The sequence below is a fragment of the Sorex araneus genome, chromosome 2 (assembly GCF_027595985.1).
Source record: "Sorex araneus isolate mSorAra2 chromosome 2, mSorAra2.pri, whole genome shotgun sequence".
Lineage (NCBI taxonomy): Eukaryota > Metazoa > Chordata > Mammalia > Eulipotyphla > Soricidae > Sorex > Sorex araneus.
Window position 1 is genome coordinate 295,815,450 of NC_073303.1, and position 72,089 is coordinate 295,887,538.

Here is a 72,089-nt window from a genome sequence, read left to right on the forward strand (position 1 = left end):
TTACTAAGAATTTGGCCATTCTTGCAAAGGGATCATACTTACTAGGTGAGTTTCTAACCTCCTCCCTTGTACACCAAACACGTGTACATGGTCTAACAGCTCCCTGTCGCCACTATAAAGCAAATTACCAGGAACAAAGGATATGGGCCATCCGGTGCTGAGGAGTGAGGTAACCTCCAGAAACACACAAAGACACAGAACAAACAAGGAAGAATGAACTGACTAATGAACAGGACTGGAAACCCAAGCAGAAAAACAAACAGGCAGAGAAAGCAACTGATGATCAAACAAAGAGCAGGGAGACTCTGCCGAACCCAAGAGTCTGGCACTCACCTGGGGCCCACCTGCTGGACAGGTGTAGGGAAACCTTTTGTGGGTCCCAGCTCCCTCTTCTCCACACCCTGAAACAGGTAGGGTGGTGAAGTAACCAGGAATGCTGCATCTGTGGCTGTGTGTCCTGTTTCTATGATGGAAGATCCAGAAAATACTTGATTACTGAGAGTCCATGGAGAGGGTAGTAGGTCCAGCTCACAAGCAACATGAAGGATGAATTGACACCTATTGAACCTAGCTAACTCACTGGTTAAAAAAAAATGCCTGCTGCATTACAAGGTCCAATTATAGCCATATAAGAAGTGAAGGTGGCATTAAGTGATTATGTTTGATTTGTTTCTATTACAAATTTGTCTGAATCACATGCTCCTTTTTAGGGAGAGAGGTGCTCCAAGAGAAATGGACACACACATATTAAGAACAAGTAACAACTATTTGTTGAGGACAGGACCTTCTTTGAACAAAATATTGTGTTTTGGTCCTGTGGAGAGATAATGCTATAAAATATACACATGAAATGTCATTTATTTAACTTGTCTGTAGTGATACATGTGTGAGCATTCTAAATAAAACTGCTTTTCTTAACTTTTGTTCTCCAAAGGCTCATTTGAAGATTATTGAGGGTGGGGTAAAAGAGTGGGTGGGAAATTTCTGGAGAATGTTGTAAAAGATTGATTCTTTTTCAAAAGGGACACAATGAATTTGCCATTTTTCTGACTCATACTCAGCTTTTCATAGAATAAATACCCAAATTCTATTTTCTTAGTGAAATTATATTTGTCCTGCTTGAAAACACTCTTGCAAATTCTTTGAAGGAAAAACTTCAAAGGCAAATTAGAATCATTTCTTTATTTCTAGACTTAGATTGATTGAAGCAGGGCAGGGGGGAAGGGAGTTTTTCATGGTTATAACGTCAGAAGTGAGACTGATGCACAAAATTTGTACCAAGAAATCTTACACATTTACAAAAGGTGAAGCTCAAGTTTGTTTCTGGGATTCCCAGCAGCCATTGGAAAGAGGAAAACACTGACAGTTAGTTACCAGACTGGATACATACATAAAAACAAAACAAAAGTTCTGATACAAGACCATAATATACATAGTAAGATCAGACAGATAGGCTCCCCATAGCATCTCTTAGGATTCTGAGTAATAGGAGAAAAATATAGCTTCACAATGTCCTTAATCTCTGTGTCATTTGCTACCTTTCCATTTGAAATATCCAGTTACAGGGTACACATTATTGTAAGAACCTAACTGTTTAGAACAAGGTGGGGGTAAGTGGAGAGATAGGAAATACTCTGACCTGGGGCTGGAGCGATAGCACGGCAGATAGGATATTTGCCTTGAGCACCGCCAACCAGGGTTCGATTCCCAGCATCTCATATGGTCCCTGAGCATCGCCAGGAGTAACCCCTATGTGACCTGCCCCCCCCAAAAAAAAGAAAAAAGAAAATATAATACTCTGACCTGAATGAGGAACTACCCATCTAAGAGTTCAATTTCTTTCATTTTCTAAGTCTTTTCAGGTTTGCTTTATTAGTTTCCTAAGGTAAACTGAGAAAACATTCTCCATTATAGAAGTCCTTTTGGATTACCTGGACACCAGAAAAATACCAGTCTGCTTTCACCCCTCACTGGGCTCACCGGCTTTGGATGCAGAAGAAAAGTATCTAAGACAATTTTTTCCCATTCATGCTAATCTTAAAATATAAATCACCAAAGGACAGCTTGGTCCTTGAGCGTATCTTGAAAAACTACCTCTTCTCCAACAGTAGTTGTTTTTGTTTTTTTGGATGCGTGCCATTCTCTGTGGTGTGAAGTGGTATCTCATAGTTGTAGTGATCTGCATCTCCCTGATGATTAGTGATGCAGAGCATTTTTTCATGTGAGGAGAAAGGGACCCTTCTACACTGCTGCTGGGAATGCCGACTGGTTCAACCCCTTTGGAAAACAATATGGGCGCTTCTCAAAAAATTAAAAATTGAGCTTCCATTTGATCCAGCAATACTACTGCTGGGAATATATCCTGGAGAAACAAAAAAGTATAATTGAAATGACATCTGCACTTATATGTTCATTGCGGCACTGTTTACAACAGCCAGAATCTGTAAAAAACCCAAGTGCCTGAGAACAGATGACTGGTTAAAGAAACTTTGATACATCTATACAATGGAATACTATGCAGCTGTTAGAAAAGATGAAGTCATGAACTTTGCATATAAGTGGATCAACATGGAAAGTATCATGCTAAGTGAAATGAGTCAGAAAGAGAGGGACAGACATAGAAAGATTGCACTCACCTGTGGAATATAAAATAACAGAGTAGGAGACAAACACCCAAGAATAGTAGTATATATTACCAGGAGGTTGGCTCCATGGCTTGGAAGCTAGCCTCACATGCTGGAAGAAAGGCATCCTGGATAGAAAAGGGAACACCAAGTAAAATGTGGTTGGAGATCCCGAGAGGGAAGGGAGATGCGTGCTGAAAGTAGATAGAGACTGAACACGATTACCACTCAATATTCCTATCGCAAACCACAGCACCCAAAGGAGAAAGTGAACAAAATGGAATGCCCTGCCACAGAGGCGGGGTGGAGGTGGGGGACGTGATTGGAGGGTGGGAGGGATACTGGGTTCATTAGTGGTGGAGAATGGACACTGGTGGAGGGATGGGTTCTCGAACATTGTATGAGGGAAACACAAGCACGAAAATGGGTAAATTTGTAACTGTACCCTCACGGTGACTTACTAATGAAAAAAATAAATAGGTTTAAAAATACCTCTTCTCACTGCTATGACAAGAATAGCTGGGAATGATCACTCTGGACAAGAGCTGAGAGTTAAAAGTAGGTAAGAGATATTCTTGATAACCTGTCAGTATCAATATTGCAAACTACAATGCCCAAAGGGGGGGAGAGAGAGAGATAGAGAGAAAGAGTGAGAGAGAGAGAGAGGAAAAGCAACTGCCAAAGAGGCAGGCAAGTGATGGGGGGTGGGGGAAGGGAACCTGGGGACACTGGTGCTGGGAAATGTACAGTGGTGGAGGGAGGGTGTTGGAATACTGAACGACTGAAATCCAATCATGAATGGCTTTGTAATGCTCTAAAAAAAGAAAATAAAAAATACTTCTTCTCCCCTTTGGATGTTCGATTTTTCTCTATCCTGCTATCCGTTCTCCTATCTCTACCTCTTTGTCTCAGTTCGTGTTTGGCTCTAGAATGTTTTATCCTTCTCACCTCTGTTTCTTCTCCACTTGTAGGAATCCTAATTATCTTAGTCCCTTAGGCCATTTCTTCCAGGAAGCTTTATCCACTTACCCAAATGTCATTAGATTTACCCAAATCTCAGCATCATGCATCACTGTGTTCTGCATTGCTATGTAACTACCTTTGGATAAGCTTTATTTTCCCTCTAAAATCAGAAGTTCTCAGAGTTATTTTTCTTCTTTTGCAACTTACAGTGAATCTGTCTATAATTATTTCAAAATAAAAGTTCAGTTTTTTTAAAAAAAAGCAGTATTCCCTGAGATTATTCATTTTTCTACATCCCTTCCACAAAACAATTTGAATGGGTAGAACATAAGATTAAATTTTAAAAAACCTGGGTGAGAGTGTTAGCTTTTCCAGGGACAACCTGGAACAAATCACATAGGCTTTCTAAGTCTCAATTTTTCATCTATTGACTGGGAATAATAATAATTTACTTCACTGAAGTATTGAGGATAAGTGAAGGAATGTGCTAGCATTTCACTACCTATAAGGATTGCAACACTATTAGTTATGATTATGATTTGATCCTAGAGTTATTGAACATAAGCAACAACTTGGAATTGTTCTTGGTATTAGTTGATTGCAGATGACATAATTATAAGAAAGCTTTGGCTTGGGACCTTTTTGATCTGTCAGCTATGACATTCTAGGTATTTCATCTTTCCATCCCTTCCAATATTGTCCTATGTAATCACTGTATCACTGTCATCCCATTGTTCATCGATTTGCTCAAGCGGGCACCAGTGATGTCTCCATTTGTCCCTGTCATGTGCTAGTGTAGCCCTATGGTGTATTGGGGGCTCTTTCAGGATGAGGGGAATGAGGACTGTCATTGTTATTGTTTTTGGTATATTTAGTATGCCAAAAGTAGTTTGCCAGGTTCTGCCGTGCTGGTGAGATACTCTTGGTAGCTTGCTGGGCTCTCCAAGAGGGACAGAGGCTTTGGGGGCACACTCTAATCACCTCTACAGGGGTTCCCAATCTACTGAATACAAGCTTTTGGTTGAGAGGCATGTTGTAATGATCTGAATATTGAATACTGAATATTGAATATTGAGTTTTCCTATTGAATACAACTTGGAAATAGAAGAATAGTAAACTGGAACACTTAATTAAGTTTTTCCCTGAAACATTTATAATATTATTATATGCTAATAGTCAAGACATTTATCATCTTGTCTGTAATATGAAATATCAGAATGAAGAAAGTCCCCTACTTATAAACACCAAATTCACGAGCAGTCCAATTTTAACAAGCACCCTGATACAAGGGCTTCAACCACTACAATCTGGAATCTAGGATCAAACCCCGATCTTGTTCATGCATATCCCACACTTTAAAGACCATCTCAGCAGGGAGAGTATAATAAAATATCTGACTTATTACAGAGAAATGCAAGTTACAACTGCATCGTGAGCCCAATACAGCGCAATGGAGAGAGGAGGAGGCTTGGGACATTTCCCTCTAATTCAGAGTACTAGGGGTCAAGCACAGACTGGCTGTTTTCCCACACATCTGAGGGAACTGATGATTTCGTGGTGTGACCAGAGTTAGACACAGAAGGAAACGCCAGTAGCAGAGAACTTGACCCAGCACTCTGGGGCATGGCCAGTCATATCTGAAATGAGAGGCAGCCTCCTCATGTGATAGCTGAGAGAGCTGTCTGCCAGAGCCAACTTAATGCACACTCTAAAGACACCTCCAACTTGAGGAACAGTGGAGCTGTCATTTTCTATCGTAGAGACTGTCAGACAGACATATTTTGTCTTTATTAATGTAAACTTTTTATGCCCCTGTCTAGGACTTGGGAAAACTCTTAGTTCTCAGGTCATTCTCTTAGGATCCTTCCTCACAGACTCACTTTTTCTATCACAATCACTATGAATACAGGCTGACCTAAAACTACCTCATTTTCCTCTGATCTCTATGGTTCAGTCTCAGCTACTATTTTTAAATGTTTTTAAATTTATTTTTTTAATTAAATCACAGTGTTTTTATTCACAGTTTTTTTTAAATCCCATTTTTAAAATTGAGATACACAGTTACAAAGTTGTTCATATTTGGGCTTCAGTCATACAATGCTCTAACACCTGTCACTTCACAGTGTACATTTTCCACCACTAATGTCCCCAGTTTCTCTCCCACCTGCTTCCCGCCCCCCGTGTCCCTCTATGACAGATACTTTTCTTCTCTCTCTCTCTCTCTCTCTCTCTCTCTCTCTCTCTCTCCTCTCTCTTTCCAGCATCATGGTTTAAAATACAGATACTAAAAGGTTACCTACTTTCTCAGCTACAATTCTTCACCTTCCGGGAGCTTGGTTTTATAGTCTCTGGATGTTGGCTGTTGATGGGATTACACAGCACAGGGGCAGTTTCTGGGTGTGACCACTTAGCTACTGGAAAATGGGGGATCTGGGTGGAAGAGGCCCAATCCCGATCTGAGCAGGCTTGGAGATCTCAGCCCCTGGTTTCGCACAGCTGGGTTCCTCTGCTGGTTCCTTCATGTGTGAGGCTCATCTGAACCCATGGAGAGTGGCCTTGAGCATGGCTGTGGCTGGGCTCTGGAGGTCTTCAACTGTCAGGGCTCTGCTCAGAACAGGGAGGGAACAAGATGATATGAAAATAATTAATAGGTTTTCTCTTAATTTGGCTAAGTGGTATACTTTTTTAAAAAATTTTTTATTAGAGAATCACTGTGATGTACAGTTACAAACTTATGAGCTTTTGTGTTTGCATTTTAATCATACAGTGATCATTTACCCATCCCTCCACCAGTGTCCATTCACCTCCACCAATACTTGATGGTATCCTGGGTGGCATTCTTCCCTCTGTATCCACTGAGCTCAATAGTAAGATATATATTTTGTGTGAAAAATAACAAAAATGGTCTTTAGAATAAGCCATAATGGACTTACTATAATTATACTTTTTTCTATCAGTCTACCAATCTGTTTTATAATGCCCTTAAATTGTAATTTTTAACTTTTTTCAATGAATCACCGTGATGTGCAATTCCAGACTTACAAACTTTCATGATTACATTTCAGTCATAAAATGATCAAGGACCCATCCCTCCACCAGTGCACATTTTCCACCACCAATGAATGACCTTATGAACATTTGCTGGGATAAAATCCAGGGCCTCGAAATGATACCATCAGGACATCAGCATGTAGTACTTCCTAGTAGTACTTCCCTTTCCCATGACCTCCTGAGGACTTCACCTCCAGACAACCTTACCTGGTTAAAGTTGAGGGGAGTTGGTTGGTACAAAGCCTGACTAAGACAGGAAAGGTGGAGTGAAGGGAGAAGCCCAGCTCTGAAAGGAAATAAAACAAACTATCTCCAGGGACTATTGTGTGTCTTTTCAAAAGTCTGTTTTGACTAATGCTCTGTGCTATTCAACTTTACAGCCTTAATCTGTTGTGTCTGTTTCAAGTAAAAAAAAAATAATTGGGGCAAATTAAGGACAATCAGAGAGCATTAGTGCATACAAATAGATGGGAGATGAAAGCAGTTTTCAGGGGGAATGCCATCTCAGCTCTGGTGATGATACATGATGTGAACTTGTGACTTCAAATGTGAATTTGGTTGATCTCATTTTTAAAAATTATTATAGTTTAAAGTAGTTACAGTAGTGTTAAACTCTGTAGTATTGATGTATAAATTGGCTACATTCTCCCTCCACTCCCCACCCTCACCACCAAAGTGCCCAGAACCTCTACCACAATCCCTGTCTTTGTTAGTTTGATCTGTCTCCCTCTCACCTGCACTTCAGCAAAAATGCATTTAACTTGAGATGGTCTTCCATTCTGATAAAATTAAATTTCCGAAAGTATTAATGGTTCTTTTACAGCTCATAGAAATCCAGTAGAGCTGTTCATTCCAATCATTAAACGCAGAATGATGAAACTGATATGATTTGTGAGATTACTAGCACTAAATACTCCACAGAGTAGTTGAGGAAACTGAGGCTCAGGGATGTTCAGATTAGTCTAAGGCCACATACCAGCTAGTAAGAAAACCCTTATAGGATTCATGTTCTTTGAAGCCTGACTTCATTCATTTATTTCATATTTTGTTCCATCCAGAGAACTACACATAAAATCTGATCTCTAACACAAGCCTACTTTAAGCCATATTTTTCTTTCATATTCCTGCTATTTTAATTATTACGAAGTGCCCTTCCTTAATCAATATTTGGAGCACACTAAAGAGATAAGAGATATACAATCTTTGATCATGGAACTCTCTTTGTTAAAAATGACAAAATGTAGTGAAACAGTAATAAAACATTTAAAGACAAACCAACTGGCAAGAAGGCAAAAGAGCTAACTTGCATAAATACCAATCTGAGGGGAAAGCAAGGAGATTTACTGCATGAATAGGTAATAAAGAGTTGCGATCTGTTTGTGCAGAATTTCAAAGCAGAGTTTAGTTTAGCCAACAAGAACATATAAATCATGGAGGTTGTGGAAGGTGAAATTCAGCTTGATATTCATAATTAGAAAAATTGTGAACAGAAATTGCTCATGTAAAATAAACTTTCTGTTATATTATGACATATTGAAGGTACATATGGAAGTGTCATACAAATTTTATAAGACTTAAATTCCTAAAGCTTTTACAAAGGACTGTGTATATTGTAATCTAAATCTATTATGTCTGCTTCAAGACCTGTTGTAGTATACAGAATAATGACCTAACCTAAAACATCATCAATTATGTTGATTATAAGTTATGAATCTATTAAATGCAAATTTATTTTAAGATGTTGCTGTACCCAGTGTGTCTCTATTTTGCCAGCTTATTGAGTTAAATTTGGAAGAGTATGGTGAAGAAATAAAATGACCCACTTTCTATGAATTAAGACAAGGTGGAATAATAAAATTAAATTAAATACAGCTCATCAAAGATAATTTTTGTGCTTTTATTACATTTTCAAATATACAGTAATGAATGCTATATTAAACATCATGCACTAATCAGTTAGAACCTAATAATTTTAACATTTGCCTTATTTTCTTTACATATTTTATTTCTAAAGAAATCATTCTAATTAAATTACACATATCGTTATCTTTCTCCTCTAAACATTTTGACATCCATCTATTTAAAATGTGAATATGCCACTACAATAAATACTTGTTATTATAAATAACAAATATTTGCTAAAACATTTTATAGTCAAGTACCCATATGTATTTTATAGCTGCTTTTTGTTTAAACCAGGATCCCCAAAGACTAGACATTAGATTTGGCTCTTATAATGTAAATATCTTGAAATCCAAATCAGTACCCCATTCAACTGAAGATGATGGAGAGAGGAAAATTACATCACTTTTTTACACAAAGCTGACTTCAACATCTATATAGGCAAGTTGTCCTGTAGACTGTCATATTATTTTCTGGTGAGGCATGAACTTTTTCTTCTATTGTGCTTTCTGTAAACCTAATGTTAGACCTATAGGTCTGATTAGACTCAAGTTAGATAGACATTTTCTGTGTAAAAAAATATCTTATAGAAGTACCTAATAGTACTAGGACTGAAGCGATAGCACAGCATTAGGGCATTTACTTTGCACGAAGTCGACCTGGGTTCAATTCCTCCATCCCTCTTGGAGAGCCTGGCAAGCTACCGACAGTATCCAGCCCACACAGAAGAGCCTGGCAAGCTACTCATGAAGTATTCAATATACCAGAAACAGTAACAACAAATCTCACAATGGAGATGTTACTGGTGCCCACTCGAGCAAATCAATGAACAATGGATGACAATGCTACAGTGCTACTAAATAGTGCTACCCTATACTTAGCTCTAAGACAACTGTAAAATAAAAGTCTTGTTACAAGACTGCATTATTTGCACTGACTCAAAATTAGAAAGAATTCAAATATCCATAAATATAATGGAATAGTATTTAAAAATGAATGAACTAATGATTTGGTTTTCTTAACTCATTTTAAAAAATTACTTATTTTTGAAAATTATTTTATTATCCCGTTGCTCATCGATTTGTTCGAGCAGGCACCAGTAACATCTTTGTTGTTACTGTCTTTGGCATATCCAATATGCCACAGGTAGCTTGCCAGGCTCTGCCGTGCGTGCTAGAAACTCTCGGTAGCTTGCCAGGCTCTCTGAGAGGGGCAGAGGAATTGAACACGGGTCGGCTGCGTGAAAGGCAAATGCCCTACCGCTGTGCTATAGCTCCAGCCCAAATAAAATTATTAAATAAATATTATTTATTTATTTATTTATTTATTTATTCTTCTGTCCCTCTCGGAGAGCCCGACAAGCTACTGAGAGTATATTGCCCACACAAAAGAGCCTGGAAAGCTACCTGTGATGTATTCAATATGCCAAAAACAGTAACAACAAGTTTCACAATGAAGACGTTATTGGTGCCCACTTGAGCAAATGGATGAACAACGGGATGACAGTGCTACAGTGCAGTGCTATTATTTAGTTTGAGGTTACAAAACATAGTGAGTAAATACTTACTATGTCTCAAGGTAATCACAGAAATTCTAATTAACATTGGTTATTATGTATAGTTACAACCTTTTGAGCCGATAAATCTTAAAACATTACCCTGGGAGAAAAAGTAATTCACAAAGATGTATGCAATATATGATTACATTTATTTCATATTCAAGAATCTACAAAATTGCTTGATGACATTTGACATCAAACAGTGCTTGCCTTTGGATGCAGCGAAAATGGACTATACAGGTCCCGTACCCGCCCGAGGCTGCGGGCCAGCTCGCAACAGCCCAGCCCCGCCTGGCAGGTCTCAGTCATTTGCCCACAGCGCCTGATCCCGCCCTCCCATGTGGGAACAGGTTAGGGCCGCGTCCTCTCGTTAGGGGGCGTGGCCTCAAAGTGGGCGTGGCCTCTTTCCGGAGCACAGGCCGCTAACGCGGCCGCAGTTATTTTTTTTACCATTCCATGCATTGTCCTTTGGCCACAATTGATAGAACCCATTCCTCCGAAGAACTCCCTGATCATCTTAGTTACTATATGTTTATACTCAACTAACCTAGCCTATCCTCACTTCACAAAAACTGTCAATGAACACATCAACTTGCACAGAAAAGTCCTTAGTCAAAAGAGCATATCCCCAAATCTTCAGTTGAGGTTCCTCCCAAGCTAACGAGAGCTCCAGATAGTAAAGCCCATGACAACATGAAGAAACAGAGAAAATCTCCACCACCAGGAGAGAGCCAAGAAAATATCTCACTAACCTCAGCAGCGACCTCCCAGAAATACATCCTCCTCTCAGATAAAGAATTCAGAGAGGAAATTGTGAGGATGGTTCACGAACTCAAAGAAACTATGGAACGAACATCCAATAAATTAAGGGAGAATATGGATGCAGCATTGGAACACTCCACCAAGATAATCCAGGAAGAAATGAGAGCAGAAATTTCAAAGCTATGAACAGAAGTCACACAACTAAAAGAATCAGTAGATGAAATTAAAAACTCCGTAGGAGCCCTCAATAGTAGAATGACTACAGCCGAAGACAGAATCAGTGAGCTTGAAGATGAGCTGCACAAAGCATATAGGCAACAACAAATAATGGCAAAAGACCTCAAAATGGCTCTAGAGTGAGTTAGAGTTTTAGGGGATGACCTCAGGAGAAACAATATAAGAATCATGGGAGTGCCGGAAACACATGGAACCAATCCCAGTGAAAAAAACGCCATTAAAGACATCATTGCTAAAAAATTCCCAGAGCTAGAGAATGCGGACATCCAGATCCAAGGAGTCCGAAGGGTGCCAGCTAAAAGGGACCCAAATAGAAAATCCCCAAGGCATATCATAGTCAGAATGATGGATGCCGTGGATAGAGACACAATACTGCAAGCAGCAAGATCAAAGAAGGAGATCATATACAAAGGCGCACCCCTTAGATTCACAGCAGACCTATCAGAAGAAACCCTCCAAGCCCGAAGACAATGGTGGGATAAAGTGAAAAAACTTAATGAAATGAATGCCTCACCAAGAATACTCTACCCGGCTAAACTCTCAGTTAAACTTGAAGGAACCATACACTATTTCATGGACAAGCAACAGCTCAGGAACTTCATAGACTCAAGACCAAATTTAAAAGAAGGACTCAAAGGGCTACTATAAGACAAAGAAAAAGACCTATAAGAACAACAAACCCTACAGAAAAATGGCACAAAATCCCATGACAATAATTTCTCTTAATGTTAACGGGCTAAATGCACCAATCAAGAGGCACAGAGTGGCAAAATGGATTCGGAAACTAAACCCAACTTTCTGCTGCCTACAAGAAACACATCTGAATAGTCAGAACAAACACAGACTAAAAATCAAAGGATGGAAAACAATCCTGCAAGAAAACAGCCCCCTCAAAAAAACAGCGGGGGTGGCCATACTAGTATCCAATAGCATAGATTTCAGGCTGAAAAAGATCAGAAGGGACAGCAAAGGTCATTTTATATTCATTAAGGGGTATGTACAACAGGAAGAAATCACACTCCTAAAGTATACGCACCTAATGAACAACTAGCTAAATACTTAAAAGAACTCCTAACAGAATTTAAGGAGAACATAACTAGCACCACAATAGTAGTTGGAGATTTCAACAATGCCTTATCACCTCTGGATAGATTGACTAGAACAACACTCAGCAAGGAAACAATGGCCCTGAAGGAAGAAATGGAGGAGACAGGGCTAATAGACCTATACAGGGCTATGCACCCCCCCAAAAAAGAATACACGTTCTTTTCCACCACACACAGAACGTTTTCCAAAATAGACCACCACCTTCTGGGCCACAAATAATACCTTAAGAGTATCGGGAAGATAGAAATTGCATCAACTGTCTTTTCAGACCATGATGCACTGAAGATGGAAGTTAATCACGCACAGACGCGGAGAACCAAATCAAACACTTGGAAATTAAACAACTCACTATTGAACAATGAGTGGGTCATGGAGGAAATCAAGAAAGAAATCACGAGATACCTTGAAACAAATGATTATGAAGACACAAGCTACCAGAACCTATGGGACACAGCTAAAGCTGTATTAAGGGGAAAATTTATAGCTCTGCAAGCCTTCCTCAGAAAAGAAGAAAGGGCCTATATAGATAGCTTGACTTCGCAGCTCAAGATCTTAGAAGAGGACCAGCAAAAGGAACCCAAACCAGATCGAAGCAAAGAAATAATAAAATTTAGAGCAGAAATTAACGATATGGAAACCTGAAAAACAATCCTTAAGATCAATGAAACAAAGAGCTGGTTCTTCGAGAAAATAAGTAAGATTGATAAACCGCTAGCAAGACTCACAAAGAAAGAAAGAGAGAAAACCCTAATAAACCGAATCAGAAATGAAAAGGGGGACATAACAACAGAAACCAAGGAGATTCAAAGGATCATCAGAGACTACTTTGAAAGTCTGTATGCCACGAAACAAGAGAACCTAAAAGAAATGGATGAATTCCTTTACTCCTACAATCTCCCAAGACTGAGCCAAGAAGACGTGAAATACCTCAATAGGCCCAAAAATATCAAGGAAATCGAAACTGTAATCAAAAGTCTCCCCAAAAACAAAAGCCCAGGTCCAGACGGATTCACTGGCGAATTCTTCCAAACATTTAAAGAAGACTTGTTGTCAGTTCTCCTCAAGCTTTTCCAGGAAATCGAAAAGACAGGAACCCTTCCGAACAGTTTCTACGAGGCACATATCTCCCTAATACCAAAAGCAAACAAAGACACCACTAACAAAGAAAACTATAGACCAGTATCCTTGATGAACACCGATGCGAAGATCCTCAACAAGATACTAGCAAATAGAATCCAACAAGTCATCAAAAAGATCATAACCATGACCAAGTGGGATTTATCCCGGGGATGCAAGGATGGTTTAACATTCGGAAATCAATCAACATAATCCATCACATCAACAAAAGTAAAGATAAAAACCATATGATCATATCAATAGATGCAGAGAAAGCATTTGACAAGATCCAACACCCATTCATGATAAAAACTCTCACCAAAATGGGTTTTGGAGGAACTTTTCTGAAGATAGTCAAAGCCATCTACCATGAACCTATGGCAAGCATTATCATCAATGGAGAAAAACTAAGGGCTTTTCCTCTAAGATCGGGGACAAGACAAGGATGTCCACTATCACCACTTCTCTTTAATATAGTACTGGAAGTACTAGCAATAGCCATCAGGCAAGAAAAAGATATAAAGAAGATTCAGATCGGAAAGGAAGAAATCAAGCTCTCACTATTCGCAGACGATATGATACTATACCTAGAGAAACCTAAAAGCTCTAGTAAGAAACTCTTAGAAACAATTGACCTATACAGTAAAGTCGCAGGCTATAAAAATCAATACCCAAAAATCCATGGCCTTCCTATATGCAAACAGTGAGACAGAGGAAAGGGACATGAAAAAAGCAATCCCATTCACAATTGTGCCCCAGAAAATCAAATACCTTGGAATCAGCTTAACTAAAGACGTAAAGGACCTTTATAAAGAAAACTATAAAACGCTACTTCATGAAATAAAAGAGGACATGAGGAAATGGAAACATATCCCCTGATCATCGATAGGGAGAATAAACATTGTCAAAATGGCAATACTCCCAAAAGCATTATACAGATTTAACGCCATCCCTATAGGGATACCCATGGCATTCTTCAAAGAAACGGATCAAGCAATCCTGAAATTTATATGGAACAATAAACGCCCACAGAGAGCTAAAACAATTCTTGGGACAAAGATGATGGGAGGCATCACCCTCCCCAACCTTAAACTCTACTACAAAGCGGTAACAATTAAAACAGCATGGTACTGGAACAAAGGCAGAACTGCAGACCAATGGAACAGGGTGGAATATCCCCACACACAACCTCAAATGTATGATCATCTAATCTTTGATAAAGGTGCAAGAGATGGGAACTGGAGCAAGGAAAGTCTCTTTAACAAATGGTGCTGGCAAACCATATGCAAAAAAATGGGCTTAGAACTCGACCTGACACCATGCACAAAAGTCAGATCAAAATGGATTAAAGACCTCAACATCAGACCACAAACCATAAGGTACATTGAAGACAAGGTAGGCAAAACCCTCCACGATATTGAAGATAAAGGTATCTTCAAAGATGACACGGAACTAAGCAATCTAGTAAAAACAGAGATCAACAAATGGTACTACATTAAACTAAAAAGCTTCTGCACCGCAAAAGATACAGTGACCAGAATACAATGACTATCTACAGAATGGGAAAGGATATTTACACAATACCCATCAGATAAGGGGTTGATATCAATGGTATATAAAGCACTCATTGAACTCTACAAGAAGAAAACATCCAACCCCATCAGAAAATGGGGTGAAGAAATGAACAGAAATTTTCCCAAGGAAGAGATACCAATGACTAAAAGGCACACGAAAAAGTGCTCTACATCACTAATCATCAGAGAGATGCAGATCAAAACAACCATGAGATACCACCTCACACCACAGAGGCTAGCACACATCCAAAAGAACAAAAGCAACCGCTGTTGGAGAGGATGTGGGGAGAAAGGGACCCTTCTACACTGCTGGTGGGAATGCCGGCTAGTTCAGCCCTTTTGGAAAACAATATGGACGATTCTCAAAAAACTAGAGGTTGAGCTCCCATTTGACCCAGCAATACCACTGCTGGGAATATATCCCAGAGAGTCAAAAAAGTACAATCGAAACAACATCTGCACATGTATGTTCATCGCAGCACTGTTTACAATAGCCAGAAACTGGAAAAAACCTGAGTGCCCTAAAACAGATGACTGGTTGAAGAAACTCTGGTACATCTATACAATGGAATACTATGCAGCTGTTAGAAAGAATGAGGTCATGACGTTTGCATATAAGTGGATCAGCATGGAAGGTATCATGCTAAGTGAAATGAGTCAGAAAGAGAGAGACAGACATAGAAAGATTGCACTCATCTGTGGAATATAGAATAATAGACTATAAGACTAACACCCAAGAATAGTAGAAATAAGTACCAGGAGGTTGTCTCCATGGCTTGGAGTCTGGTCTCTCATTCTGGGCAACTCAGAGAAGGGAACACCAAGTAAAATGTGGTTGGAGGTCATGTGGGGGAAAGATGATGCGTGCTGAATGTAGACTAGAGACTGAACACAATGGTCACTCAACACTTTTATTGCAAACCACAACACCTAATCATAGAGAGAGAACAAAAGGGAATACCCTGCCATAGTGGCAGTGTGGGGTGGGGGGAGACGGAACTGGGGAGGGGGCAGGGATGTTGGGTTTACTGGTGGGGGGAAATGGGCACTGGTGAAGGGATGGGTTATCGAACTTTGTAAGGGAGAAACTTGAGCACAAAAATGTATAAATCTGTAACTGTACCCTCAAAAATAAATAAATGTTTACAGTCTGAAAAAAAAAAGAAAATGGACTATACAGGGATATAGGGAATATTCTGGTTGATAGAAAAGTTCTAGGGATGGTAGTGAATGCATTAATTTTCATTTTGATCTAGGGATTATAGTGAGTGCACTGATTTTCAATACTAAATGAATGACACTGAAGCTTTTAATATGTAAATAATCCACATAAAAATAAATCACTTCGTATACTTCACATTTAGTTTCTCAGGAGACACTGATACTAAATTCTCTATTGACAGCACATAGAATGATCATTAGAATACATACTTATTTAAAGTATCAATGATTCATTTTAAGAAAAATATGAATTAAAGCAGTGGACAATTCTAGGAGTTGGCAACTTTTGGACACAGTTTAATCCTCCCTCCCAAATTATACTGAACTCTGAACATAAAAGGGTTGTTTTACTCTTTTAGGAGTAAAGAATGCTAGTAGTAGGAGTGGATCCATATTAAAGGATCTTAAAGAGGTATCTACTGGAAAGAAAATCTTACACAAAAGCATGGAGGGAGATGCTGCTGATCATCAAAGATTAGAACTCCAGGAAAGAATAAATGAACTGCCCAAGGACTCATGCCCAGGAGATTACCAGGCAATAAAGGATCCCCTTGGATACAGGTGAATGACATCCCAGCCTCACCTTAGCTTCTGAATTGAGATTTCCCTTTGTGGGAATTTCCCACTACTTCAAGCCTACTGCCACACTGGACTTTGTTTTGTTTTTCTTTGTTTTGGGGTCACACCTGGCGATGCACAGGGGTTACTCCTGGCTCATGCACTCAGGAATTACTCCTGGAGGTGCTCAGGGAGTCATATGGGATGCTGGGAATCGAACCCGGGTTGGCCGCGTGCAAGGCAAATGCCCTACCCCCTGTGCTATCACTCCAGCTCCCACCCTGGACTTCTGAGTGGGGAACTGAGCCTAAAAGAGGAGACAGTTTAGTCATTCCTCAGGCTAGAGGGCTGTAGGCTCCTGCTTACATCTCAAAATGAGAGATACCCAAAGCTTGTTTGTATTAATTTTTAAAGAAACATTGCATGATAGCGTCACATAAGTTCCAGGTGAGAGTCACTGGAAAGCAGCAGGAGTATCTGCTACAATAAGTCCATCCACAATTGTTTCCTTCAGCACACAGATATGCTTGGAGTTCCCAACAGGATGATTGCCTCATTGACAGCAATTGTCATCATATCACACAATAATGCAACAATATATAAAAAGTTGTGAGTATCACAGAAAGCTTAGTCTTCTGAATTTGATTCACTGATGTTGATTGATCTTAATTTTAGAACATCTTAGGTGCAAAATTTGAGACTTTAAAGCCAATTTCATTTGACTGCCCAGAGTATTACAGTGGGACATTTACATTGCAAAAGGATGTTTCACTGTATAGAAATGGTTTGCCACATTTTCCACAAATCACCCTCCTTCTCAAATTGGTCTTAAGTTAAAAACCAACCTTTCCATTCTCTCCCAGATGTCAGAAACACAGGTTTCACATCTTTGAGATCTCTGCATATTTCTGGAGACTAGATGAGTTGTTTTGTTTTTTGTTTTTGGGTTTTTTTTGCTATTTTGAGTATATTAAATGCTCTCTATTTTATAAAGTCCTCTTTCAATGAAATATTTTAGTGCTTTAAATCTATAATAATAATTTTAAAAAAAATTTCCTTAGAAAAAGACATGGTAGATTGACTACTAAAAAAACATTTATTGAAAAAAATAGCTGTCATGATCCTAATGTTAAAGAAAACTGTCTCACTAGAAATCTAGAAATCAAATTATTGAAATATGGTCATTTTCTATAATCTCCTATGATTTGAATTACTTTACTTATTCATTTATGTCCTAGCTCTCCAAAACCAATTTGAAGAGACTTAAGTACTAAACTCAACTTTAAAGGATAAAACAGGAGAAGGGCAAATCAAGATAGAAGAAAAACCTAGACACAGAAATAAAAACAGAGCAAAGTTTAAAAATAAGCCACATAGTACTACAGAGGGTTAGTCCTGAACTAAATTGGGCTCAGAAAAAAAGAGCCTTGCTCTGGAAATCCTTCTGTGGTTCCTCAAGAGAAGACAAGGTGCAGTGAAGACTTCTACAATTGATAAGATGATTGTTATGTAATTGTCTTGCATGATGTTCCTTAGGACATACATAAGCTATTATTAATATTTATAGCAACAGTGATTGTTCTTCTAAGAATTTCAGCCCGCCTCATAAAATCAAAGTGTAATCTAAGTATGCAACCTTTGTGATAATGGCTTGGTTTAGAACAATGTCTGCAGTATTGTCTTCAAATTTATCTTCTTAAATTGAGCTTTAATTGAGCATCTACTATGTTCCAGACATTATAGAATTTGACTCTACATGACATTGCTCTGAGGCCATCATTCTCATTTTTACAGATGAGATTTAAAAAAAGACAGATAAAGCTAAAGGCTGTGTTGGTAAGTATAAAAAAGAAAAACCAGGCTGCCTGACTCTACTTTATTATAATGACCTCGAGTGTGTGACTCCGGTGGATTAAAAGCCTTGAGAAAGACTTGATTCTCCCCAAACTCAGAGACCTAACCAAATTGTGTGTCTGCAATATGTTCATTCTGCACTACATGAATGTGATTTCATTTCTTTTTTATTGGTTTCCAAAAGGTCTGGTAGAACAGGTCCAAGAAGATATGTCCAAGATAAAAGCAGCCACCCAACTTAGAGAATACATTTCTAGGGGCTGGGAAATATAATACTTCCCATCAAGGAAGAGTCCTTCAACTGTGTCATTCAGACTGCCACATTTTAGACCATTTTAGGCAGTGTTCTTCAATTAGTTTGCTCTCCCAAAGTGGGAAAAATAGAATACTGCATTGATCCACTAACTAGGAATACAAAAACAATTTTTTATTTATTAAATACAATTACAAAAATGTAAAATTATAAATTTCGAGGGTGTTGAGTCACACCTAGTCACAGATGTGCTCCAGGCTTACTCCTGATTGTGCATGGGGAACCATGTGAGATGCTAGCGAAGAGAGCACTGGCTGGCCATGTGCAAGGCAAGTGAATCCTGAACTCAAAGCTAGGAGTAAGCCCTGAGCTCTACCAGGTGTGCCCCCCAAACAAAAACAAGCAATAAAATAATTAGAGGGTGCCAGAGAAATAGTATTCCTGGCATCCTATATAGTCTGTTACTTAAGTCTATGGCCCAAGAAAGTGGAGATGGTGTGTGTGTGGGGGGGAGATAGATAGATAGATAGATAGATAGATAGATAGATAGATAGATAGATAGATAGATAGATAGATAGATAGATAGATAGATGATAGATAGAGAGAAGAGGGGCAATCCATAGCTTGCTAAAGTGAATTGACTTGTACAGTCATTTCTTGTCCACTGGAAAACCTAACTCCTAATCCAGTGATCCTGTACCTAAGATCTTGTACCAACAGTACCTAAGACTTTAACAGAAATGTAAAACCAGGGGCTGAAGAGCCAATACAGGGATTCAGGCACTTGCCTTGCATCCAACTATCCCTGACTTGATCCCTGGTACTACATACAGCCCCCACCATTGCCACTTCTGCACTGACTGGATTGACCCCCTGGACACAGAGACAGAAATCACTGTTAAACCCACAGCTGGGTTTAACCCAACCACAGCCCCCAACCTCTGGCCCCCATAAAAGAAATATAAAATTAAAATATAAACTATTGTCTAGGAAATTCTTGACTTGGGGCCAGCCATCTGACATTGGACATGTTCTCCTGGTGAGCCCAATGTACCCAGAGCCTCTTTCCTAAGTGCTTGTGGTACAAAGAGCTAAGGGAAAAGTGTCTTTCCTTCCGGAGGCTTTAGTGTGTTGGAATTGCAATTGACCTTGGTACCCACTGCCAGGAACCTGATTTTCTTTTTCACAGAATACGTGAGAACACGAAGGCACGGTGGGGGGAGTCACTTACCCAAGATGGCATCGGGTCATGGATGAAATGGGGCAGAGGGCAGTGCGTCTGACTCCAGGTCTAAGGTTCTTTCTTCCGCCCGGTCCAAGCTCGTATTGGTTGACTATGTTGTTCAGTGGAGATTTTCCTCATGCTCTCTTCTGCAGCGCCTCCAAGGCTGGAACCTTCCTGTCCTTTCCAGTTTCCAAGTCTTCTGGCAAGGGTTCCCCCTAACAAAGCAAATGAGGAGTCGGAGACACAGTCCAGAGGCAGGGCACTGACTTGCGTTGCACAGCACAAACCTGGATTCCATAGCCCGCACTACAAGTGGTTCTTCCTCCCACCACACAGACCCCATTAAAAAGATGATTCCTAAGCACAGAGCCAGGAGCAAGCCCTGAATGCTGCTGGATGTGTCCCAGCCTCCCAGTTTGAAAATTAAGATCAAAAAGGCGAATAAACAATTGCTGTGGTATTATAAGTGACCTGTTTTCCTGCAATTCTTCAGTGCAGATGTTGAAAATACTCCGTCCTGGTGAATACACTTTAGGACATCTAACACTCACACTTATTTTTGGAAGCTTCTGCAATTTACCCTGAATTTTCAAAGAGCAACATGACAAATTTTCCCATCAAAAGCTCCAAGACTTCTTGACATATACAAAAAAATCCTCTACAATGTCTTATAATTAGGATTTCTAGCCTTCTGAATTTCTCAAAATGTTAAACCTATAGGAAACCTGTGAACACAAGTTCCTTAATTTCCTATGCCTAAAATAATGCTTGCTCACATTGGCGATGAGTGTGTGTGGCCTCATGCTGCTGAACAGGCATGTTAAGAAAAGCATTCCTGAGCTGGAGAGAGAGTATAGCAGGTAAGATGCTCACCTTGCGTTCAGTCAACCCGAGTTCAATCCCTTGCAGCCCATCTGATCCTTCAAGCTCTACAATGAGGGATCCTTGAACACAGAGCCAGGAATAGACCCTGAGAACTGCTACTGGGTGTGGTCCAAACACCAAAAAATATAAAGGGAAAGAAAGAAAGAGGAGATAGAGAAAGAGAGCTGGATAGATAGAGAAAGAGGGCTGGAGCAATGGCACAGTGGGTATGGCATTTGCCTTGTATGTTGTTGACCCGGGTTCAATTCCCAGCATCCCATATGGTCCCCGAGCAGGAGTAATTCCTGAGTGCAGAGCCAGGAGTAACCCCTGTGCATCGCCAGGTGTGACCCAAAAAGCAAAAAAATAGCACAGGCATCCATATTTTCTATTGTCACATGGGGCAAACATTTCTTTTTCTAACTCAAGCAGTCCTTTTTATTGGTTTGGAGAATTAAGTCTGATTCTGAAGAAAAAGGCTTTGTGGCTTTCTTCGGGCATATTGGGGTCACATCTGTTGATGTTCAGGACTTAACTCCTGCTGGTGGTCAGGGAACCACATTGCATTCCAGGGGTTGAACCTGAGCTGGGTGTGTGCAAGGCATGCCCTCACTGTTGGTCCCCTGAGCACCGCCAGGAGTAATTCCTGAGTGCAGAGCCAGGAGTAACCCCTGTGCGTCGCCAGGTGTGACGCAAAAAAAAATCTGTTTCCGTTTTTCTTGGTGGGGATCCTACTAAGCAGTCTTCAGGGTGCTCCTCCTACTAGTCCTTGACCAACTGCCTGAACTGTTGAGTGCTCGGGCCAGGAACATAGCGGTGCTTTGGCCTGGGGGGTGCGAGGGGACCAAGTGTGTCAGGCCCAGACCCTGTGCTGGCTCCCTGCTTTGTGTCTGTCCTGATGACTAATAATCTGATTGCTAGAATGGTCTAACAGTATACAGAGCAACTTGTGTATGTAGATTATACATGCACGTGTGTATGGCCATTTGTAGCATATTCTGAAAATAAGGGTTTATTTATTTAAATTTGTATTTTTACATACAAAATTGTATGTAGACTTGAATGATTAGGATGCTTCATGTTTGTGAGATTCAGGCCCCAGAACACTTAAATTTTGTAGTGTATTTATTTTTCGGGACTGGATCGATAGCACAGTGGGTAGGGAGTTTGCCTTGCAGGAGGCCGACCCAGGTTTGATTCCTCTGTCCCTCTTGGAGAGCCCGGCAAGCTACTGAGAGTATCCCGCTCGCACAGCAGAGCCTGGCAAGCTACCCGTGGTGTATTCCATATGCCAAAACAGTAACAACAAATCTCACAATGGAGACGTTACTAGTGCCAGCTGGAGCAAATTGATGAACAATGGGAGGACAGTGATACAATGCTATAAAGAAAGAGAGAGGGGAAGAGAGAAAAAGGCTCATGAAATAGAAAATGATTAAAAGTGATCTAGCCTCTGGGGCTGGAAAGATAGCACAGCACAGCAGATAGGGCATTTGCCTTGCATGCAGCCGACCCGGTTCGATTCCCAGCATCCCATAGGGTCCCCTGAGCACCGCCAGGAGTAATTCCTGAGTGCATGAGCCAGAAGTAACACCTATGCATTGCCGGGTGTGACCCAAAAGCAAAAAAAAAAAACACAAAAACAAAAAGTGATCTACCCTCAGTAAAATAAAATAAAAAATAGTGCCCGTCTTTAAATAAAATAAGTGCAAATTAAGCAAAACTGTATGCCAAGCTCAATGCTGTATTAAAGTTAAACTTTTGGTTAATTCTCCTTCTTTTATCCCCAGTCTTATTGGTGTTAACATATGATAGTGAGTGGAGGTACAATGCAATTATTGATGACTTTGCAAGAACTAGCATAGGTGAAGCCTTTCTTCTTCCATAAAATAATTGCCAGTTGATGATTTTTCTTGGATTTTCCCTGGTGGTTGGAATTGCTTTGCTTGGTTTTGAATTAACTGGACTCGTATAGTGTACCCCTTATCACTTTTCTACATGGGGTAAAGAAACCAGAGATTGTTTCCCATCAAAGAGGAGCAGCTCCTCTCTTTGGCTTCAGGCGTGTGGGCAGAGGGACTCGCTTCATGTTATGCTCTTGGGAAATACCAGTAATTGAAGTTCACATCCAATAAAAAAGTTATTGAAGATGATCTTCCAATTGCATATTTGGAATGAAACTTAGCAAAGTAGTTGCAATGATTGCTTGATTTCTGTGAAAATCTAGCATGGCTTTCTCAAAATGCATACATATTTTCAAACTGCCCAAATTGCACTCAATACTACTGTGCTGTGTCAAGCCTGCCGTTTTTTTCAAAAATCTATCAATCTTCACCTACCACTTAACTCACATTCTGACTTTTACTGGTGTCACAGATTTCCTTTTTCTATAAAGCATTATCTCTAGCCACCAGGAGAGACTATCAAACCAAAAACCCAGTTCTCCCATTCTTGTCTATAGTTCTTAATATTCACCACTGAAATCTCTGGAATTAGGAGATAATAATAGCATTCACAGACACTTCAGTGGTTTGTGGCCCTTCTCTGATTCCCTTATATGTATCCTAGAATGCCTTCAGGAGACACAGTCCAAATACCAACTTGCCTGCCTCAGGCAGCTGATTTTGCTCTGTTCGGTTTGTCATTGTTTTGCAAGGAAAGCATCCGAAACATGTTTTGAAGTCCAGGTTCTGCTTCCACTTCACTATGCTCTTTAAACGTTGACACTCCCTGTCCAAACACCAGGTCAAAATCGGAAAGTGTTGTCACTTTATTATTAGACCAGATTTCTCCCATGAAAAATAGAGTTGACAGAAAGGTAATAGAAATAGATGGCTATTCAACGCCGAGAGACGAAGGGAAAAGCAGATCACCTTTGCGAGGGTTAACTTTCTCAGAATCAGATATTGGTCCAAGCTACAGTTTCATGTCCCCCACCCGCTGCCAGAGGGCAGTGGGAGAGGTAAGGGCGATGCTGGAGATAATTGGTGGTTTCTCATGCAGTTCTGTTTACCTCGGAGAATGGCTCAGATTCATGGGGTGGCTCATCTGTTTGTTTCCCAGGAGTGTCCTCCTCATCAGGTACAAATGACTTGTTGTTCCCCCTGTCCCGTCTGCCTCCTTGGTGACGGATAGACGAGAACTGTTCCCTGTGCTCTGGGACTCTAATGTGATCTGGGTCGTGTTGGTGGCAGCAGGAGAGGGGGCTGGGGGTGGGGGCATGCAGGGGAACAAGGGGAAGTTAACACGAGGGGAATGACAGTCTTTCTTGGAAAAGAAAGTGTGCTTGTGTTTTGGGGCTAGCGCCCTTCTCTCACAGATGCTCTAATATGGATCCAGCCGAGATTCAGGATTCGATGTTAACACCAGCTTCGTCAGTGGGAAAGTGACCCAGCGAAATGGAGAGCTCAGTGTTTCTTCTGATGAAGCAACTCAAAGAAACTAAATATTGCCAGCAGTGGGGGAAGGCACGCCAGTCCTTTGAGTCTCGTGGCAGATAGGGCAGTCTTGAAATGAATAGTAATACCTCTGGCTTTTAGAGCTCCCCTATAACCAAGGAGTAGGAGCTCAATTGTACATTAGTCAAAATTGCCTTGTCAGAGTTGGTGATCTCAGGATACATATTAAGCAGCAGGAAATTGAGGCAGGAAGATTAGCAACGTACCAGATTTCCATGCTAATACCATTGGCTGAGATGGGAACGCACAACACCCCATTTATCCCATGACCTGTGGGCTGGACAGATGGCCACCTCCTGGGCACTTATGGGACACATTGAAAACTCATAGCTCTCAGCATTCAAGGATTTTCACTATTTTCTTATTAGCGTACCTTGAATTTCAGCTACTCACAAGGCAATGGTTTGAACAAATTATGTATCTCGACTGGCACTCCCTTTAATAAATCAACTAATAAACACCGTGCTTTTGTGTCAGCTGTGTGTTACCTACACACGATATAGACTGCATTTCTCACGCTTACAAAGACCTGTGTCAGTAAGTATTAATGACTTACTTTTTACATAATAAGCAACAGAGGGTATAGCATTTAAGGAACTTGCCCAAAAAAGAAAGACAAGACTCAGAGAATTTAAGTAACTTGTTTCCGGTCTCACAGGTAAGAAAAGCTGAAGCTGAAACAGAGGGCTGAAGCCCAAAGCCTGCACTCTTTCTGGATCACTTCATTCCCTCTTTTCCAGGTATCACTAATGTGAATTACATCCTTATTTGATAATTTTATTAAAGATAAACAGAGTAGGGGCTGGAGCCATAGCACAGCGGATAGGGCATTTGCCTTGTACGCGGCCAACCCGGGTTCGATTTCCAGCATCCCATATGGTCCCCTGAGCACCACCAGGAGTGGTTCCTGAGTGCAGAGCCAGGAGTAACCCCTATACATCGCCGGGTGTGACCCGAGAAGCAAAAAACAAAAAAGATAAACAGACTAAATCACTATGAGCACTGTAGAGAAACTGAGAAAGAGGAGGAAGAAGCCATTAATGGGTTTTATTTGGGGGGTAATAGGCTTGGCTGTGCTCAAGGGTTACTCCTGGTTCTGCACTCAGATCATGCCTAGTGGTGCTCAGGGAATCCTATGGGGTGCTGGGGATTGAACTTGTTTCAGGAGCATGCAAGAAAAGTGCCTTACCCGCCCCAGAGGAAAATCTCCAAAACTCAACCACCGCTACCCTCATGGCCGCTCCACACTCTCAGGCCAAGCCTCACCCACGAGTGAACCTATTCCTGGACCTATTTCACAAATGCAGTCATGTGACACTTCATAGGACACACCCTACCCATACTCCAGAGTACCACACTACATTTGATGGGGTTCAAAGTAGAAGGAAATCAATCTTAGAGGGAAATATTTTTTCACAGATACCTGTATATATTTATGATATTTATGACAACAGATATATATCAACTGTCATCCCGTTGCTTATCGATTTGCTCGAGTGGGTACCAGTAAAATCTCCATTGTGAGATTTGTTGTTGCTGTTTTCGCATATCGAATACACCATGGGTAGCTTGCCAGGTTCTGCCATGCGCGCAGGATACTCTTGGTAGCTTGCTGGGCTCTCCAAGAAGGGCAGAGGAATCGGACCCAGGTCAGCCACGTGCAAGGCAAACACCCTACCCGCTAGAAGCACACAAGGCTCAACCTTTAACAACAGGTTAGTGATCTCTTACAGATGGGCTTAATGGCCCCTAGGTGAAATACAATAATCTTCACACTCTTTCTCTAAGGATACTTTTTTGGTAGTATTTTCAGCATTTTTTCATAACAAACAATACAAAATATATTATTTTGGTTTTGCTTTAGGGCAGAGATTGGGGTTCAGGATGGAAACACCTGAAATATGGTGGTAGGAAGGTGTTATGATGGCGGGGTTGGTGTTTGAATATTAAATGTAATCAAATATTGTGAACTACTTGATAAAATAAAAAATTAAAAAAAAATACAAGTGCCTTACGTGCTATACTCTCTCTCTGGTCCTGCCACTGGTGGGTCTCAGTGGACTACATGGAGAAGAGGAACGGTAGCCAAATATCGAAGACATTCATAACCCCTATTTCCCCTTACTTCCGGAAGACTTGGCAGCCGTGCTCATGTCCCACTGCTGCCACCATGCAAGCTCATTTACCAGCCCTGATCCAGAGAATCATAAATAAATCTCAAAGGAGATTAACTAGCCACAAAACATTTTGGACACCCTTTCCCAGGTCAGGTCTCCTGGGCAGTCTTGGAGTAGGGCAGACTAGCACCCCCCAAACGAAGCCCTGACAGCTGCTCCCACATCCCAAAGCTGCAGCCATGCCTCGTGCTGGACCCCACCATCTCAGGACTGAACTCTGCAGAGAACCTAAACTGCTGACAACTTCACGTGCACAGGTCTTTGTGGCTGAAGACACCAGGGCTTCTCAGAACACCAGAAATCGTGCTTTCAAATGGGCCGGGTACAGGGCTGGCAGGAAAAGCCACTGTGGACTGGCACCACCTGCCAAACCCCTGGAGAGGAGAAAGTCAAAACCACTTGGGGCCTTTTTTTTTTTTGTGGGAAGGGTTATTTGGTTCCGGAGCCACACCAAGTTATGCTCAGGGGCTCTCCCTGGCTCAGTGCTCAGGGCTTGCTCCTGGCAGTGCTTGGAAGACCCTATGAGTGCCCGTAATCAAACTGGGGTTGGCTACATACAAGGTAAGCACCTTAAACCCTGTTCTATCTCGGTGGCCCCCAAACCACTTGCTTTGGTTTGGTTTTTGTTTTTTGAGAACCAACTGACCCCCTTACTTCTGGAAGCCACACCACCTCAATGCAAGCTCATCTACCGGCCTTGTTCCAGAGACTCCTAAGTAAGTCTCAAAAGATTTAAAAAAATTGAATAAAATATTCATAATTCTTTCTGACACCACACCCACACCCAAATTTACTCTGGGTAAATATGTTGTGGTCCCATAGGGCAATTTAGCTTCTTAAGCACCTGCCCTTCAGGCAGAGAATCTTCCAAATGTTTCCTTCTTTTCACTGCTACCTTAACATGCAGATGGATATGACTACAACAAACTTGCTAACACAGAGTGGTACCCTTCATCCTTAGCCATCATTCCACTGTGGTTCAGATTCAGCAGCCTCAGAGCAAGGACAACGCCCCTCTCTTTTTCCGATGCCTAGGAAGTATTCTATGCATATTTGTGTGAAGGAACGATTAGAAGAGGCGGGAGACCTAGTACTCGGGTTGTGGTGCTTGCGTTACAATAGAGTCAACTCTGGCTCCATTTCTGGTACAACATATGGTCCCCCAAGCACCGTCAATGATCACTCCTAAGCACAGAGCCAGGAATATCACCTGATCAGGTACACTTTGAACTTCCCCCAAGAGCCCCCTGAAGAAAATTAAAATGTAGAGAAATATTGATAATAAATTACTTTTTTTTAAAACTTGGTATCTTTACTTTCAAGAAAATAAGAGTTTTTGTGGTTAGGCAAAGAGGAATAGTGGGACTTAACCACCAACTTTGGAAAATTAATTTAACAGATGTTTATTACTAGCCTAACCACAAGAAAGTGGGCAATAGAAAGATGGAAAGAACACTCTGTTCTTATTTATCAAGTAGTGCAGGAAATAGAGAAGTTGAAGGACAGGGTAACTAGAAATGAAGGTGCATGAGAGCAGAAATCAAAGAATTCAGCAATGCAAGTGCAGGAAGAGCATGGTAGAGTAAGTGGTTAAGTCAGTATAAGGAATGTTTAATGGAGAAGATGAGATACATGACCTTGACTCTGAAGGATAAGAAGAAAGAAGACAAGGATCACTGGAGCTATTCTGACTACATAAGTCAGGTCAATCAGAGGTGATGTCACTTAGAGAAATGGCAAATAAAAAAATACACTCGGTGAATAGCGTGACAGGACGCTTTGGCAGATAAGAGAGGAAAAATAATTTATGGAGTACCTAAAATCTTATTTTAGAGAAGGAGGGGGCCAGAAAAGGTTTTTTGAGGAGGAAACCAACACGCTCTGACTTGCATTTCAGCGCCAACCTACAGATGATATGGGGAGGAAATTGCTCTGTGAAAGCAGGCAGGCTGAGTGATTTTTTGACTATTTTCTTTGATCCGCGGGTAAGAGTCCTTTGCAACATTTACTTTGCAGAGGCCATAAAACCACATCAAAATGAATCATGCACTATCATCCTCGAAGTTTCGGGTGCCATTGCGCCTGATGCAATGCTCAGGTTTGCTGAGATTTCAGGTAATCAGAGCTGAAGGGAAATTATTTTCACCAACACGACCATTTGTGTGGATCACCTGAGCAACTCACAATCAAAGTCAGTGTCAGGGTGAAGGAGAAGCGACCACTGGGGGTAGTGAAGAGGTCTCTTCTGATTTCTGTGTGCTGTGACAAGCAGTGTAGGGGGGTCCATTTGGTCTCACCTCCAACAGTTGGGACTTGAGACACCTTGTGCCAGGAATCTTGGATCCTCAGCCCCAGGACCACTTTGACTGGTCTGGGGAGTTTGTGTTTTTGTTCCATCAGGCATAATGCTGCCGAGCACTTAGAGGCATATTTTCCGCACAGTGTGTAGGGATTTAGTGGTACAACTCCCATTCACGTTAATGGAAATCCCGCCAGGAAATCTCCACGCTGGGCCACACTGAAAATTCACCCCTGATTGTTCTGTTTGATTTATTTCACCTGTGTCTTCCTCGGTTCTGCTCTGAGGATGCTTGCAGGCTTGTTAGTGGCAGCCTGAACTGTGTCTTAATCTCACGGAGCAATGGGGGGACTTGGAGGCATCGTTTGTGCTGAGGAAAGGGAGCGCCTGGCTGTATGTAGTATGGGTTTATTTGGAGCTTGAAGGAAATCAAGGATCCTCTGGCTATTGCTCTTAGGAGAGTAATAAGCTAAATTCAAAGGTGACATTTAGAATATGTAGCATAGGAGAGAGAGAGAGAATTGAAGTGAATTTGTGGTATAACGGTGGCCTCCCTGGAGCATCTCAGCTGTGTTCCAGGGCACGGTGCTGAGAAGACCTGCTGCTTCTAGAATTCATGGGTAGGAGGGCCCATGAGGTTTGGAAACTCCAATGTGTACTCAAAAGAGACATGCTTAAGTGATAGCACATTGCATAGGGCACTTGCCTTGCATGTGGTCTGAGCATAGAACCAGGAGTTATTCCTAAGCATAGGATATGACCCAAAAATGAGAGAGAGAGAAAGAGAGAGAGAAGTTCATTTGCACCATACACACATATGGGCTTAAAAGGGTAACCCAAGATCCTACTTAAGGACCTACTCTGGGACGTGTTTTACAATAAAAAATACTTATTTGGGTGGAGGGTGAGACAGAGAGATAGTACAGGAACTTACCCTGCATGCTACAGACCCGAATTCTATCCCTTACACTACATATGATTCCTCAAGCACCAATAGAACTTGTTCCTGAGCATAGAGTCAGGAGTAATCCCTAAGCTTAACCATGTGTGGCCCCAACCAAAAGCAAACCTATATGATATCCTAAATTTAGTTGTTTCTTTTAGAGTAACACTATTTGTTTGGTTCCAGGCCTGTACTCAGATGTGCTAATTATTGGATTTCTCTTCCTGGTGCGGGGAACATAATAGGGTGGCCCAGAAGTTCTACTAGCTGATACTTGTTTGAGTCTTGGCCAATCTTTTGTCTTGGATGATATGTATTTGCACTGACCTCCCTTCCCTCAGGTGTTTATGCTCTTTCTAGGTACTCCTAAGTACTGCTCATGAACTGTGAACTGTCATCCCGCTGCTCATCAATTTGTTCGAGAAGGCACCAGTAATGTCTCTCATTTAGAGACTTAATTGTTACTGTTTTTGGCATATCCAATATGCACGGGTAGCTTGCCAGGCTCTGCCTTGCGGGCTCAATACTCTCAGTAGCTTGCCGGGCTCTCCGAGAGAGGCAGACTGAGACTTAAAGAAGGCTGACTCTCCTCTTAGGATTTCAAGGCTGATTGTTGATCCTAAAGTGTGCAAACTTGACTCTGGATTTAGGATAGAACAATGCCAACTGCTTCCTCGCATCTAAGGATGTGATTAGAACAAAGAGTTCTAGGTGCCTATGAACAAATTAAACAATATCTTCAAGTTATCGTTTTTACCTCTATAAACTACAAGTAACAATAGGGAACAACTTAAATAAAATCATCTATGCAAACAACATGGTTGGTGTATCCTTCATAGTACCCTCAAAACCGATTGCTATTATTAATTATTAGAACTGAGAATTCAGCCAGTTGAACTTTTTTATAGAAGCAGAAACAATTTCAAAGGGAAGAGTACTTTTCATTGGTCTGCTTTTGGAAGGAGGTAGGGAGGAGCATTGGGGGCCATATTCAAGGATGGTCTCTCCTGACTCCATGCTGAGGGATAATTCCTGGTGGTACTCAAGGGACCATACGTGGTGCTGGGGAACAAATTGGGGACAGTTTCATGCAAAGCAAACCCCTAGCCCCTGTACTATCTCTCTGGCCCCTGTCTGCTTTTTTATGTTTATTTTTGAATTTCTAAAGTACTCTAATAATAATAATTCTGTTTTGTACTCTCAGCAGTCATAGCAGATTGGTAGCACAGATATGCTCTTCTCACTTCATAGGTTAGAAAACTTAGTCCCAGAATGATAGATGGCTTTTTTTTTCTTTTTGGGTCACACCTGGTGATGCACAGGAGTTACTCCTGCTTTGCACTCAGGAATTACTCCTGGTGGTGCTCAGGGGACCATATGGGATGCTGGGAATTGAACCCAGGTCAGCCGTGTGCAAGGCAAATGCCCCACCTGCTGTGCTATCGCTCCAGCCCCAGACAGATGGCTTTCTACATGTAGGTGTGTGGCTGAGAAGCTCTGTGGGGTTTTATTTATTTTTTTTTCTAAGGACAATATGTTTTAAACTTCAGAGGAAAATTTTTTTTAAAAAAAGGAAAGACAATGAGAAGATTTCCTGAGTTTCAGAAATGGGAGAAAAGGAAATAGAACAAAAATAATTTCCTGAGTAAAGGAGTAGAAAAGTTGGTAAAAGTTGAATTTTTTTTTGCTTTTTGGGTCACACCCAGCGATGCTCAGGGGTTACTCCTGGCTTTGCACTCAGGAATTGCTCCTGGCAGTGCTTAGGGGACCATATGGGATGCCGGGGATCGAACCCGGGTCGGCCACGTGCAAGGCAAACGCCCTACCCGCTGTGCTATTGCTCCGGCCCAAAAGTTTATTTTTTAAGAAGCCAGACAGAATCATTCTTATGCCCTTATGAAGCCAGTAATCTTAGACTTGTTCCTGTTTGACTGAAGCTTCTTGGGAAAATAACAGTTCTGCAGTAGCACCTGACCCCCTTAAGGATAGTATGACTCTCGGGCCTGAGAGATAGTACCGAGGTACAGTTCCTCCCTTACAGGCAGCTAACCTAGGTCTGATTCCTGCCATCATATATAGACTCTGACAAGTGCCAGAAGTGATCCCTGAGTGCAGAGCCAGGAGCTCTACCAGATGTCGCTCTAAAACTAAACAATAACAATAGCAAAAGAAAGAAGAGTACAGTGTTATTACTTTAAAGTGATTTCAAAATATACCAAAATAATATACACAAAAATATCGTACCCCAGATTTCCCAAGGAGTGGAATCTCATGCACATTTTATCATTATCATGAACTATTTATCAACAGGTGAGCTGCCTTTAGGGACATATGAAGACTGTCCATAGTGACATTGAAAGTCTCCTGGAATTCATCTTTGTAGTTTCACAAAAAATAGCTACACATAAAATAAAGTAATAGTAACTCAAGTGGTCAGAATGAGCAAGTAATTGAGAGTCCGCATCTCTGTTATATATTTTATTTTCTATGCCAAGTTTAAATATTTGAATAACTTTTTAGAGTGGAAGATTGCTTGTATTGTTTGTTTATTGTGTGGAGATTGCTTTTATTATTTGTGTATTGTGTGGCGATTGCTTTGTTTGTTGTTGATTTTGCTTTGGAAACCTATCCAGTAGTGCCCAGGCTTACCCGTGGCTTTGTGCTCAGGAATCACTCTTGGTAATGTTTGGAGGATGATATGCAGAGCCACGGAGCAAACCAGTGTCAGACACATTCAAGGTAAGTGATTTGTTCACTATACTCTTGCTCCAACCCAAGTGCTTATTTTAAAAAAATTTTTAATTAATTAATCTATTTCTTTTCAATGTATACAGAAGCCACAAATATTGATGCAACTCTGGAGTTGAAATTGGTTTGATAACAAAGTTCTCATACTAACATCAGTAAATTAAAAAGATTTTTTAATATGAAAATTGTTATGTCTCATTATTGGATAGTTAAGTCCTGGTTTAAGGATTTACTGAGATTTTTGTTGTTAGTTGAGCTTTCTTTGTTATTCTTTTTGTTTATTGAGTTTAGTTTTTTTGTTTATTGAGTTTAGTTGACTTTGATGTTACTTTTAATCTAGTTTGGTGTGTTCCTACTGGAATTTCCATATTGAGGAATTAGGAGGTGTTGCACTGTCCAGAGATTTCAGCATCTGTTGTCGGGACCAAAAATTTGACGTGGTTGTTGTGTGAGGTGGGTGTAGCTGGGGATGCTACCTAGCCCTATTTAGAGAAGACCCCAGAGTTCTCAGCCTGAGTACCAGGGTACTTGAAATTTTTCACAAGAGTGTTTAATTTTCAAGTTTACTGGGGAACAGACTGAGACTTTACCTTCTATGTGCCATAAATCTGACACATGCTAAAGGGTGATTTAATGAAACTGTGTAAATTCAGTGAGCAAAAGACATAGATACATAAATGGTTAGAAGGAACACTTGAAAAATCAAAAATGTTATGAATGACTTCATGGAAGAGACACTGAATTAAACAAAGGACTTGACCATTATGTTACTTATGTTAAATCTCCACCGAAGTCTAGTCACACAATTTGAAGTTTAAATTGCTGGAAAAAGAAAGACTAAGAACATTTTTAGTACTAATTCTCAAGGATCCATAGATATTTTAAAAGTTATACCAAACACCCACCAAATTTGATATCCAATACTGAAGTGAAATATAAAAACAATCTTGCTTCATTTTTGTAATATCTGGGCAAGCACATGGCAGAAATCTCAGTGTTGGATCAATTTGCCCAAAATTAAATTCTCTGCCCTTCATCAGTTGGATGTTATAGGACTGAGCATCTCAATGAACTCTTAGGCTCTTGGTTCAGAGAGCCATTCAGAAGGAAACTCATTAAAATAAGAGGTGAAAATAAGTCTTCATAGAAAACACCCCACCTAGAGTTTGAGAACTAGTTGTTCCAGAATACCATGTTCCCTTTTCCCTTATCTTTCACCAATCTGTTTCAATTTATTTCTAAGAAATAATACTTCTCTTTCTGCAATGAATTTCTACATTTGTTGTCTTCTCCTTGGACAATGTCTTCACTGTATGTAGAACCTGTTTGACTGAGTTGGCTGATTCAGTGGTTACTAGCTAAAAGAATGCCATTAGTTTACATGCTAGATCAGGTGCAAAGGGGACTTCGTGCTCTTGGTGAGAGGTGAGTTGCTTAATAAGCGTCATAAAGGCTGGAGCTAAAATGACCAGAAAGGCACATTTAGAACTAGATCATCTTTTATAATTGATCTGGTTTTGATAGCTCTCTTAAACACAGAGAAATATATTCATAAACAAAAGTATATGCTTTTTCTTTCCTATATATGGTAGCTGCATTGAATGAAATATTGCTACTTTGATATTATTTGATAATATTGTTCACTCTTTTTACACAGACACATACACCTACAACATTCTAGTTCTTGTCTGCTGTGCACAGAGATCCCATGGGAGAAATAATCCCCAATGATACTGATTCTACTCTTTTGGTTTGCTCAATAAATATTAAACTTACACATAATAGAGATATGAGGTTCAGGACAGATAACCAAAGTTTATGGTGACACAAAACCCAAAGTTTATAGGGCATAATGCACTCCTATCATCCAGATAAATGTTGTGGTTTCAGTGCTTCTATTTTATGGTCATTTGTTGAGGCTGGGTTTTTTGTGATCACATTGACATTATGGAGGCATATGCATTCTTTTTATTTTTTTTTAAATCAACTATTTGGGAGCCAATGCATCCATTAAAAACTTAACTCCACTGAATGTATTTGTTTACTATTTTTTAATTGCAGGTAGGATTGATTTAGGCTACCCTCTGTGTTTCTCGGGGTGATTCCTAGTTTTATGCTTAGTAGTGGCCTTTGGCAGTACTCAGGGAAGTATTTGCAGCCCTGTAGAGCAAAGTTTGGTCAACAGCATGCAAAACAAACATCTTAACTTCTACACTCTCTCTTACCTTGGTTACTAAATTTTAGTTATAAATTAGAACTAATTTAAAGAAATAAGACACGATAAATTCTCTGGAGCCTCTGATATTGTTTCTTCAGTTATATCATTATCCTTTGTGTCTCTAAATATTCTGGAAATTCTCAATGTTAGCAAAAGAAACATGAAACTGAAATATTGAGATTTACCAACTAATAATATGTCTTCCCCAATAAGTAAAGGTTGAATATCTAATTCCTACTAATGTACTTTAAAAATTTATTTTTAGTTCTTCTTTATAGGAGTCTTACAGAAAAGATAGTGATACTTTTTTTTTGCTTTGTGGGTCACACCTGGCAATGCACCAGGGTTACTCCTGGCTCTGCACTCAGAAATCACCCCTTGCAGTGCTCAGAGGACTTCAAATATAGTGGAGGCTGAAAAAAAAGTTAAGTAGAATTCAGTCCTAGATATTCTTCATAATTGACATATTCTTATACACTGATGGATTAGTTCCAAGTCTTTGTCTCTTGAGCTTCCAACCAATCCATTTTTTTGTTGTTGTTGGGCTGAGGAGGTCAGAAAGAGAGGAGAGTTGAGCCATACCTAGCAGTGGCAGGGACTTACTCCTGACTATGTGCTCAGCGATCACCCATGACAGTGCTTGAGGAACTATATATAGTGCTTGAGATTCAAACTGGGGTTGGCTGCATGTAAGGCAAATGTTTTAATCCCTCTGTTTTCTCTCTTGTCTCATTCCCCTGACCCTGAAAGAAGCCTCCAATCTTTGGAAAAGATGAGTAAGGAGAGGCTACTAAAATCTCAGGGCTGGGACAAATGGAGATGTTACTGGTGCCCGCTCGAGTAAATCAACAAACAATGAGATGGCAGTGATACAGTGATAATAATCACTGTATTATCTCTCTAGCTCCAACTAATTCTCTAAGCAGCCTAACAAAATGCTCCAACACGGGTACCTCCATTGCAACTTGTCAAGCCAACTTTTCATCTTTGCTTTTTCTCATGACTTAGTGCTCTTCTGTGTTCTCTACTTCAATTTGCAGTATCCCCACCCACAGTGTATCCAGAGAAAAAACTTGGGAGCCATATTCCATCTCTTTATTTCTAAGACTTTTCCCCTATCATCTGGGGGCAAAAGAAGCCTTTTAGAAAAACGATCTCATGTCACATTATAATAGCCATTCTTTTAAAAAAAAATACAGGCATAAAGTATAGCATTTTTAAGGATACAAAGATTAATAAGATGATGAGGCTGCCCTCTGAAAAGACATACTATAGCAGCAAAAGGAAAGGTTAGTCGTAAGGATAGAGTTAAGTTATTTCTGTTGCTCTGGAAAAAATATTGCTCTACAAAGGCAGGACTTAAAACAACAACAGCAGCAAAAAGATATACGGTGTCTAGCACTGTATAACTCACACATAGTGGGTGATAGCACTGTAGCACTGTTGTCCTGTTGTTCCTCGATTTGCTCAAGCGGGCACCAGAACGTATCAATTGTAAGGCTTGTTGTTACTGTTTTTGGTATATCAAATATGCCACGGGTAGCTTGCCATGCTCTGCTGTGCGGGCAGAATACTCTCAGTAGCTTTCCAGGCTCTCTGAGAGGGATGGAGGAATCGAACCTGGGTCAGCTGCGTGCAAGGCAAACGCCCTACCTGCTGTGCTACCGCTCCAGTCTATATAATAGTTATTATAGTGGGTAATAACTAATAAGATTTAAATAATAATGAATTAAACTGTCATCCATATGATAAAATATGGATTCTTTCCTTTATATTGCCCATGGTATAGTTTCGATATTTGCTCCCATTTAATTCTTACTCTGCTCTGGTATAGATTGTGGTGGGTTGTTGAATGTCATCTCTCAGTCTGAATTAAAAACTCTTATGAGTCAATGGGTTAGACCTACCAACTCACACAGTTCAATGCAACACTTCAGGGTCAATGGACACTCCATATTTAGTGAACTAGCTCGGAACAAGGGGCCTACTGGCAGGAAGTCACGGAACACTGCACATTTTTACTTGCACTTCTAAGGGATGTCACATCTCAATAATGAGTAGCCTTAGGTGGGTCCTTAGGTTTGCCACCTGGGTTATTTTTCTTATAGGACTGAGTTTAGAAAACAGCTCGATTAAAACAGGATACTCACTGAATTCTGAACTAAGAAAAGTTTCGTGTGCTTCTTTGGAGTCACTAATTAGAATCACATTTAGTTAAGTGGTAGGTGAGCAGAAACACCACTCAGGAAACTGTGATGGTGTGTGCCACACCTGAACCTTCAGCTTGCAACTCAAATTTGCTGTAATACCACCCCTATGTGAGACAGTAAAGAGAGAACCAACCAAGTTATTAATTTACTCTTTTTTTGCCACCAGCATCAATAACATCTTTAGAAAGATTCTTTTCCTTAAGCAGGACAAGCAAAGTATAGTGGAAAAAGAATTGCAAACGCTGGCCCCTATAAAGAATTTGTGGACTGCTTCTGAAAATACTAACCGTTACCTGGCATACATTCTTCCTAGAGCGTTTTAACAAGCTGAACTATTTTTAGGGAAATTCTTTGCCTTGAACTAAATTTATGGCCTTAAATTCTTCTCGTCTATTTTGTGTGTGTGCGTGCTCCAACGGTCCAATTTATAACTGACACCTTTACTACCTACCAGCATATTGGTTTCATCTCCCAGAGAAAGAGAAAACCGGACCCTGTGACTAGTGAACTGGATTGAAAATCTAGTCTAATGCTGACAGATAAATGCACTAATTTTCTTCTGTGACCGGTTCTGCATTGCAGGGTGAGCCTGCTTCTAACAACTCCCTCAAAAGGCTCTGTAACCCGTCCAAAAGATGATGTCAAGTGCTACAAGGACCCAGGTCAGCCCTGCATCATAGGTAACAGTTACCCCAGTGATAAAGTTACCAGGCAGGTTTTGAATGAGATTGTGTTTTTAAATGAAAGACTGGCTGGAAATGTAGACTTGGGCTCAGCATTAATAGGGGAAAATTTGAGACAAACAGAGGTTAGCATTTGGTTTCTTTGTGGTGTGCAGTAAAGGTCAGGGAAGGTTCTAATTCAGAAGGAACCCAAAGTTTCAATGAGGAGGCATGGTGTTCCAGTAATGTGGGAGCATGCAGCCTAGACAAAGTGAACTCTAAGTTTAGCCAAGAGTGATTTTATGATGTGGAAGCCCCAGTCATTCAGCTGGAACCGGTGACTTAATTGGGATAAATCCCTGAGCAGTTGAAGACCTGCTGAGTGTCTTATTTAATTTTATTCTAGGCAAGAAGTCACCTTCTCCACACCCCCGTGCCAACTGTTTAGGTCAAATGGGAGGGAAGACATAAACAGCAGGCATGGAACTCCTCAGATAGCCTGAGAGATTAACTTTATGGTTTTCCTCCTTAACCACCAAACCCATGGCTATGGAGTCAGCTCTGAATCCACCCAGCCCAAATGGCAACCATGTTCCCATTATCCATCTGTTGTGCTTCCTCACAAAGGTTTAAGTACAAGATTGATTGTGCATATCTGACAATGTGAAGTCACTCTGAGTAAAGAAATGAGAAACAGTTTCTCACTCTGAACAAAAGAAGACATCCATCCTGAAGATAAATAGTGAAAAATCCAGGCAATCAGTGCATAGAAGATACCTGTGCTATTAAAAAAGAAAATTTAAAAACAAAAAGAAAGAAAGAAAAAGTGCCTAGAAAAGTCTAGAATTGGGAAGATATGGATGCAATCCATCCAGGTTGATTTAGAAAAAAAAATTAAATGCTCTCATAAACAAACAGTAAGAGGGTAAAACTATATCCCACTCCCAACAAGATTTACATGGAAGAAAAAAAAAACTAAAGAATTTTATAAGCACAAAACCTAAAATTAAACCAAATGCAACTAAAAGGAAGAACCAGATTGTTTGCGCAAATGAAGCGTTTATTACTGTTGGCATAAACAGAGCTAAAATATTTTCGATTTTAAAAAGACAACAGAAACGGGGAACTATGTTTTGTGGATGGTAATCAACGTGGGGATTAAAAACACACAAGCATTGAGCATCCCAGCTACTGGGCTCCGCTCTTGCAAGGCGGCGACTACGCGCGCTGACACTTGCTGCTGCAAACCAGACCGGACGCGCTTCCTCCAAGCCTTCCCAGCTGCTGCCCAGCCTGCTCCAGAGGGAGCTGCCAGGCCCCGCAATAGCCCCCCGGGGACCCTCTGCCCGCGGGGCTCAGCATAGCCCCCCTGCTTGGCCAGAGCGCGCCCACCGCGGTGAATTTTAACACTGAGCGCTGCCTCTTTCTTTTCTCGGTCATTCCTTCTTAAAGCAATAGATAAGCTGCTTCCTCAATGGTCTCTGACCGGTCATCAGAAGGGTCATCCTCTCCTCTCCGGGCTCACAGGGACCGTGGCTCGAAATCTCAGCAGAAGACAGCCAAGGAAGAAAGCAACCCCTTCACAATATAGTGCTTTCTCTTCTTCCAAGCCTCTTCCCACCGCTGAGCTCACCCAATGCTAGCCTGGGAGGGATGAGAACAGAGGTTCTTCAACTCACCGTGCAGATGTGACTGTGTCTCAGAGTGGTTCAGTGTCTTGCCTAAACTCACACAGTTGGCAGGTGAAGTCCTGGGCAAAAATTTTACAACAGACTCCTGGTCTTGTGCTTTTCCCGGATTACAGGCAGTTTTATCATGATATGTATCTGTTGCTTTTTCTACAAAGAACTTTGAGACATAGATGGGGAAGTGTGTTTTCTCAGTGCTTATTTACTCTTACGCATTGCTGCGAGAGCTTTGCATTCATATTTCAAAGTGATTTATTTGCCTCCTATTCATCGCGAGAGGCAAGGAAAACTTATGTTTTTATATGTTTTCGTTTGTTATGTGCTACTTACGTGTGCTTGGGGTCTTCAATGGATATTAGAGAGAGAGATGAAAGATTCGGTACTGACAGCAATAAATTCATTTGTTTGTTTAGGAAATAAACTGAGAGGAACTAGTTTCACGTGATAGTATTCTTTTTCTGTCTCATTCAAAACTTATGCAAAGTTGTTGATGCCCACAGATTTTTGAAACAAGAATTTAGGAGGAAATCTGTTATATCTGATGTTTTCCAGTGATTTTAAAGTTTCACTAGAGGGCACTCCCACTTCATGGCCAGGAGGCAGCAAGGACAAAGGCCCAGAGTGGTCTGATGCTTAACTCGCTGTATATACTATTTTGTTTTCTTTCTATTCTCTCCCCTCCTCTTTCTCACCCATTGTATAAAAAACAAAGTAAAATTATACAGGTCTTCCTTTAAACATCTGAATAGAAATGAACCACATTGAAAAACCAGCAAACATCCACAACTGTGAATTATGGTTCGCCCTATGACATAGAGCACATTATTCGAAATCTTCTGCATTGAAATTTTGGTTGTCAACATAAATAAGAGTACACAATATAGTGTAAGACGTAAGATGTTCACTTAGAACATCAAGCGATATGTTTTTATTTTGGTTATCTCAGGAAGAAAACCCTCAGTTACCCAGCACCTTGAAAGATTTTCACATTCCTTTCACCTTTCACCTTTTCTGGTAAATCTTTGGATAAACCCAAATTATGAAGAATGTGTGGGCTCAGGAAATAGGAGAATCAAAGAAAGATGCAAATGGACAGTAAAATGAAATCTCTCTAAGGTAAATGAGCCTTCGGCCCTGTTTCTAACTTATACACATTATGTACCAAAGAATCTACAAATAGTTTTCAATACATATTTTAACAAAATAATAAATAGGGATTGGGAGAAGAAAATAAGGTATTTCAAGATGAGAAAAGAAGCAGCATGCCAAGTGCAAACCCCACAGGACCTTCAGGCTTGAAGTTTTAAACTGATCTCAACCTTTTGGGGTTTGAATTTCTTTACTGTTGGCAAAACACAACTTCCTGCTTTAAAGAGAAATGGCATTAGAAGGGCTGTGACTGAGAAAATCAAAAGCTTCTTGGTCACCAATAACTCTTAAAAAGCACCAGATGATGAGTTTAGCAAAGATTAATCAAAAGCGTGGATTAAGTTTTTCTTTAAAATTATATTGGTTTATAAAATAAGAGTTAAGAAATAAAATCTGTTTAGACCTCATAAGGCCCTCAAACATCTGAAAAGTAATAAAGATGCTGATGGACCCAGGGAAGCAACCAAATTTTCTGTGTCAACTTGAACTCCATCCTTAATTGGTTTAAATTTATATCAAAGGCAAAAATAAATATTATGACTTTCTGCCATTATTATCCACAGAGGGAAATGCACATTTGCTTCTCAATCCTAGATTTATAGATTTCAGTGGCAATGTAAGCTTATGTGTTCATTTCACAATGATGCAAATTTAATTATTCATTTGACCTTAAAGGTTTCATATTGTTTGACTCGAAAGCAGTGTCTCCAAAGTCTAAGCCAAGGACTCCTTGGGAAATGCATCTCAAGTAATTAATTACTAGAATTAAACCTCTTCTCTGACAGCTTTGGAAGTAGAATATACTTGATTTAAAGGATCTACAGTGACCATCTTTGGTGAAAATTCTTACTACAGGCAAAAATACCAGAACAACTTCACAACCAATCATCAAACCAACCAAGAGTGAATAAGCTGCAAACAAATGTCATTTTAAAGAAATCTAAGGTGAACTGCAAAGTAAGCACAGGTAATTAGAAATTGATGACAGAAATTGATAGGTTGGATTCAGTTTTCTCCTCTGAGTAGATTCAGTAAGAAAGGTAGCACACACACAAAACAAAATAAAATAGAGTCAAATACATGAATCAAGAAATGCTAAGTGTCTCCCTTCTATAAATAAAGCAAGTGGTATGGTTAGAATTTATCTTTGAAAAGATACAAAATAGTATGATTTTGTACATTACAAGATGTTTATTAATCATTTGTGGCAAGATCAAGCAATTTTAGGATGTCTTTGGGAATATTTCTAGGTAATGTTATTTAATACAACCAAATAAACATGTTTTCCCTAGGGAGTATGGTGGTAAGCCATTGGTGTATCATCAAAAGGTTCTTGCTAGAAAGCATGTCCAACTTCTTTTTTAAACATGTAGATGGAAAATAATTCCCCCTCCTATCAAGCATTAGTCCACTATCATGTGCAAATGTACCTGCCTATTAATTTCCAGGTGGGAAAGTATTTTCCTAAGATGTAGTATTTCTGTCCCAGGCCAAAGCTTGCGTGATTCTCCCTTTCAAGGCCCCCAAAGCTTCATCTGTCACTCTTATTGTCAAATGTTCTATTTTTCCTGTCCCTGCCAGCAGTGATTTCAATTTGGGCTTGACTTCAAGACAGGCCACATTGTATCTGTGATGTCAATGGAAAGGGGATAAAAGTCATTAAAGATATTTGTTATTTTGAAAGGTTAAAAGAGTTTTTTCTTGGTGGGTAACACTTTCTCTGGAAAGAACCTCAACTAATTGTCTGACCAGGGAATGGGCACCTAAGTGAGAAAAAAATATACTTAATAAAGCATTGGCGTCTATTATTTTTCCCCTTTTATTGTCCAGTGCCTCTGGGCCTGGTGGGCTTTCTGGAGGCATCTGAGCTCAATATTCCTTCAAACAGCAGAGCAATGATTACACTGCTGGGCTGATTCTCTTTCTGTCTGCCCTAGGCAAGGGATTCTTGCTTCAAACAGCATTTATTGTAAAAAGTTGCCAGGGTTCTAGAAATTGTCTGTGTATCCTTAAAAAAGCCTCCCCCATAGAAAGAATTAGAGGTTCACTTAAAATACTATTTTCCTGTGTTTAATATCCACCTCACCTAACGTTGCTCCATAGCAATAGAGTAAGAACTTGACAATTGGGCCTTTCCAAAGGCCACTGGAACTCCAGTTAATTGAGTCATTTCACGAAAAGATAGCAATTGCCAAAAAGCAAGGAAATAGAAAAACAACGGACTAAATTCCCACTGACACACAACATCCATCTGTGTTAGGCTCTGAAAAGAAGTGAAAAATAACTAATTTGTATCCTTTACTTTTATTCATTTATTGAGGGGTGTAAGTGGGATGGGGGGCGGGGGTGGGTGGAAAAACCCATACAAGGAAAGGCACCATTTTCAGTTCTATTTGTTTTAAAGGATCTGCGTGAATTCCGAACAGTCACATAGAAGCCGCTCATCCTTGAGTGAGAAAGGTAAGATTTTTCTTTCCTGATATCGTTCACGTGTGGATAGCAATGATGCTCTGACAGTCACCGTTTTCGCAAATGTAGTTACCCGCGCACATCTGAATAACACAAAAGAGAAGCGAACATCTTGATGTGTTGAGGAAAGTTGTTTTGACAAATGTCAACGCCTGGGTCTTGCTGGCTGAGGCCTGTTGTTAGCTTCCTAAGACTGCATGCATACTCCAGCTTATGCCACTCTGTCAGGGGAAATTGGACATACCCAACACAATTTCATTTCCATTTCTCTACCACATTACAAGCTTCCTTGGCAGCAAAATCACATATTCTTATCACAAAAATAAATGAGAGAAAAGAAGACATACATTCCTGTCAAGTTATGTCAAGACATATTTGGTATGTATTTCACTTCACTATCACTGACAGCAAAGATGTCACGTATTCTTAATACAAAGTAAAGAAGTATTTTCCTTTTTTCCCCTGCGAGGCATCAATTTCATTTTATTCACTTACAAGCACCAGTGACAGGAAGGTGTCTTTTTAAAACAAAGCTCTTGGGGGAGGGGGGAAGGCCCCCCCAAATTAGTTTTTGTGTTTTGCTGGATTTCCGGATGGACATATTACACATGAAATTAATTTGACAATATCATAACAACCACAATAATAGTCATCTATCACCACTTTATTATCCATTTCACAACACATATTCATTGTTCTGCTGTGCTTCTTTCCAAGCATGTGACAGGCTCTTGGTTAAAATAAGTGATGGAGATGTTCATTATCTGCTAAAGGGGCCAATGGAAGAAACAAAAAAGGAAGCAAGGATAGAAGGAATATAGAGAAAAGAAAGCTTGTTCAATGGGAGTAATATACCCTTTACAAGCACCAAATACAGCAAAGAATTTTGTCTTTTCTTGAAAGACAAAAACATAACTTTCTAAGACAAGTTAAAATGAATTGTCATTTTTTTTTCTCCCTGAGTCATACTCAGCAGTACTCCGGGCTTACTCCTGGTCTTGCATTCAGGGATCAATTGATCCTGGTGGAGTTCAGGGGACATATAGGGTTCTGTGCTGGGGATTGATCCCGGGTTTGCCATATGCAAGGTAAATGTCTTACTGGCTGTTCTATTGCTCCACCTCTAATGGAATTGTCTTCTTTATATCATAGTGAATGACCAATTTTTTTTTGCCATGTGCTTTATTATCTCTAATAATGGCAGGAATATTTTGATAAATATGTATTGGAGTTTCATTAAGTAGAAGAATAACTCCTCTAGCTACCACTCTATAGTTGGTAAGTTTTTTGTTTTGGAATGTATACTCTCTGGGCCAAAATGCTCCTGAAAAACAAGAGGGCTCCACAGCTAGCCTTGCTTGGGGGTCTCCCCTGAGAACTCTTTGCTTAATGCTCTTTGAAAGCCATGGGACTCTCATCTGTGACACTTATAGATCCATAAGATTTTAAATCTGGGAACTAGAGACATGTACAGCAGGTAGTAAATTTGCCTTGCACATGGTCAAACCAAGTTTGATCCCCTGAACTCTATACAGTCCCCTGAGCCCTCCTAAAATGACCCCTGGACAGAAAACCAGGCAAGAGCACTGAGTACTTCCCAGTATGACCCAAAAACAAGCAAAAAAAATATGACCTTTATTGTGGAACTATTTATCTCAACTTTACTGCAAAAAAAAGAAGAAGAAAGGTTAAAACAACTGAGAAACTGTTTGTAATCAATTAGATTCAAGAATGAGCGCTTAATCTGAAATTAATGAAGGACCACTAGACATTTCTATGAGAAAAGTAATAGGATAAAGGTAATGGATGTACATCACTATTTTCTAGAGTAGTGAGAAACATTCTGAGACATTAATTTATAGAACAACAACATACACACACAAGCATGCACATTTATGCATTTAAAATGGATATTATTTTAAATATGTTTAATGTTATCAGTCTTTCTCTTTAGCTGGTGTAGAAATAAAAGAGGCCATATTTGGAGAAACCATTGATTTACCTCATCCCACACTCTACAGCAGGAAAGCTAGCCCCTGATCTCTGAAATAATGAATCAGATCTGCAGGATGCTGTCCATTTGGAGCCCTTCCTTCTTAGCTTAACTGAGAGTCCCAGAAATGAGTGTGTTTGAAGAATTAGAGTTTGCACTCATTGCTCTCACATGAAAAGAGGACTATAGTAAGAGCTTTCACTTGCTGGACTATCTCTTAAGGATTTCATTTTAAGCAATATGTGTTGCCACCCTTTTCCCTCCTCTTGTATACACAGACTACACGTGTCAACCCAAATTCTCAAAGCAGAACATGCTAAAAATGACTTATTTGGCTCCAGAAAGGACCTGACATGATGATTTGAGTTTTGATTATTTTAATATTAGGATACTTACCAAGGGATCATCATGGAATCATATAACAATTTTCTTTTTTTTTGAAACCCTACTCAAGAAGAAAGACCAGAGTTACCCCACCTCTCCTAACGGACATTTATATAGCAGTATTGGGGGACATTCCTTTTTTAAGAAAACCCAGAGCACAAAGAAATTAAAGGCACCCATGCTAACAGGTTCCTGCAGCATTCACAGGAGTTTGTTAAAGCTGAAACGAACTTGAGGCCTCACAGTTCAGACCCTTTCTTTACAGATGAGGAAATAAAGATCCTATGATATAGGAGCAACTTACTCAGTGCCATCTACATCACCCAGCCATGATTCTTCCGGAAGCTCCACCACCATGAATGACTAACCCTAATACTCCTGTCATGCCTGTATTCCTCCTGCACAAACACAAGTGACATGTGCATGGATATACGTTCCTATGACAAGCAAACAAAAACAGCAATGGGGACATAATGCTTCTGCCTCTCTTTCCCACCTCTCCGGGGACCGGAGGTACATGCACTCATGTGTTCCTCCCTCTGTCCGTTCTACTTAGCTCATTCATGCAAAGATTTAATGAACTTTTATTATGTACAAAGAACTGCACTTAGCAAAGCAGGAATTAGGAAAGCAAAAGTGGTGTCGATGAGCAGAGTGACACACGAGGCAAAGAAGTTTCATCTCTAGAACTAAAGTGATTCCGGGCGAAATGTATTAGTCTCAGAGCCTATTGGAGGAACCAAGAGAACAATATAGATGACTAGCAAAAAGAAAATTGACAGCAGCTTGAAACACGAATCCTTGGTAAAAAAACAAACAGTTCCATTTGTGTCACAAAAATGGAAATAAATGTTTTAATAAACACATTAGAAAAACAAATAGGCCAACAAAACCAACTAACTGAAGGCTTAGTAAAGTGCAAGTTCTAGGATATCAGGCTCTGGTCTGCCGTATGCTCCAGAACAGCAGTAGGAACTGGAAAAATATCTACACGCAGTGACTGTCCATTGGGCATTTGGGAACTGAATGGCAGAGGTGTGGAAGGACTGCACTTAAAACCTGAGCCCTCAGAGCTGGCGCCTGGTTTGGAACTTAAACCCACGGTGAAACCCACACTGCACTTGAGATGCTATATTTGAATGATTCAGAGATTTGGCTGGTGTTGAGGAAATGACAGCATTTGAGGAGTGATTCTTTTTTATTTTTTTTTTAATTTTTTGCTTAGGGGGTAAATACCCCTTCCCCACTACCTCCCGCCATCTCTCCCCGTCGCCCCCCCTCCCGATACACCAAGCAATGCTTAGTACAGGGCCAGTCCCAGGGATAGCCTGCCAATCTGGTAGGATGGTTTAGTGTGAGGAGCCAAGGATGCAGAGTTCCTGAGGCCCCATGGTGCTAAGGACCACCAGAGCCACTCCAGCAGTGCTTGGGACCTCTAGGTTACAACCGGAAGTGCTTGTATAGGGTCGTGTGGGCTAGATCAGAACTTGGGTACCTGCGCATGTGAAGTATGGCCCCTGACCACTGAGCTATTTCCCCAGCTCCTTGAGAAATGAATGCAAATGTGATTTTATCACATCAGCAATAAAAGCCCATCAATAGTTCAGCTGGAAATGTTAATATTCTGGAAAAAAATTGTAAATCAACCCTAAAAATATACCTGAGACATATGAATCGGGGTAGTGTGACTCAATAAGGCATTGGTCTTTATTAAAAATTTGATATTTTATTTAGCATGAATTTTTGCATTAATTTTGTTATTAAAAATGCCTTAAAATAGCAGTGATTTAGGGATCCTGGGATGTTGCTCAGTAGAATAAGGGCTTGCCCTGCATGGGGAGACCCTGGGTTCTATCCATGGCACTAATTAAAATCGTTGATTTTGATTGAAAATTTTTTGCTCCTTCCTTCCCATAAATTTTGGGCCTGACTTGTAGAAACTTATTAATGCAAATCCTAGTCTTAAAAAAAATTCATAATTGCTGCCTCCCTGTAACCTATGCTGGGACTCTTTATACCAAGTCAAACTGACTTTCCTGAGAGTCTAGGGAGATAATATGGTAGGTAGGGCACTTGCTTGCATGGGGTGGGCCCTGATGTATCTCCAGCACCACACCTGGTCCCCTAGGCCTTGCTGGGACTGATTTCTGGCACAGAACCTAGAAGTAAGCTCTGACCACTACCAGTTGTATCCCAAAAGCCAATAAAATAAAACAACTGATTTTCCTGATTAGAACCCAGAGACTGAAGTGAAATGGGGAGTCACAGAAATGAGTCCTGAGACGGTGGGATAACTCATACCTATAACCATCTGATTGTATTTCAAGTGCATTCAACTAGCTCCTAAAGTTGAATTTATTCCTGTGATTTATTTTAAAGCATGAGATCACTTTGCTTTTCAATTTATTTGCCTATTTATATTGTATTTGCTCAAAGTAACTCACACACTAACGTTCTTGCTCAGTAGGATTATTTGTTTATTTATTATTATTATTATTTTTAATTTTATTAAATCACCATGAGATAGTTACAAGCTTTCATGTTTGGGTTACAATCACACAATGATTAAACACCCATCCCTCCACCAGTGCACATTTCCCACCACCAATATCCCCAGTATACCCCCCCCTTTCCTACCCTCTCCCTGCCTCCATGGCAGACAATATTCCCCATACTCTCTCTCTCTACTTTTGGGCATTATGACTTGCAGCACAGAAACTGAGAGGTCATCATGTTCAGTCCATTATCTACTTTTGGCATGCATCTTCTATTCTGACTGGTCAAGGACAGTAGATACAAGGGCAAGGAGGATTGCCCCATAGCTGAAAGAAGTAGGATTATTTATTATCATTCCACCAACCCCTATGACAGGAGGAGATAAAGAACATGGTGGATCTGAAATAAAAACTCACCAATTGTTTCAAGGAAGAGCAATCTTTAAAAATTAAGATTTCAGGTCTGGAGAGAGAGTACAGAGGATAGTGTACTTGCTTTGCATGTGACTGAACTGGATTTTGTCTCAGGCAACCCGTATGGTCACCCACACCCTGCCAGGAGTGATTCCTGAGCACAGGGCCAATGAGTAAGCTCTGAGAACCACTGGGTGTGGCCCCAACCCAAATCAAAGATAAAGCAAAATAAAAAATTTAGTTTGTCACTGAGAGATCTGGGACTAGAAGATAAGAGTATTTAAAATTCGTGATTCAGAACTAGTTTTAAATCTTCTTATAATAGAGTTAAGTGGAATTTGTTATGGGCAGAAATAATTACTTCTTTTTATGAGATTTAAAACAACTATAATTGCGCAGGGTAATTTCATTGCGCTTTTAAAGCAAATTATGAAACAATTACATGCACATAGTTTATAAAGTTAGAAAATATTACAGTAGAGAAGAAAGTAAAATTCACCCATAGTCTTACCACCTAAAGAGAACCATTGTTATTATTTTAATATGTTTTCTTTCAATGTTATTTCTATATTTGATTTTCTTCATTTGCAGGTATGTATCCTTTTTACTAAATACCTTGACTTTTTATACATCTTTTAAATTACTAGCACTTGTCTTTATAACAACTGCATACTATCCCATCATTCATAATAACTGTATATGTACAAGAGAGGTTTATTTATATTGGACATGAAGTTTGCTTTCATTACTACCGTTATAACAATTCTATTAATTAGTACCAACCTATAAATACATCTTAATTTCTGCCCTTGGCTTAGGCTAGATTTCTACATAGAGATAACATTTTTGTAGAACATATACATTTTGGGTCCATTTTTTGAGGAATGAGATATCATTTCACACTTTATCTTATACTATTTTCTGTTGGTCCTGTTGCTGATTCCTTGATATGAGAACAACATAGCTATCATAATTGAAAACTTAGCATGTCCATGAATATGCTAACGGTAAATATTTCAATTGGAAATGTTTCTGATGAGGGGCCGGATTGTTAGTACAGCGGGTAGGGCATTTGCCTTGCATGCGGCCAACTCGGGTTCAATACCCGGCATCCCATATGGTCTCCCAGCACTGCCAGGAGTAATTCCTGAGTGCAGAGCCAGGAGTAACCCCTGAGCATCACTGGGTGTGACCCAAAAAGCAAAATATATATATATATTTTTTTGATGAAATCAAATGTCATGTTTGTTTCTTTTGAATAAAAATTCATTTGGGTTATTAAAATTTGTTTTTTCTAATGCCTTCTTTACTTACTAATATTATTTTCACAAGAAATAGGATATTATGCTCATGATATATAACCTCCTTTATATTTTAACCCCTCTCACATTCCTGGGTCAAAATTGGAGTTGAATTCTTGATAGACTACATTTGAAAATAATGACCATTTGCTTTTCTTCCCAACTTATTTTTTTGAAATGTATTTATGCAAACAAATAACTTCCTTTAGTTTTTTTGCTTTTGCGGGTGCTTACCCAGGGGTCCCCAAAAGCTATTGGTTCTACAGGCTCATCTGAATGTTTCCTCATTCAGGGGTCAATTAGTTTGATTCAGTTGATGAGCATTACATGAATCTTTGGAACCACCAGTTATCGACTCCATTACCTATTCACCTCCTGCCATTCTAAAATCAATCAAGCCTCATTTTGTTTTGAGGGGGGTGCATGAGGGTGGTGAGGATTTGTTCCAGTGGTGCTCAGGAAGTCTGGGGTGCTCATCCAGGATTCTTGGCCATTGTTCTGCAAAAGGGTCAGATGTGATGTTAGCTAAAACTCATTTGGTCTTGGGGCTGCAGCACTATTACATTGCTTTGCAGGCAGCCAACCAGGGTTTGCTCTCCAGCACCCCATATAGTCCCCTGAACACGGCCAGAAGTGATCCTCCTAACACAAAGTCAAGAGTAAGCCCTGACCACCACCAGGTGTGACCCAAAGGAAAATAAAACTAAAAACTCATTTAGTCTTGGTGATGAAAGAGTCAGGAAGAAGCAGCTCAACAGCCCGGGAACCAGATGGCTAAATGCTGTTCCTTGCGCCTCATTCCTGAGTCTTCTCTTGCTCTTAGGAATGAGACTCTATCTCTTAACCACCTAGCACTGATGCTTCATGAGTCTTTGATTTTTGAGTCACCTAAAGTCATCCTCTTTTTTTGGGGAGGGATTGTTGTTTAGGTAACAATGATAATCTTAGGTTTGTCTAGATCCCCTATGATAGTCTTTTAGTGAAGACTTATTACAGCATCCCCCTGGGAGACTGCTCGTTAGTAATCTAATGACTGCAGTTCCTGCTCAAGTGCTTCAAATAACAACACCTCCTCCAAAGAACAGAACACTCCCTCCTGCACCCACCTGCTCAGCCCATAGATCACTCGAGTGTGTTCCCTGAAACAGAAACTGACATTTTAGATCTCCAACTGTCTTAGGGAACCATCACATCATGTGAATGCTCCAGCTGAGGGCCCTGGAACTTGGTTCTTGGTCTTTCATTTGCTGTGGATTCCACAAACATTTTGTGAGTGCTATTATGGACTACATAAATGATTTAGTTAGACCAGAGGAAGTTCCCAAATTAATTTTATCTACTGTCCCTCTATTTTTTGGTTTTTTGGGCCACACTTAGAAGTGCTCAGGACTTACTCCTGGCTCTGTGCTCAGAGATCACTCCTGGAGTGTTTGGGGAACCACATGTGTTTTCAGAGATCACTCCAGAGATGACCAGCTGCAAGACTTACCCCTTGTGGTATGTCTCCAGCCCCAAACCTACTGCCCCCTTTTTAAGAAAAATAAAACTAGTGTTCACTCCCCTCCCCTCAGAAATCTACCTTCTTTAAGTGGATGAATAGAATATATACCCCAATTACCCCCGAGGTTACTACCGTCCCTGTGGAATGTTTCAACGGCCCTGGGGAGTAAATACACCCACTCTAAGAAACACTGGTCTAGAAAAGAGAAGGTGCACCAAAATTAGGAAATGGGGTTTCTGTTCTCAAGAAAATCCTACAAAGAACCATGACCATGTAATCAACTCATTCAGAAAGATGTAATACTGCACGCATATAATATATTCAGTTTTATAAAGCAGTGTCACCTCTAGACTAAAAAAAAATAGAGATGAAATTTAAAAAATGTGGTCTGGTAAAAAAGTTGGCATCTCAATTTTATCACTGTAGATGTTAACTAATAAGACTGATATTGTCTGCTGTGAGGGTTGGTAGGTATCTGTCTCCCTGCTTCTACTCTTTCTATCCCTGTATATTCCTCATTAGAACCAGGTAAATCATTCCATGTTGCTTTCGGCCTCATGTCCACTCCTGTTTGTATCCTCAATGTCTTGTACTTATGTCTACCACCTCTTCTCACACTCTATCTACCTCCTTTTGACTGACTTTTTTGGAATAGAAGTAACAACTAGCACAGTGTCTAGCACATAATAGGCACTTAAAAATATTGGTAGAGTAAAAGAAGGAAGAAAATGCCAGGTGATCCTTAGGCTGCAAAGAGTGGTTGTATTTCAAAAATGTAATGCTACTTAAATAGTCCCATACTATGTTCACTCTTTAATTATGTCCAGTAGCTATAAATCACAGAAAGTAATTATCTCTAGGTTTTTTGCAACTAAGAGAAAGAGCTCAAAGCTGCTGTATTCAAAGGTGCAGCTTTGTCTTTCTATGACTACAGGGCCCACAGATGATCATCATAAACATAGTCCATTCTATGAGCTAGAGTCTTGAATGACCTAGCCAAGAATGTCTTAGAACCACAATGCTTTTTCTTACTTGCTTGAATTGACCCAGATTTGATTTCTGTTACCACATGGTCCCCTGATCTTTGCTGGGTGTGGGCCTCCAGAACCCTCAGGGTGTCCTGGGCATTTCCAACATTTCCAACACTCTCAGGCTATAGCAGCATCACATCCTAGCATAGCTATGACCACTGGCCCAGGAGGCCAGAAATTGCTGGTGTACCTCTCCCCAGATCTCCCGAAAACCACTTGGGAGCTCTCCTCCAAAAGAGAACTCATGATTAAAAGATAATAAAGCAATCGGGAATCTAAAGTTAATTGGGATTTAGAATTCTACAGAGACTCTTGAGTAAATTCTCATTTATTTCTCTCAACTTTCTGTAAAATTACCATGCATCTCTATTCCTATAGTTTCTTCATTCTTGCCCCACATCAAACACCTGGTCAAATCAATTCTCTTGGGATCCATGTATCTACTTCCCTGGATCTTTTCCAAAAGAATGCCTTGCTTAGAAAATCATTTGACAAAACTAACCCTGGTTCCAGTCTGCTATACTTATAATCACAAGCCTGTGAAGCTCTTGTATGGGAAATAGAAGTATATTCAAGTATGAATAGAAACATGGCTGAGCCTTCCTTTTTCTGATCAGTCAGTTATCTGAGAGTCTTTTCCTTCATTATATACTCCGAGGTCATGACACATACCATAATCTGCCACATCTGTAAGATAAATTGGATGAACAATATAGGTCTTAATCTACTGCAATCTAAAATAGGATCTTTAAATCTTGAATCTCATTCTTTTCCTTCTACTTGTATACTGTTTCTTCTCCTCGCCTCTTTTTTTTAAAAAAAGACTTTATTTATTTATTTATTTATTTATTTATTTATTTATTTATTTATTTAAGCTTTTTGGGTCACACCCAGTGATGCACAGGGGTTACTCCTGGCTCTGCACTCAGGAATTACTCCTGGCAGTGCCTGGGGGACCATATGGGATGCTGGGAATCGAACCTAGGTCAGTCATGTGCAAGGCAAATGCCCTACCCGCTGTGCTATCGCTCCAGCCCCTCTCCTCCTCTTTTATTCCTTCTCTCTCTCTCTCTCTCTCCTCTCTCTCTGTCAATCTGGTTTGTCTGTCTTTCTTATTTATACACACACAAAAACATATATATGCACAAGCACACACATATTGTTTTTTTTCTAGTTTTTATTACAGTCTTAATTGTAAGCAAAATATTCATAATTTTAAATAAAACCAATTAATAAACACTAAAAAAGTAGTAGAAAAGATAATGAAGTCTTTTACTCAACTATCTTATATGCTCTGGTACTATACTAGAGAAAATTGATACATATTTTCTGCATTTAAATACATAAATGTTTTTAAGTATATAATTTCTGTTTTTGAAATTTTATTGAATCAGTGTGGAGATAGTTACAAGCTTTTATGTTTAAGTTACAATCACACAGTGATCAAACAACCATCCCTCCACCAGTGCACATTCCTCAAGACCAAGCACACACATATTGTTAACTGTTATGTTTTTTATCATGCTAATCTTCCTATTTAGAGTTTATCCAAAGCCAAATTTTACAATTCAACTTCAGTTAACTTTTACTAAAAGTTATTGCCCCTTCCTGCCCCTACTGCCCCCCAAAACAACCCTGTTCTTAGCAAGCACCATGTCATTTTTAAATGATATGTGAATGTGAGTTTCTCTACTATAGACTCTAAGATCCTTAAAGCAAAACTACACATATTTGTCTCCTCCCCAGTAGCTGGCTCTTATGACTCATGGTAGAAACTCAGTAAATATTGACCAAATCCAACATGTTTATGGAGGGTTTGCTGACCGTGGTATCCCATGCCAATTCTTCACATTTTTTTTCAATTCCATTGCACACACTTCTCTTTACATTTTTTTTTTCAATTCCATTGCACTCACTTCTCAAGGCTGAAATTAGACGCCTGCCCTGAGTTGGTTTGAGCTCTGTCGATGCTATGCTAATAATCACTCCTCAAAGATGGAAGTGATGTTGTCTATTTCTTCTTTCACTCTCCAGTGCCTAGAAGTGTTGGCTAGTGAGAAGCTCAAAAAATAAGTTGTGGATTGTTTTCGTTCTTAGAAACATAGGGCTTGTCACACACTGATTGTGAATCACCGCAAAAGGAGTTTTAAAAAATGACATGGGGTTATTTTGGTTTTTTGTTTTCAGTTTTCTTAGAAGTGGCACAATCCTTGTTAAACCTGATGAGTTTCAGATTTCTTGCAATTAACTCCCATTTACTCAAGACCTTCTGTCAATAGGTATTTTACCCAATGTTGTACATACCATAAGCAGTGAATTTGTGAAAATCCTGAAGGACATATATGTCTCTATAGGATGCATGAAAAAATTGAAGTTCAGTAGGATTTGATGAATTCCCCAAGATGACCTAGTTAAGTAGAAAAGACCCAAGAATCAAACCTACTTCTGTGAGACTCTATATAGCCTGTAAGTGTTTCATGTCCTGCTGAAGTTGGTTTGACTAGGCTCTTACCAAGTATCTCAGTTCCTGCAAATGTCCTACCATATATCTTTCCCTACTTTGGCCCCAAGAGAATGAAGGAGGTCTGTTGGTTGGACTCTCTAGGGAGACTGCTTCTCTGTTGGTGAACTAGATGTCTAGTTCGTGTTAGGACTGTGGGAAGATTTAGAAGCTCTTAAAGTAATCTGACCTACCAAAGCAAAGAGATTGGAAATGACCTAGGCCTAGCAAGGAGGCCCCCAAGGGTCAGTGCTAATTGGGGCATATGCCCCCAGGGGTACATAGCCCAGACTGTTCCCAAGGAGTTCAGCTGGAACCAGATTGCTTCAGGAATGTGAGTGAGGCAAACAACTGCTTGATTGTTTGAGCTCCTAACTTGGTACCGGGTGCTGCTTCCCAGCAAAATGTAGGCCAACAGGATTTCTCAAAACTGTTTGCAAGGCTGAATGCAACACTTCCTTCATTTGCATTTAAAAAATAAACAGCCTTGAAAATGGGCATTAGCCAAGCTCTTCCTGAAAATTGAGAAAGAGTGTAATGGGATAAATCTCTGCTCCCCAAATGGTCCTCCCTGCAATTCACACACAAGCTGAACTTGTTTGGAGTTGTAAGCTTCTCTTTCTATTAAATTCTAGCTCGAGATCTTGAGCAAGGAGTTGAGCATCACTTCGTGCAAGGTAAAAATGGTCTTTATCGAGATGTCTTCAGGTAGATAGTACCAGAACTTCCTTTACTACACTACTTAATACCCTTTATCTCGAGTGTTTCACATTTTCAGAGTTTGTTCATAACCACTCTTAATCCTCACTGTCATTTACATATTAATCCTATTGAATCACCTCCTGCTATCTCCATGGAAAGACTCATTATAATCGCACAACTAACATGTTTTCACTCGCCCATTGCTACTATCCACTTATGCTCAGACATTCAACACTAAATAGTCAAATAAAAGTTTTTTTGCAACAGTTACTGATATTTGAGAACCCTACTACTGGGACTCATTATCTCTTATACGATCTCTTATGTAAATGTGACCATGCTGTAGTAATATATAAATTTGGTAAAGTTATCTCACAATGATAGTCCCATCCCCTCCATTATTATTAAAGCAGAATGATACAGAATTCTGGGTCTCACTGATTTTATCCGAGGGAAAATTATAGCTGCCTCTAGAGAGTCAATAGACATGAATTAAGGCTTCTAAATGTGTGTTGAAGGCAAGCTCTATTTTTTCCTTTCTCCTTCTGTACTTAACCATGTAGTCATTTACTTAGGCATCAAGATGGCACTACTGCTCAACTTTTCTCTGTGGAGATATGTGGCCAAAATGGACAATTTATGACCAATATGAAATGGACAATTCATAACAATTCATAAGATCAATCGATAGGGCTAATTTTTAGTAATATACTTGATAATTCAACTTCTAGAAATAGAGACCATACTTGTGGTTACCTGCCATGGGGGCTTGGAAAATGGAAAAATTGGATGATGACCAAATGCGTAAACTTACAGTTGAAAAAGAGATAAATAATAAAGATAAAAAAATACTAAAGATATACAAAAAAAAGACTATACATTATTGCCTGGTATGTACCAGTGTTTCTCAAAACTTTTTCCTTGTTTAATCACTTGCAAGGTATTAAAATTTATAATATTTTTCTAATACTTCTAATCATATGGTGGTGGACCAAGCCACAACTATGACAACATGAGAATAGTCTGTGGGGGTGTGGGTTGGTGGAACTCAGAGTTCAGGATTTCAATGTGCAGTCAACTTGGACAGCTACTGATTTAAACAGAGGCTCTGGAAGCCATTTGGTCTGCTATTCCCTTTTCAGAAGCAAACAAGAACACACCACTCAGTGCCACACTGGAAATACACCTTCTTTAAGCTAACAAAAGTACCCCCAATTGTACCCAAGACGACTCACCCACTCCCCATCAATCTAACATCCCCTTCTCTGGAGAAAATCACTTTCTTTGGGAAACATTGGTCTATTACAAAGTTGTTCAAAGTGGGGCTGGCGCAATAGTACAGAGGTTAGAGCCTTTGCCTTGCATAAAGCCAACCTGGGTTTAATCTTTGACATTCCAAATGGCCCACCGAGCACCACCTGACTGCGTGCCAGGAACAAACCCTGAGAATCACTGGCTGTGCACTTCCACCCCTCCCCCCTCCAAAAAAACTAAACAAAGGATAAAACCACGATTCAAAGTATAGATCTTTTTTTTTTTTTGGTTTTTGGGTCACACCCGGCGATGCACAGGGGTTACTCCTGGCTCTTCACTCAGGAATTACCCCTGGCGGTGCTCAGGGGACCATATGGGATGCTGGGATTAGAACCCGGGTCGGCCGTGTGCAAGGCAAACGCCCTACCCGCTGTGCTATCACTCCAGCCCCTCAAAGTATAGATCTTAAGGGTTTTTGTCACTAGAAAACTAGTTCTAGAGAGATGGTACAGCAGACAGGACTCTTGACTTGCATAGGTTGACCCGAGTTTGATCCCTGCTACCACTTATGGTTCCTGAGCCCCCCAGGAGTGATCCCTGCTCAAAGATCCAGGATGAAGCCTTGAGCTACAGCTGAGTACTGCCCCTCAAACTATAGATAGAATTTTGTGTTTAGATGCGATGAGGGATGTTCATTTTCCGGGTCGTCATTCCACAATATATGAAAATTAAGTCACATTGTCCACCTAAAACATCCGCAGGGCCCTATGCCCCATACAGTTTAATAAAAACTGGACAAGGTTTGCCCTCCAAGCTTAAAGCGCTTTTCTTCCTTTTAAAGCTTACATTAGTCATTCCATGAGAATGAGTCTCTAAAGGAAGTCGTAGGTAAGATCCTCAGATATTCTTGCCTTAGATGACTAAACCAAATTATTACATTTCATAGGTTTTAATATAGTTGTGTTTTTATGTTTGCTATTTATAACAACTCTGAAAGGCCCAAGTGGCAAAGTTTGATCTGATTTCTGTGACTATAATCAAATTACTCTAAACTGATATGCCACGTTGCCTAATGTTTGAGATTTTTGTTGTCAGAAACACATAGCGTATGCTTTGTGGTCAAATTCACCGAGGCCTCAGTTTAAATCACGTAGGTTTCAGAACCATTCCCTCCCAAATGTGGTAAAATGCAGAAGCTGGCAATTCAATTTTAGTTAGCCTTTCAAGAAGGAAGGTCTAGATAAACTTGACTTGTTCGTGTCAGTGATAATATTCATCAGTGAGGCCTGTATCTAATTCTGTAGGCTTGCTAGTGCTTTGTTGGACTGTCATTTCTGCACCTCAATCTCCTTTCTCTCTTTCTCTCTCTCTCTCCCTCTCCCTCTCTTTTTTTAATCACAGCAAAAAAGTTTCTTAAGAGCTTAACTTACAGCCAAGTGCCAGCTCCCTCTTTTAATTTGTCCTGCTTCTCCACAGCACTTGTACTTTATGTTCAGGCAGAGGTGAGGTCAGTTCTCAGGGCCCAGCTCTCTGGACACCCTCAATGATGACCTCATTAGAGTCACAGATGTTTGCTGCACTTTGGGAGATCTGGAAAAAACAGAGCAGTAAACTGGGCCAGCTTGCAGTAAGGCTGTTACCCACAATTCAAGATAAAATGCTGGATAGTTCCCACTAGGTTCTGGTCGGCTAGGAAACGGCAACTTATTAATCTTGTGTCAGAGAGCCAGCTGCAGCCGTGGCAGTTACCATATTTCACCACCAACTCCATGTCTGGACAGCCATTGTCTTTTTTTTATGAAAAAACTCTACAAATCAGCTGCGTTCTCTCTCGCCCTCCCTCGCCCTCTCCCATCCCGCTTTCACTGAGCAGAGCCCCCCGGCTCATCCTCCTTGGAGAAATTGCGCTCCAGCACTGACGGAGTTCGGGTGCTCCGTGGCTCCTGGGGTTGGTTTACTAATTCAGAGAGACTGCTTACTTTCCAACTTTAATGATATTCCCCCAGCATATCACTTTGGTTGCCTGGCGACCGGATTTGAGCTAGGCCTCTCATTTGATTCCCACACATCAGACCCTGAAAAGCACTTTTTTTTCCCCCGTCCCTCAGCTTTTGATTCTTTCTCCTCTGAAACCCTTCCCCCTGCGGTGTCGGTATGGGTGGGCAAAGCAGTGGTAGAAGGAGGGCAAGGGTGAAGGGCGGCCTAGAGCGTACTGGTCACACATCAAGGCCTCTAAACAAAGCCTCCAGGAACCCTTCCTGACAAACACAAATTCCCCTCAGAAAAAGCAAATTTGGCTTTCCCTTCGTGGTGTGGGTGTCATTTTAAGACTTGCCTTCGATACTTTATTAAATCTGATGCTGTGCATTGTTTTTCGTGCCATTTCTCACAAAAGACTTCCTATTATCAACAAGTTGCTATAGGAGTAAGCAAACAGATTGTGGAGAACTGAAATAATCTAATATACACTAGCCTTTCACGTCCTTGTGCAAGACTTATAGGTTTTTAAATTATAATGTATATGTTAGCAGAATGGTCTCTCTCGATTTTATCTGGCACACCCCTTTCCCACAAAGAAGAGAGATTTTTAAGGTAAAACCTCTATGCAAAGATCCAAAAGTATTGCTGCAAGAGTAAAAAGAAAATTTTCCTCTTTTTGTCTCTCAAAAGGGAAAAAATGCTTATATCTTTTACTTGAAAAGATTCAACCGAAAAAATTGGAAGGAGCATATTTTAATATATATATGTATTATATATATATAAGTATGTATGTATTTTGTGGCCAAGATAACTAAAACTTGAAGAAAATAAAATTCACATATTGTGCATATTAGTTGCTCCGTGATATTATTTTACTTGCTTAAATAAAAATTTTTATGCTGTGATTATGTCTTCAAGATAGCCCAACAACAAAACACAGTTGGAGCACTAAATGAACTAGTTTTACTAGAGTTGGTGCATAATCACTTTGTTACATGTGGATTTCAAATATATGTATATGCATTTTATATGTATGTGAAACATGTTTGTCTACTTAGATATATATCCATAGTTTGCTCTGGAAATATCCATAGTTTGCTCTAAAATTTTCTTATGCATTTTTATGAGTTTATTATAAAATGTAGTTCAAATATTCTTGTTAGAGTTTATTTTCTCACAGATCCCTAGAGGATTTGCCTATGTAACCCCCATTCTCGGGTGCAAATCCCCTGTGTGTTAATGGGAGAATGGACTTCTAATTCCACACTAGAACTGAAAGTAAGATTCTTAACCTTTACTCTCTTCCTGTTGAACTTATATAAGGTTAACCAAAGTTCTTTACTCCTTTTCCAGAAATAATTAAAAAAAAATACAGAGTAATGGTTTTTCCACTAATACTTTTTTTAGATTCTACCTTACACAACCCCCGCCCCCCCGACACACACACACATCTCTTTCCACTTCCATTACTGACTACATCATGCTTACTCAGTTACTAAGTTTCTGAGGGGGATTATTTTGTACTGTATATTCCTACATGCAAAAATGAATGTCTTTAGATTAGGGCTTAAACTTCATTTTTCTTCTCTTCAATTTTTAACTAATATATTATTTGCATTTTAGCTGTGCAGATGGGCACAGCAAATATCTATTTATAAATGCTATTGATTCAATTATTCTAATATTTGGTAGTTTTATACTTCATGTATGCCAAGAACATTCGGGTTTTGAAATTGCATTATATAATCTATATCCAAGTGGATGTTGAATGGGATATATGTAAATTATTTTTATGTTTAGAGCTACTAATAAAATGAGATAGCCAGGATCCTTCAGCTTTATTTTGTTCCTCCTGAATTGGATAACTGGGAATCAGGCCAGGAAGATAAAATTCAGTATAAAATATATTAATTTTTTTAAAAATCCAGTGTAACTAGACTAATGCTAGCATTTCATATTAGAACTATTTAAGGAGCTAGAGAGACATGTGGGGTGGGGAGGGGGAGTCCATTGTAAGCAGGGGTTGGTAGGGACATTTAGATACTCAAGATAGAGCATGTGGAATAATTTCAATAACTGAAATGAAGATCCCAAATACCTTTACCCCCAAAAGTGAGTTACCCAGAGTTTCTGTGACTTCTTATTAATAGAATATTAAAAAAATAATTCTAGAAATCAATGTCCTGGTTTTTATTGCATTTAATGCGAAGTAGACTTAAGATTCTATTTGTTCTTTCCTCTATTTCTTCACTCAGACCAAACCTAAACTGGGCATTGACAAAGGCAAAAACAAAACCAGGAGTACCTTAAGAAAAAGGCTCCTTGAAATATTTTCAATCTTACGAATATCAAGTTTCTAAAAATCCGGTGATGAAACCCGATCATTTCTAGTTCCCTTTCAGTGTGTAGACCACTGGTTAGGCATGCATATTTGGATGCTTTCCTAAATTGTTTTGTCTGTAATTCCCACTACTAATAGCAACTCACCTAGGCTACAAAACTGCTGTCTGATGCTAGGGATCCTTGTATGCACAAAAGGAACAGAGCAAGGAAGGAAAGGGCGGTTATTTCACGCTTTTCTTCAGTAGAGGTCAAAACAGAATCAAGCTGGATCTGAAGACATAAAGGCTGCTCGGTCTTGTTTATAAATAGATGGCCATGAGAAACTTTGAATTATTTTGCAATGAGCTGTTGCTCGTGGTGACAAGGTGTGTATTTGCAGAAGAGAAAAGAGCAACAAGAGCTGAGACCGTCCTTGGTTGTTGGTCCAAATGAGTGCTTCCTTCATTAAGAACGAACTGTTACCATTATTACTATTATGAAGTCTACATGCATGGCACAATTGCATTTAAGACAGTAAATGTGTCATAGCCCCAAGTGGCACTTGGTTCTTATCTGCCTCTCTCACAAACAATGCCTGAAAGGAACTGTGTCTAAGAAGCTTGTTCTTAAGAAAGAAAGAAGGAAATGGAAAAAAATATCTGGATGTCTTTATCCTAGTCATTGCACCGTGAGCTTCTGTTTCTTTAGCTCTAAAGTCAGGGTACTATGGGAACTGCAGAATCCACTCTGTGGTTCTGTGGTGTCTGAGAGGCAGGACCTTCTTGATGGTGCCTATTTATATGCCCCCATGGGAAAAAAGGGAAGTCCCTGTGTGTGTATGTTTAGGAACCACAGGAATATCTCTGCCTTTCAAACACAACACCACTCTCATGGTCTACAGAATGGATATCTGCCTGATCTCCGTTTTAAAAACATAAGACTCATAAACAGGGGGAAGAACTAGAAGGGGAAAAAGGAAAAGAAAAGAAACCACCACCCCCCAATGGAGACTCCCAGAAGAAATTGGAAACCCCTCAATTTACTTCTCTTTGTGCATGGAAAAGCTTTGAAAAGTCAAAACAGAGTTCTTTTTGAACATTTCTAGCAGATCTCAGTGTTCCTGTTGTTGCATGCACTGCGTTTAAATTCTCAGCACAGATGAACACAGCCCAGCGGAAGTTCTAATCCTCAAAAAGTAGACAAATAACAGGGAAACTCCAACGGCCCCTTAATACAGCTGAGCTCTCGAGCCTCCCCTGGGCTGCGGGATCCCGAGTGGTGCTGGAGTTGGGGTTACTATTTTGTTTGTCCCCATGAGCCCCACCTCGGCGTGCCGATGCACTGATGTAAGAATTTCAAATGAGCTTGCTCAGAAGGGCCCAGATTAGCCGGGTTGCTAGGATCTCGCCATTCCAACCCCCTTTTCCACTTCAGTGGACTGAGCTTTTGACACTATGAAAAGCACCATTTAAAATTAATTAAAGCTTCTTATTTGGCACCAAATCTCATCACTGCCGACTACATTTAATATGTTTTATGTGTGGCTTTAAGTCCCTGTCGCATCATGTGTTGTATGATCCTGCAATGAAGCAGCTGCAAGTTAGAAAACACAGAAGCAACCGAGTTTAGCTCACTGGTGTTTTATCTGGTGTGTGAAACGGCCAAGCTTGCCTCCTGGTCTCCTGGGTAATGCAAATATCCTCAGATGATAGACTGGGGTCTTGTCTGGAACTGAAGGTGGAAGACCTGAGTTCTAATCTTGCTCATCACTAATTTGCCACTAGGATCATGGGATTACTTTTTAAAACTTCACTTTATTTGTAGAAGAAAGGGGTGGACTGAAATCTGGAACATTGTGTCTGAAATTAGGATCCTGAGGGGGCAGAGTTGTGTTGTAGGTTCAATGATTTTCAGCATTTAAAAAACATAATTCTACTTGGGTGTTTTTACCACACTCCCATTGTGCTCAGGCCTTATGCCTGGCTCTAGGTTCAGGGGTCACTTTTTTTTTTATTTAGTTATTTAAAAAAAATTTTTAACGAATCACAATGGTAAGTAAACACATTTACAAAGTTATTTTGATTGGATTTCAGTCACATAATGTTCCAACACCCGTTCCTTTGCCAGTGTGATTTTTTCCCACCACCATTGTCCCCATTTCCCTCCAGCCCTCCTCTGCCTTCCCCACCCCCCCACCTGCTGGTATGAAGCTCGCTCTCTCTCTCTCTCTCTCTCTCTCTCTCTTTCTCTCTCTCTCTCTCTCTCTCTCTCTCTCTCTCTCTCGCGCGCGCGCGCGCGCGCGCGCGCGCGCGCGCGCGTTCTCTCTCTCCCTCCCTCTTTCCTTTTGTGCCTATAGTTTGCAACACAGATAATAAAAGGTTATCAGGTATACCCATTTACCTATTTTCAACACTTAGTTCCTGTTCAAAATGATAATATTCAATTATTATTGTCATACTGATCCCTTCTCTACCTTAACTGCCCTTTACCCATCCCTCTCCCCCACCCACATACACTCTTGGCAATGCTGGGAGGATCATATGCAGTGAAGGGGATTGAACAAGGGTTGGCTGCATGCAGACAAGTGCTGTAGACCCCTGCACTGTCTTCTCAACCCTTCACTTTTATACCTTTAGATAGGCACCTGTCAGAGCACCAGTATACTGCCAGGCAGTTGTTGTTAATACTGCTGGCTACCAGGGGTCTTCAGCCTCCCTCTAGCTGCAAATAGCACCTATTCTAGCACTGGCAGTTGAAAATGACTGTGTCATATCCATAAATTTGGGGATCAAACTGACCTGTGTTAAAATCTCAAGTTGAGTAACTTACTTTGTAATAATGGACAAATGACTTTATCTCTCCAACTCTTGGCTGCATCACATATAAAATAGCACTGTAGCACTGTCATCCCATTGTTCGTCGATTTACTTGAGTGAGCACCAGTAACGTCTGCATTGTGAGACTTGTTGTTACTGTTTTTGGCATATCGAATATACCACGGGTAGCTTGCCAGGCTCTACTGTACAGGTCGGATACTCTTGGTAGCTTGCCGGGCTCTCTGAGAGATGGAGAAATCGAATCTGGGTCGGCCGCACGCAAGGCAAATGCCCTACCTACTGTGCTATCACTCCAGTTCCACATATAAAATAGGGTCAGTAATTCTACATCCCACATAGGGATGGTGGTGAAGAGTAAATGAGTAAATGCATGTAAGTTACTTATATCAACACATTAAACCTTTAGTAATTAGATCTAGTATCATTATGAAAGCTGTATAAAAAAATTACTTGTTGATTGCATTTGGATTCAAATTCAAATGTCTGTGAGAATCAAAATAGTGTGAGTTCTCAACTCTCAGACAGCTGCTAAAAACAATTCATTTTCAGGTTCAAATCATTTTGTCATTTAACAAGCCACAAATTATTTTCTAGTGTATTAGCCTCAAATTACCTAATAGTGAGTTTCTCCAAAACAGTCAAAGTCCAATTTGTTCACCCCATCATTTAAAAATATTTTAAGAAGTGTAAATTAGGTAAAATAGTAATAATAATAATGATAATGATAATAATAATAAATACTCTAAGGTGTAAGAGTGTTGTGAGAAGACAAAAAGAATTTAAAACTTTTTTAACAAAAGAAGAAAAGAAGGGTGAGTCCAGGGAGTTAGTACAATGGGTAAGGTGCTTATCTTGCACATGTTTCACTCTGTTTTAATACCTGGCACCAGGAAAAAGCCCTAAACCCACTGGGCATGGCCCAAAAAACAAACTAAGAAGATAATAGAAAAATTATAAGTAGTTTGCTTGAGTAGACCCAGTTTGATTTTATATGTCTACTTACATATAAAAGGGGATCTTAATTTTTTCCATAATTTCATTTGTTTTTCATAGTCTGTGTTGGACTGGAGTGATAGTACAGCAGGTAGGGCATTTGCCTTGCATGTGGCCAACCCAGGTTTGATTCCTCTGTCCCTCTCAGAGAGCCCGACAAGCTACTGAGAGTATCCTGCCCACACAGCAGAGCCTGGCAAGTTAACTGTGGCGTATCTGATATGCCAAAAACAGTAACAACAAGTCTCACAATGGAGACGTTACTGGTGCCAGCTCGAGCAAATCAATAAGCAATGGAACAACAGTGCTACAATCTGTCTTGCCAATTATATTACATGTTTGTTTGGAGATTGGCTTTCCCTCTCCCACTCCTGCTGCCTCAGTCTTTTATATACTTTAGCTTAACAGGAGAGAATAAAAATAAAATTGGAGCAGGAGAATAAAATAATGATGGTACCGAGTTGCAAGTCATACGACATGTATATGTGGAAGACAAAGTGTTTTCTTTATTGGTTGGTAAATCAAACAAAAAATACGTGCTGGTATAGAACTTCTCTTAATGTATAAGCAACCTAATATTTGAGTATTTTTTGAAGGCTTGCCAAAACATGCCACATTTGTTATCTACGGGAAAAAAGTGACATTTCAACAAATAGCACATTTTAAAATGCCAATTTTTCTTTTTAGTTTTTTATTTTTATCAGCTCACACTAAAATAGCCTTGTTAAAGGGGTACCAGAATACAAACTCTACTATGGGCGAAAGATAGACTGATACACAGAATAAGTGGAGAGTAGCCTTCTATTCACCTGGGGGAGCAGCCCCCAAGACAGAGCAGCCTGTAAGCATGTCAAAAATCATTCTGTTTTAATAGGTGACTAATTCCAACTGGAAAATTTTCTGGACTCAAGAGGGTATAGAACAATTCTCCTGAATATAAGTGCTCTGTAGAGCTATTCTACCACAATCAAGACTTTTGTTTTAAGGTATCAGTTGGAAAACTTTAGGCAAAATAAAATAAAAATATTTAATCAGAGTTGTACAGTCTAGTAATTCTGGCAAATTACCTCTGAACCTCAGTTTTCTCATCTGTAAGATGAAAACACCACCATCATCTTTTTGTTATCTCATGAGATTGTTGTGTTGTGATCATATAACATATTTGTAGCATATTTATAGTATCATGTAACATATTTGTAGTATCTGCCTCACAGGTAGGTCCCCAGTTAAGTGGCATTTGTCATGCCCACTATTACAGCAGGGCATTGACAGGCTTTAGTATGAACATGTCTGACTACAAGATTGGTTACAACTGGGTCATAGCCACCAACATTAAGTGGAGTTTTACTTAAAAGGAAAACGTAACACTTAGAGAAGTTTATGTTTATCTCATAAAACACATGAGTGATTTTCAGAGTGCTGGAAAGCTAGAAATATGAGATATGCTAGAGGAGCAAATGAAACTATTTCTGTGGATAGAACCAGCCTTAACATTAATAGCAAGCATGTGGCTTCTTTCAAAAGAAAGCCTTACTGTTCTGGATCTTTTGTTTCTGAGTACAACTGAGAATCTCTGGGTATAACTGAGATCAACAGCTAGATATCCAGGAGCTGGTAGATCAATTATTATTGGCCTTTCATGTGTTGTTTGCAGCTTAGCAAAATACCTGTATGTTTGTGTAGTCTTTTATCTAACTAAAAATACTAATTAATAAAAATAAGAAGTGAAGGGAGATTGCTTCTACACTTAACATACATTAAAATATATATAAAAATTTTTATAGATAGAACTTTTATCTATTTTAAATTTTATCAATTTTAATTTTAAATTTTATTCACTTCTTTGTAGTTTTGTCTCCAAATTTTACCACAAAGACATTTTTACTGAGTTCAACGTGACTGTTAAATGTTTCCAGTAGCAAAAGATATATAGTGTTTCTTCACTATTTTCTCTAACAAAACAGTTTGTATCTCAACAAAGGGGAACACTGCAGACAAAATATTTGAAAGGGAATTAAGGATGCCTTTAAGCAAAATGTTTTATTACTAAATATTCCTTTAACTAAAATTACAAATGAGTGTGCAAGATATGTGCATGTATATGAACGTCAACGTATCACTCACTCATCTAATGTTGCATAATTTAAAAAATGGTAAGTATTAATTTTTTGTATAATTGTGATTAAATCAACCACTAATTGTGGTTTTAAATGTGTTCTAAACCATAAAGGAATAAAAGTAACTTGTAAGTAAATGTCCCTGTTTTCACCCTGAAAATCTATAATAATATAAAGAAGACAATAAATAATGATAGCGCCATCTTTTTGACCTTTTAACCTACAGTTACAATCTTTTTGCAACTATAAAAGGAAGCTGGTTTTGTTTCTAAGCATGCTGAACAAATGGAGCTCTTTAATACCTGTTCAAGGTTGGTAAGAAGTCACATTTTAGATAATCTCAATCCAGAGTCAAGATGTCACTAACAATGGGATTGAAGTCATGTAACCTACGTTGAATAAAATTGAAATGAATAGATTTTGTAAGTCAAAACACAAAGTAGTTCTGATTAATGTTGCTCTGAGAGATTACCTGATTGAAGTGGTAAGGCTATTCTATCACTATCACATATTCAAGCACCAATGTTACAATTAAGAATTATCTATTATAAATACAGTCAAATGATTGCCCATAGAAAGAAAGTGCAAATTTAAATACCAGGTTATAATTGATCAATTTATAATTCCCATGTGTATTTTGGGGTTTGCCATTACGGTGGCCAGTGTCTCTCCCTTTTGTTAAGCACCAGCTTGAATGTAGATTTACATTTTAATAAATCTTTGAAGAGAAAAACCTTATAAGAACATATTCTTTCTAGTCAGAACAAACTCAATAGGAGAATAATCTCTTGCTGCAGTCAAAAAAAATATTATCTGCTTTTTCACTCTAAGAAATAAGAACTCTTTCACCAGACCAAGAATTTTGGCTTCCCCTGCTTTCCTAAACACCTCTTCTGATGACTTTAGGAAGTTGGCTGAGCCTATCAGAGCAACTAAATAGGACGGCTAGCCCTAAGCTTCATTGTCACCTTTCTGAAAGATAGATTAAAAAATTAGATGCTGCTTGTCGTTTATGTAGGACTGAGATTAAATGCCGTATATTGGACACAGTTAGATCTGTTTGTCTATCACCATTACATTGCTAAAAATTAAATGATTATTATCTTATGTTAATTGCTTCTCCTTAAATGCTGACTCAAAGATTAATTATGGGCTAAGGTAAAGTTTTCTGCTTCCTGAGAGATCTTTCCTAATTCTGAATCCAACATCCTAACTTGAACATAATCATCTCAACCAATGACAGGATTAAAGAATACCAGTGATTTCACATTGAGAAGTTGTTCAAACTCTTTGAATTTTAAAAGAAACTTGATTCCAGTGAAAGTAGGTGAAATCCCTATTATGAATACAACCAAAGATATTCCAGACTTCATGATTTGGAAAGAGAAAAATGAAATAAAAAGTTGGGTCTTTGCAAGCGTGTGTTTCAAGCAGTACAGACTATTTTCTGATAAGAAAGCTAGAGTCTTTTGCATGACACAGTGCCCTCATACACAGTGGTGGTGTTTAGTCATGTTATGTCTGTGTATCCGAATGACAGACTCAACAAAAGTGAAAGTATGATATCCACACTTCAACAACCAGACTTAGAAATGTATCTGTCAGGGAGGCAGTTGTGGAGGAAGAGGGAAACTGAGGACATCTGGGGAGGGACGTTAACACTGGTGACAGGATTGGCATTTGAATATTACATGCCTGAAACTCAACAATAACTTTGTAAATCACTATGCCTCAATTAAAAAAATTTTTAAAGAAATCTAGGAAAGGGATCACAAAGTCAATGTTGGTTGGAGGGATCGCTTGGGATGGGAGGTGTGTGTTGAAAGTAGAAAAAGCACCAAACATGATGTTCTCTCAGTATCTGTATTGCAAATCATAATACCCCAAAGTAGAGAGAGAGTAAGAGAAAAATTGTCTTCTATGGAGGGGGGCTGTGATGCAGGGGGAGGGATACTGGGGACACTGGAGGTGGAAAATGTACGCTGGTGTAGGGATGGGTGTTCCCTAGTTACTGAAAAGCTTTGTAACTATATCTCATGGTGATTCAATAAAAAAAAAGAATTAAGAAAAGAAATCTAGGATCTTTTAATTTATTAATAGAATGTAACAAAAGGCAAGGAAGAGCTGCTGAGCTCTCAAGAAAACAGGTTCCTTCTCTGAAGTGAACATGCCCTACTGAGTTTAGGGCCCCTTTGTGCCCCACTTATCCTCTGACTGACCTGCTCTGACCTTTCCTACATTTCCTACTTTTCACAAGGCACACTGGAAGACTTCTTTATAATTTCTATACCATTTACTTTATTCCCAGTCAGAAAATCCTTCTTTGATAATACCCATAAAGTGAGTTGCAGTCGTTCTTGTTTTGGTGTGACAAGAACTTGATATTGAAGTTAAAATATAAAGGGGGCTGACTTGATACAAATATCAAATATCAAGTCAAGGAAATATCAAGTGAATGTGAGGGGAAACAGTTTGCAAAATGTTAAGTGTGATACTAATTAAGGGATTATTGCAATTCAATTGTAGTTGTGGGGATTTTTAGTATTTATTTTCACCATAAAATAAAATAAGACCTTCAAGAACTTCCTGTATTCTAATTTATAGATTATTTTATTTTAGAAGTGGGAGAAAGATAAGAACTAAATACTTCAATAAAGATGATAAAGGGGAAAAAACCCATATCTTTAATCCACATCAATGGGATTCTAAATATTTGCAGAAATTCTAATACATGCAGACTGTTTTTCTTTACATGACCTCTGCTTGACATCTAAGTCACAATAAATGGTTTTGGTAGTAGATTCCTTAAATTAACTTGATTTGCTAAGAAAGAAGTCATTCAACAAAATAGTAACCAATTTATCAGCATCTGCGGAGAGAAGGCAGTCAGTTACCTTTGTCAAAATCGTCATTTCAATTTGCCCTATACCCAATCCAGTCCTCAGTTTAGGGAAAGAAAAAAAGAAAGGCTCTGCTTACCTCAAGTTAATTTTATTTAATTCTACATATTTTCTCAAAATGTTTAATTTAGAGGTAACAATTTAGTTTAAAAATAGCTGTTGAGACAAACTAGATGTGTTAAAGAAGTTGATACCAAAAACGTTGAGTGTCAGTGAAACTTAGCTGAAAGCCAATGGGATTGGCCATCTAATGGCTATTAAGTATGCTATAAATTTAAATCTTTGAAATACTTGTTGAGATTTATTCAGGCAGACAAACAAAGATAACAAAAGTCTTTTGTGTGTTTGTCAGTCATTTCCACTCCTCTGTTGTTGTAGTGTCAAATAATGTCAGTTATTTAAGGGCAATTACTGTAATTTTAAATTCTCAACAAATTAAACTATAAAGACTAGAAGTCCAAGAAGGACCCTACTCATTTTTCTACTACATTTTCCATCTTCCATTTTAAAGGTAAGTTTTAATTGCATTTAATGTTTGAAGAGTAAAAAAATTAAAGTGTATTAATGTTCTTTAAAATAATAAAACTACCCAGGTTGGGCATCTCTTTTTCATTGAACTATATTTATAAAAAATTCCCAGTGGCAAACTGTATTTTTAGGTAAGTAGGATACTTTTTAATTAAAATTCATTCATTTTTAATATTGGAGTAGCTATAGTTTTTGCCCTCTTTTATATTCTGTATATACAATTTAATGAATTTAGGTTAAGGTCTAGAAAAAAAATTTCCACAGAAACAAAATAGATCTTGAGATGAGTGAGAAAAATATGCATTTAAATCATGTGTGATAATAGAACGTTCATCCAATAAAAATCTTGAAAATGAAATGTAAGCATAATTAATTTGAATAGTATCATTAAAGTAGTTTCATAAAATAATTTAAAGTGAAGCAGGAAAATAATTATCTCCCATCATCTTTAAGCTATGTTGACAAAGTTAAATGTTACATAATTTAAGAGGAAAGATTCAATACATTTTATATTTCATGAGATGGTTTTTTAAGATTTAGAGAAGCATCTAGGATTTCTTTGCAGTAATAAAGACAATGATCCATTATGTTCTTCTATTACTAATTATTCTGTAAAGATTGTCTGTTCCAAAAGATAATTAGAAAGGATGAAATTTAATTCCATTAAACAGAACTCAGCTGGGACATAATGAAATTTTGCTGTGAAGTTGAAGACTTTGATGCCAAATAAAAAGCTTTTACATAGATAGAGCAAATGAATTGTAAAACTCACACCTTTTCCATGCAGGGAATATCTAAAACCTACTAGGATAAGATAATATTTACTAACGATGAGTTTAAGTGTTCATTTAACACTAGCATTCATGAAGTAGGTTTCTCTTTTCTTAAGAATTTTAATGATAGACAGAAGTACTTTTAGATTCTAGGTTTGCTCACCTCCTAAAAACAATGTTTGGATATTTACCATGTATCTGGCTCTAAACAAGATACTAAGGCTACCAAGACTACTTGAAAAGCACTGGCTGATGGGAAAGAACACACTGTCTTCTTTAATGATGATCAACTAATCTTACTTCATTTATAACACTGAAAATGTCCATCATGAAGATTTGAATGTAACAGAAGACTTGAACTCTTGCCTTGTTCTTCTTTATTTCATTTTTAAATTTTTCAAAGTTTTTTTTATTTTGTAATGAATCACTATGAGATAGTTACAGACTTACAAACATTCGTGCTTACGTTTCAGTCATACAATGATTGAGTATCCATCCCTCCACCAGTGCCCGTTCTCCACCACCAATGTTCCCAGAGTCCCTCCCACCACCACCTCATAGCCCCCCCCACCTCTGTAGCAGGCGGATTCCCTTTTACTCTGTCTTTACTTTTGGGTGTTGTGGTCTGCAATGCAGGTATTAAGTGGCCATCATGTTCTGTCTATAGTCTACTTTCAGCACACGCATCTCCCATCCCAAGAGGTCCTCCAAGCACCCTTTACTTGGTGGTCCCTTCTCTATCTGAGCTGCCTTTTCCCCCAGCATGTGAGGATGGTTTCCAAGCCATGAAGCAATTCTCCTGGTTCTTATCTCTCCTATCTTTAGGTGTTAGTCTCCCATTTTGTTACTTTATATTCCACAAATGAGTGCAGTCCTTATATGGCTGTCCCTCTCTTTCTGACTCATTTCACTTAGCATGATGCTCTCCATGTTAATCCCCTTATATGCAAATTTCATGACTTTATCTTTTATAACAGCTGCATAGTATTCCATTGTGTAGATGTACCAAAGTTTCTTTAGCCAGTCATTGGTTCTTGGGCACTTGGGTTTTTTCCAGATTTTGGCTCTTGCTTTTTATGGCTAAGAAATTTTCACTGAAGGACATGACACAGTCCTTGCTCTCAAGAGTTGCTCACAGAACAGAGACCAGTATGTGCAATGAGAGCTGCAACCA

General features: G+C 39.4%; 1 long non-coding RNA gene across 1 annotated transcript; it reads right to left on the minus strand.

The window, feature by feature from the left end:
• Positions 1–6,009: 6,009 nt before the first annotated feature.
• On the minus strand, positions 6,010–39,380 carry LOC129402469 (uncharacterized). The gene is made up of 3 exons (XR_008628667.1): positions 39,264–39,380; positions 20,012–20,220; positions 6,010–6,191 (listed from the first exon to the last, which is right to left on the minus strand). It is a non-coding gene; the product is annotated as an uncharacterized LOC129402469 (long non-coding RNA).
• Positions 39,381–72,089: the final 32,709 nt, after the last annotated feature.